This window comes from Protopterus annectens, chromosome 5.part0, assembly GCF_019279795.1.
Source record: "Protopterus annectens isolate FY-2018-M chromosome 5.part0, PAN1.0, whole genome shotgun sequence".
NCBI classification, from domain to species: domain Eukaryota; kingdom Metazoa; phylum Chordata; order Ceratodontiformes; family Protopteridae; genus Protopterus; species Protopterus annectens.
In genome coordinates, this window is record NC_056735.1 from 1031165892 (window position 1) to 1031237980 (window position 72089).

The window sequence follows — 72089 nt, forward strand, 5'->3', positions numbered from 1 at the left end:
TGCTAACCGCTGCACCACTGCAGCCGCCCCCCTTTGAATTCTTTGCTACTTTGTATAATTTTTTTTTCCTTTGCAATATTTTATTCAATTAAAGCTGAATATGGATTCCTTAAATGAGTATGCAATTAATGATTTGCTAACGCACAAGTATCTTGTACAGTGTAATAAATGCTATGCATATTTAAAGGTAACAGCTGATAACACTGGTGATCTTTGTTCCTCATGTCAAAAGTTGGATGATTTGCTTACCATTGTTAGAAGCAAATCTTGACTTAATGATGATGATGATTGCACATGTGCAATTGGCATGGCTTAGAGAGCTGTTGTATCATATAGTAATGACTGGACTGATGAACTAAATAGTGTTAGGCATAGAACAGATTTAGGAAATGATGCATCTATTTTCTGCAAAGAACATTCAACTCCTATGAAACATCATGAGGCCTCTGAGAACTATGGAATTGTGGATGCAAGTACTCAGCAATCTGAGGATCCAGTTTGTTTAGAAGGAAACAAAAAAAGAAAGAAAGGAAGTTCTCAACAAATAACAAGGAAGAAAAAGAAACTGACTAGTGACTGTAAATGAAAGAGAATACATAATAAAAAGGATTCTTCTTTGTTATGTAACACACTGGTGACAGGGAATGAAGATATCTGTCTATCAGAAAACCCTCAGTTTACAGAAAAAGACATCACATTTCCAATGGAAAAGATAGAAAAAAGAGGCAGGGGGCAGGTGAAAAGGAAGAAATCAAAACTGAATGTGGAAGGATTGAAGAACATTACTGTAAGAAAAAAGAAGAGAAAGACAGATGTTGACTACATGGCTCAAGCTGTGGATTTATAGTGCCAGCTGGATGAGAATGAAAACAGTGGAATTAATAAGACTAATAGTGATTAAGATATATCCTTCATAACAATTGATAGAGCTGGAATTAGAAGCTGAAGATTCTTCAGAGATGGTCAGCAAAGATATTCTTGTAATTGGAGATTCAGTTATTAGAGGAACTGATACTTATATTTGCAGAAATGATAATGAACATTGAATAGTGTTATGCCTGCCAGGAGCAAAAATAGAAGATGTGAAACAAGCCTTGGAATGCTTTAATGTAAGGAAGCATAGATCTGTTTTTAGTCATGTTTGTACAAATGATGTCCCCAGCAAAGATTCTCTCTGACTGTTAGTCAGGAATTGACAGCCCTCCTAGATAGGATAGCTTGTACTGGTGTTAGGACATATTTTTCACAAATCACCTATAGAAAGGATAGTTAGGTCACTGTGAATGAAAAGATTTTTTGGATAAACACCTACATGGAAAAAATGTCCTGTTTTTAAAAATGGAAATGTATAGAGCATCCAAGCCTTCTTTTGGGCACACGTGTTCAGACCAGATGGTGTGCATTTGTCTAGATCAGGGAAGAGAATTTTTGCAGCATATATTTTGTAATATCTGACAAACACTAGCCAGGATTTTTGCCTGGTCAAAAATGTAACAGTTCACACATAGCATCATTTGATGCATCTCTGATGGTTGTTAATGCTAGGAGCATTAGTAATAAAGTGTTTTTATTAGAAAATGTGCTACGTTCCCACAATATTGATGTTGTTATAGTTTGTGAAACATGGTTAAAGAACAATGACTGGAAACCAGTTCTGTCAGGGTATAAATGTTTTTACTGTAACAGACATTCTAACAAAAAATCAGTTGGAGGTGTTATGATAGGCATTAAAGATAGCTATGAGACTTGTGATTATTACATGTTCAGTGATAGTACCGATACTATAGACTGTGTAACTGTGAAATAAAGACAACCCTGGAACATATAACAACAAAGTTAAGTGCAGATGACCTAGAGGAATTCATACATTTATTACATGAAACACAGGAGGGAAGAATAATATTAGCTGGGGACTTGCATTTACCAGAAACAGACTGGAATAATATTGATTCAACAACGTTAGTAAAGAAATTATTCACAGAGTATATTCAGAAACAACAAATGCTTCAGATTGTAAAAAAAACCTACCAGGTGACAGAATATACTAGATATTGTTTGTGTTCCTAAAGAAATTACGGTAACTTCAAGTTTTACCACCATTGATGTGCGGTGATCATGGGGTCATAAAGGTTAATTTGTTGCTAGATAATTCTGCCAAACTGAAATCTAAGCCAGTACACAGAAGGTTAATTACAGATTATATGGAAGCAAAAAAGTTGCTATATAAAACTAACTGGAGTGAGGTGTTAAGTGGAAACACTGCAGATGAAATGTGGAAAGTTTTGAAAGAGAAATTGTTTGAGTGCAAAAAGTCAAAAAAGTTTAACATCAAGATCTAGGCACGTAACATCAGGGGGATATATTTCCATAAGAACAAGATACCTGATGAGAGACAGAAAATATAAGAAATGGAAGAGAGGTCGAACTACAACTTTGAAAACTGAAATAAACGAGCTGGACAAACAGATTAAGCATAGTGTTAGACAAGATCAAGAAAAATTTGAAGAAAATTTATATAGAGATATTGAGCATAATAGGAAACCTTTTTATAGATACATAAGATGTGGAAGGAGTAAAGATACACAAATTGATAAACTGTGTGCAGATTCTAAAATTTATTCTCAGACACAACAGATTATAGATATATTTACAAAATCTTATGCAAAACAGTTTGGCTCCACAAAAGGGGTGGTAAGTTGTCCTAGTGACATCCAGGTAAACCCAGATACTGGAATCAAATTAGATTATATTGAAAAAGAACTGTGCAAACTGGATCCAAACAAAGCGCAAGGAGGAGACGGAATAAGTAACAATGATTTGAGAACACTTAAGCAAGAGCTTACACTGTCATTACATCTGTTATTCACTGGGTCATATAAATATGGGGAGATTCCTCAAGATTGGAGACATGCACTTATTAAGCCTGTCTTTAAGGGAAAGGGGAGTAGGACAAACCCATAATCATATAGACCCTTAAGTCTACTTTCATGTTGTGGAAAAATAATGGAGAAGGTAATACTAGATAAGTTATTGTCAGAACTGGATAGGTTGGGACTTGAAACCATATATCAGCATGCATATGTTGAAAATAGATCTATTACCACATGTAACATGATGTTCTATAACAGTATAATGACAGCTATAAATGAAAAAATGTGCTGTGATGTGATTTATATAGATTTAACTTCAGCATTTGACAGTGTCATGCACAAAACGCTGATCAGTAAATTAGTACAACTAGGTATTGATGTACTGTTGATAAAATGGATAGCTGCATGGCTTACAAATAGGACATGGCAAGTATCACACACCAACTGGACAGGTGAAATCCTTGGTTACAGTCAAGGTGTCCCACAGGGCTCTGTACTAGGCCCTTACTTGTTTAGCTTGTATCTTTCTGACCTTACTTTTTCATCTGAGGTGTTCTACAGTCTATATGCTGACGACCTGAAATTTGGTAAACTGATTACAAGTGTTACAGATAAGGCATGTCTGCAAAATAATTTGACTAAATTGACCATTTGGGCACAGGAGAATAATATGTTGATAAATACATCAAAGACTAAGCATATGAGATTTGGGAGACATAAACTGAAAGGTGAATATTTTAATACAGCACACAGTGATTGAAACTGTAGACTCATTTAAGGACCTGGGCATATGGGTAGATTCAGCTATGAGTTTTTCTAATCATATCAACCAATTGGCTAATGATAGTTATAGAACTGTAGGTTGTATACAAAGATTTATAATGTCTAGGAAATCAAACATAATGAAATCATTGTTAGTTACATTAGACCAAAACTTGAGTATGGAATAACAATATGGAAACCCTATAGGAAAATAAGCATGAATAAACTGGAAAGAGTACAGCGGAAATATACTAAGGGCATCCATGGATGTGAAAATCTAAGTTATTATGAAAGACTAAAATATCTGAACTTGTACAGTGTCTCTTACAGATATTTAAGAGGAGATCTTATTCAGGTATATAAGGCATTTAGGGACAACTACCTCTGGGAATGTTTGGGGTTATCAAAAAGTACTAGAGAATTGTCCAATAACCTATGTAGATGATTCTATAGGAATGAGAAGTGTACTAACTGGTTCTCTGACAGAGTAGCTGATGCTTGGAATAGACTACCAAATTACATTAAAGCAAGTACTAGTTTAGATATTTTTAATAACAGCCTGGACATTTATTATGAGAACAAGTGTTTTGGCATAATGCCCGTTGTTTGCATGTATGCATAAGTGAGCTGAAGGGTAAAACCCTGTCTGCCATGAGCATTCTTTTTCCACCTCCAAAGGACTTTGTCAAGGAACCAAAAGAGTGGAAAGAATTTATGTTTCTGTAAATCCCAGGGTTTTGCTTAAGACTCTTCTGGTGACAGGGAAACAGTTTCAGTGGCTTTTACCGCTGGTACAGAAGTGTACTGCAAAATCAAGGGTTTCAAGGTCTCTCTAAACAAGAAACATTTCCAGTACTCCTGAAACATTGCTTGACTGCTGCACTCTGGAGGCAGTGTGTGGGGTGCTTGTCTCTACACCTTCACACATGGTTATCCATCAGTCAAGACTCTTGGGGTGCAGAAGATTATTACCCAAGGCAATCTTATTCCCTTTGCTTTCACCCAGCAAACAAAAGGAAAATTGCTGATGTTCCACACAGAGAGAGGAAACTGGCAGCAACAACAAATTCAAAGCTGCTAGACAAGTAAGTCATCCGGGATGTCCCAGCAGACCAGCAAGAATCCAGAATCTATTTAAGATTCCTTTTTGGTTCCAAAATGCTGTAGGAACCTCAGGACAGTTCTGGACTTTGGCCACTTCAAAAAGTTTGTAACACAAAGTTCCAGATGGTCACAATTCAGTCCATTCTGCCTCTTTTGAAGGATGACTGGAGAATCCCCATTCTTTGGAATAGGCTTCCCATCCATGAGAAGCAGAGCCCTTCCCTAACCATATTCAAGAGCAACCTGGACCAGTGGATAGGAAACTGGAAATTTACATCTGGTCTGACACCTATGTCTCTGATGGACAGAGGCAGCTGTTAAATAATGAACATGTACCCATTAAAATAACCTCTAAGACACAATAGCTCATAGGATACATTTCAGCTGCATGGCTAGGCTAATAAAGGCCCCAGTGGTCATTAGCCTGGTGTACACCTATGAACTTGTGAACCAATGTGCTCGATAGATCTTCAGGATGCCTACACTCACAAAAAGATAGGGAGGCAGTCCAGGAGGTTTCTCTGATTTCAGCTGGGTGCCAGTCATTTCCAATTCACAGCACTGCCCTTTGGTCTCACCACAGCCCCCAGGGTGTTCACCAAGTGCATGACAGTGGTTACAGTGTATCTAAGACTGCAAGGTTACTAGGTGTTCTCTTATTTAGATGACTGGCTCCTCACTGTACCCACTAAGAATCTACCTATTCAGTTCAGGGACTTCTTGCTCCAATTCTCTCATCAGTTGGGAATTACTGTCAGCCTAATGAAAAGCCAGCTGACATCACCTAGACAATAGACTTCATAGGGTGCCACCTGGGCATGACATCTCAAATTATCAAACTTCCAGACTCAAGTACTCTCTCTATTCCAGCAAGCTTCCAAGGTCCTACCTTCTCAAATCCTCCAGCAAAACTTACTTTTCACCTACTGGGGTCAATGGCCTCTTTAATCAAACTAGTTCTCATGTGATATTTTACATGAGGGTGCTACACTGGATCCTGTCTCTCCAATGGTCCATGTTGTATCATCCCATGCAATTCTCAGTTCGTCTCATACTGATATGCAGGCATCACATCCACTGGTGGTTGACCTCCTCACTAGTGACTTGGGTTCAGCCATTCCTCTTTCCACCCACAAAGGCCACAGTGACCCCATGTGCCTCCCTTCTTGAGAGGGGGACATTTCAAAGTGAAGACAGCCCATGGTGCGTGGATGAATTCAGAAGCCAAACTTCATATCAATGTTTTGGAAATGAGTCCTCTTAGCACTTGAAGGTTTTTCAGGATTCCCTTCCCAAGGGTGTGATTTCCATCCAGATGGACAGCATGGCTGTGATCTGGTATATCAAAAAGCAAGGGGAACCCATTCATACATACTATGTCGAGAGGCCATGACAGTTTGGCAATGGACAATGTCTTCCCAATGCTTTCTAGTGGAAATGCACATCCTGGGGAGATACAATGTTTTAGCAGAGAAACTGAGTGGATCTATTCTCCTGCCTCATAACTAAACCCTCAGTCAGTCAATCAGTGGCAATCATGATTTTCTGTCACTGGGGCCAGCCGTGCTGCAATTTCTTTGTGTGCCCTCTGAATACCAAGTGTAGCAGCTACTTTGCTCTGATCAACCAGGAGGGTCAGTCATTGAGAGAATGCTCTGATTCACACTTAGTCCCAGGGTCTTTTCCACCCTTTCCCCTTATAACTAAGTTTCATCAGAAAGCAACCTGGTACAAGTCAACAGTGATTCTCATTGCTCCCTTTTGGCCTCTTCAGGCTTGGTTCCCATTCCTTTGGCCTTATCTCAGTCACCCTCCCTGGGTGCTGGACCCACTTCCAGATCTACTGTCACACCCACCCAGCCAGCTTCACTGGAATGTAAGGCTCTGAAATTAAATGTGTGTTTTTTTCCAGTTCCATTGATAACCAGGGATACCAGGTTTTATGCTTCCTTACTCCATATTTTATCTTTGCAAAAGCTGCACACTAGAAAAATCTACAGAAGCAAATGGAAGAGATATGTTATCTGGCATCATCAAAGGGGTTAGATCCCTCCTCAGCATCTTTATGTTCTTTTCTGGAATTTTTAACAATTTTTTTTCAGGAAGGTGCTAGTTTTTTGGGTTCCTATCGCAAAATCGAATGTGAAGAATGCCGAATACCGGAAGGCCGAACTTGGTAGTTTGAAAGGTGAGAATGTCAAAGCTGCGGAAACCTGAATTATTTCCCAGGGAAAGAATTTGGTTGGCCATTTCTGCAGCTTCGTCATTTTCAGACCGGGTCAAGGTAAGTGTATGAATGGGTAGTGACAGACTTTAGGGTTAGGGTGCAGATCAGGTAAGTGTGCGATAGTGACCGAGTTTAGGGTTAGGGCACGAGTCAGGTAAGTGTGCGATAGTGACGGACTTTAGGGTTAGGGCGCAGGTCAGGTAAGTGTGTGGTAGTGATGGACTTTAGGGTTAGAGTGCCGGTCAGGTAAGTGTGCGGTAGTGACGGACTTTAGGGTTAGGGCTGGGTTAAGGATAGTGCATAGACAGTGGTGTATGTTAGGTTTAGTGTAGGTTTTGAAGGTGTTTGGTGTGATTGTGTTATGTGTGTGTTTTTCAGAACAGCAACTTTTTTCCCTGGGAAAGAATTCGCTGTTTTGAAGTTTCGATGTTATCCAACTTCGATCTTCCAAGTTCGAAGTTATGGTGTTCGATATTTTGGAAGTTTGATTTTGTGATATAGACCCAGTTTTTCTGCCATTAAGGTACAGCTACCAGCCATATCTAACTTTCATGTATGAGAAAGTCAGAATTCTATTGCTTCTTGAAACTGTCTAAAGCCTTTTTGCAGGGAATATTCCTTCTGAAGTCCCCACTGAGGGATCCAGCTCCTCCTTGGGACTTTATTATATTGATTCAAGTCCCAACTAGACTACCTTTTGAACCAGCAGCTTCAGCAGAACAACAGTTTCTGTACTGGAAGACTATTTTTCTGTAGCCATAACATCAGCTAGGAAAATGTTTGAGGTGCATGCATTATCTTGCAAACCTTTTTATTTGATCTTTCATAAGGACAGTGTGTCTGTTCAAACCAGTCCCAATTTCCTTCCAAAAGTGGCCTCGGAAGCTGTCCTTTATCAGTCCATTAACTTGCCAGTTTTTTTTCCAGATCTTTCTAATAAATAAGAATAAACTTTGCATTTACTGGATGTTTACTACCAACTAAGGTTCTGCTTACACTGTACCAAAGATTTTAAGAAAACAGAGCAAGTTTTGTTTCATTTTCAAAAGCCAGATAGAGAATTGGTATTTTAAAAGTCACATTGTCCAGGTGGCTTTCTGACTGTATCACTTTTGCATATAAAGAGAAAGGCCTACTTCTCATATACATTCCGAAAGCTCATTCAGCCAAATTAGTTGCAGTCTCTCCAGCCTTCTTTGGCAGAGTGCCTTTGTATGACATTTGTGCTTTAGCTACTTGGACTACTGTTCATATCTTTGTCTCCCATTACAAACTGAATCTGCAATGTAGATACCATGCAGCATTCAGCTCCACTATCTTTCAGAATATCCTTCTATGACACTATCCTGGAGTGCTAATAGCTGGAGAATTTATCCTATCCATTGACACGAATGGAAAAGATGTCAGATATGAAAGTCATATACTTAGCATAATGCTAGCTACTTATTGTCTTCTATCTGGCCTCAACCTTACCTCTCTCTGTCTCCCTTACCTAAATTGTCATATTTTTGCCCTTGACTGCTGTTGACCTGTCTAGAGCCTTGTTTGAACTATAGTTTGAAACTGTTTCCTGGTGTTAGCAGTTCCTGTTCTCCTTTACTTTTGTAGGAATGTTTGTATGGTGCAAGTGAGCAAATTCTAACTGAAATATGGTAGGGAGAGGAGGGGATTATGGATAGGGGAAGGAGCCTGAGCCTTCATCTGAGAACCTGAAAAAAGGTACCGATGTCAGATCCGGTTGGATCCAATATCCCATCCAATGAGCTGGATAGAAGAAGACAACATGGATCTAGCATTATGATAAGTACATAACTTTTGCTTTTTAATGAGCAAACTGCTGGGACTGATTCTTAAAAATATTTTTTTCTTTTTTAAGAAAATAATATCAGCAGGTTATCTGGTATGGCTATGTAAGAAGTTATGGCTCCTAGTTATGCAAATCATTTTATGGCCAAATGGGAAGATTATTTTGCATATCAGTAAGGCTGTGCATTACTGGCTATGGGCAACATATTGATGACATTTCTTTTGTGGTCAAGGAATTGATGGAAACTGTGTGATGTTTGAATTATGTAAATAGAATGATCCAGTTTTTTACAGTATATGACACACAATTCACAGAAAGTGGTCCAGTTTTTGGACAGAGACAGTTTCAAGAGACCTGACACAGAAAGCTTAAATAGCAGGATTTACAAAAAGCAAGCCAGCGTGAATTCTTAAGATGTCCTTCATATCACTGTTGCAGTATTCTTTACTAAAGGGATTCCCTGCTAAGGGTACTCCAACGTCTAGCTGTACACCAAAGCCTTAGGATTTTATAGACGTACATCATGTGCATGCTCCCCCCTCAAGGAGTAGGGTGTAAAGGTGACACATGGACGTACATACCTCAGAACTTCTTTTCCGTCAGTCTAAATGCCATCATCGTTCATCAGTCTGAATGCTCCTTCTTCGATGCTGTTTACAGTGCTGTGTTTCAGATAAGTGCCCCATTGGGGTTTCTTCTTTTTATTTTTTTTTGAGTTTACATGTCATGCAGATAGAGAAAGTGTGTGTGTGTGTGTGTGTGTGTGTGTGTGTGTGTGTGTGTGTACACCATGGAAATATTGAGAATATAAAAGTGTCTGTTCTGGAACATGTTCCATTATATTATAATGATGTTGATAGGCAAAAAAATATGTTAAGACAAAAGGAATGCATTTTGATTATGAAATTTGGGACTTTGCATCCACATGGAATGAACAGAGAATGTAACTGGCAATGTCTTGTTTAAGACTATGACTTTAAATATATTCAAGCTATGTGATTTGATAGTTTAATTATGTAATTGATTGATTACTTGTTTTTGTATATATTGCAAGTGTTTTATGAGTTTTACTGTTTTACTCTGTAAAGGCTGTTGGCGAGGCTAGAGAAGGAACTGTTCAACGAAATAAATTTTATTGGAAGGTAGAGCTGGGACTCACTGATAGTCTTTGTTGTTTATATATATACATCTTGCTTGCTGTTGTTTTAATATGACAAGTGAGTCCATGTGCTCCTTTCCTAGAATATTTAGAGAGACTGGTATGGAGATGTTTAATCGGAATGGAGAAAATAGCAACCGTTCCAGTAATTTGCCTAATGACACTGGCACAACAATGATAAAGAATGTAGTACCAGAAGCCACAGGAGACTCAGGCTTTGGTATTATAAAGAAATGGGAAAATTCCAGGAAGAGAACTACTACCAATCCTTTTGCTATGGTAGGCAAAAGAACATTATTTCAGATAATCCAGATGTACAGGATTTGTGTGCTAAACTTGAAAGATTAGCTGTTAAAGAAACATCTACTTTCTACAATATTGGCAGTCTTGAAAGATATATTGAACTGGATATAACACCTAGAGGGTTAAGGTCTATTAAGAATCCATCAACACCATTTGACCTTACTAATGAAGTAGAAGTTAAATTTCATGAGCGATGGATAGCAGCTGCACATCGGTGCAGTTTAGAATGGGTGTCAATTTTAATTGAAAGAGACAATATGAAAAAGACAAACTTGTAGTTGAAACCAAACAAGTTTGTGAACAACTGGTAAATATTACATCAAATTCTACATTAGAGAATTTCCTCTCAGGCATTAACACCAAATTAAATAGTTATGAAAAAGATCTGGTAGAAAGAAAAAATCTAAACTAACTAGAGACATTAGAGACTATGACCACAAGAGGGCGTTTGTATTTCCTAGCTATCAAAGAAACAGGAGAAAGAGTGTCTCTTTTCAAAAGGAAATCCTGCTTCAGAAAAATATGCCAGTAAGAACTTCCTGTCTGGTGAAAGTGGAGCGTCTTCATGGGAAGAAGATGACAGAGAAACTTTTCCTAGACTGCCAGTTGCAGCAAACCCAGAAGCATTTCATAAAACCTACTCAGAATCGAATGGACATTATACCAATACCAGGAAAAGGGGCTGGAACAATCCAGAACGCCAGAGAGACTCGGGCGATGGACAACATAAGAAAGGTAGATGGACATAACTTACATAGTAATTATGTTGTTAACTTGTCCAGTTATAAACTAGACAAGATAGAAATGTCTGTTTTAGAGAAGGGTTTAAAATTTGTCCCCACATGCTTACCCAAAAGTATGAGGTTAAAACTGAATTGTTCCAACTATGCGAAAAATGCATTTAAAGGAACACTTCTTTAGATTAAATAAAGCAACTGAGTTAGATACTAACTGTGATGTTTTACTTTCATTAGATAGTGAAACAGAAAGTGAAGAAAGTTTTATTCATGTGCATCGGGTAGTGAAGATGAAAATAATGCTTATGACTTATTAAATACACATATGCTTAAAGATAATAACTATTTTTACCTCCATGTAAAAATTCTAATATAGTACGTTTTGAATCTCTACTGAATACAATGTTAGAAAAGGAAATAGAGGGCTTTATGAATAAAAAGCATACTTATAATCTAACAAAATTGGAATGGGAAAAGCTGCAACAACTGAGTAAAAACTGTAATATAGTCTTTAAACAAGCAGACAAAGGGGAAAATTAGTTATATTAAATTCTCATGATTATTATAGTATGTGTATGCAACATCTAGATAACAACAATGTATATTGTAAAACTAACATTAATCAGCTATGTCAAGCAGAAAAAGATTTTGAAAAATTATTACAGAAAGGTGTGAGATTACACTATCTAAGTCAAATGGATATAAATAGAAAAATAAATGTAAAGAATAGAAAAATTGCAAAATTCTTTTGCCTACCTAAAATTCATAAAGATCTGAACCGACCACCTGGTCGGCCTATTGTGTCAGCTTTTGGATATTTTACTTACAATCTTTGCACCATGTTACATGAAATATTGTTAAAGAAAGTTCTGTTGTTACCTTCTTATATACAAGATTCATATGATTTCCTAAGGAAAATAAAAGATATATATTGGGGTGAAAATATGTACTTTATTACGGTGGATGTAGAGAGTCTCTACACCAATATTTCCCATATTTTGGGCTTGGAAGCTATAAAATTCTTTTTGAATGATAGTCCTAAAACATATTATGTCCTGGAACTGGTAGAATTCTGCTTGAAAAATAATTTTTTGAATTTAATGGCACTGTTTATAGACAAGTTACAGGTACTGCTATGGGGGCAGCGTTTGCACCAGCCTATGCTAACCTGTTTATGGGGCTATTTGAAAATGAACACCTTTATAGGTTGCCTTTCTTTCAAAATAATGTTCTAAGGTATTTTAGATTTATTGATGACCTAATTTTCATTTGTCATGGGGATTGGGATACATCAGATAACTTCATTGATGAATTAAATAATAACAGATTTGGTATAAAATTTAGTGACATACAAAAAGGAAATCAGGTTAACTTCTTGGATATTTCGCTTAGGGGCAATAATGGCTTTCCCATATATACTAGTATTCATAGAAAATTTGATGAAATAAGCTGGAAAATGTGGGAGATAGTTGCCATCCCCCATCGTTGTCAGCCATCCCCTATGGGGAATTTTTGAGAATAAAAAGACTCAATTCTGATATTGATATGGCCTTTAGGGAGGCCTATAAAGTGGCCGAGATATTCAAAATTAGAGGGTATAACCCAGATGATGTAGAAAATAGCTTGCATAGAGCCTTTAAACAGAGTAAGGGCACTATTAGACAAAATAACTATGAAAGTAGCAATAAATATGGGACTGAACAGGAGAGAATGTTTTTTGTTACAAAGTACACTAACTTCTCTACGATTGGTAATAAAATCATTATGGAATATTGGAATTTTATTAAAAAGATATAACATCACTGAAAAATATAAAATTAATGACATCATATAGAAAGGGAAAAATATACAGGACTTTCTGATACACAGCATTTATAAAAGCCTTGTACTAATGAATTAAATGTTGTGAAGAATTTGGGAACATTCCCTTGTGGAAAATGTGCTATATGTAAACATGTTGTAAATGAAGTGAATAAAATAAATGGCAAAATTTTTGATACAAAAGGCAAATATACATGTATGAGCAAAGGTGTTGTGTATGTCATATTCTGTGATTGTAACAAATACTATATTGGAGAAACAAAAAGAATGCTAGCAGATAGGATAAAAGAACATATTAGAGATGTTAAAAATAATAAAATTACTAGTCCTATTGCTGAGCATTTTAACTCAGTACACCATGGAAATATTGAGAATATAAAAGTGTCTGTTCTGGAACATGTTCCATTATATTATAATGATGTTGATAGGCAAAAAAATATGTTAAGACAAAAGGAATGCATTTTGATTATGAAATTTGGGACTTTGCATCCACATGGAATGAACAGAGAATGTAACTGGCAATGTCTTGTTTAAGACTATGACTTTAAATATATTCAAGCTATGTGATTTGATAGTTTAATTATGTAATTGATTGATTACTTGTTTTTTGTATATATTGCAAGTGTTTTATGAGTTTTACTGTTTTACTCTGTAAAGGCTGTTGGCCGAGGCGCTAGAGAAGGAACTGTTCAACGAAATAAATTTTATTGGAAGGTAGAGCTGGGACTCACTGATAGTCTTTGTTGTTTATATATATAGTTTGAAACTGTTTCCTGGTGTTAGCAGTTCCTGTTCTCCTTTACTTTTGTAGGAATGTTTGTATGGTGCAAGTGAGCAAATTCTAACTGAAATATGGTAGGGAGAGGAGGGGATTATGGATAGGGGAAGGAGCCTGAGCCTTCATCTGAGAACCTGAAAAAAGGTACCGATGTCAGATCCGGTTGGATCCAATATCCCATCCAATGAGCTGGATAGAAGAAGACAACATGGATCTAGCATTATGATAAGTACATAACTTTTGCTTTTTAATGAGCAAACTGCTGGGACTGATTCTTAAAAATATTTTTTTCTTTTTTAAGAAAATAATATCAGCAGGTTATCTGGTATGGCTATGTAAGAAGTTATGGCTCCTAGTTATGCAAATCATTTTATGGCCAAATGGGAAGATTATTTTGCATATCAGTAAGGCTGTGCATTACTGGCTATGGGCAACATATTGATGACATTTCTTTTGTGGTCAAGGAATTGATGGAAACTGTGTGATGTTTGAATTATGTAAATAGAATGATCCAGTTTTTTACAGTATATGACACACAATTCACAGAAAGTGGTCCAGTTTTTGGACAGAGACAGTTTCAAGAGACCTGACACAGAAAGCTTAAATAGCAGGATTTACAAAAAGCAAGCCAGCGTGAATTCTTAAGATGTCCTTCATATCACTGTTGCAGTATTCTTTACTAAAGGGATTCCCTGCTAAGGGTACTCCAACGTCTAGCTGTACACCAAAGCCTTAGGATTTTATAGACGTACATCATGTGCATGCTCCCCCCTCAAGGAGTAGGGTGTAAAGGTGACACATGGACGTACATACCTCAGAACTTCTTTTCCGTCAGTCTAAATGCCATCATCGTTCATCAGTCTGAATGCTCCTTCTTCGATGCTGTTTACAGTGCTGTGTTTCAGATAAGTGCCCCATTGGGGTTTCTTCTTTTTATTTTTTTTTGAGTTTACATGTCATGCAGATAGAGAAAGTGTGTGTGTGTGTGTGTGTGTGTGTGTGTGTGTGTGTGTGTGTGTGTGTGTGGGGGGGATTCCCCATAAGAATTGTCACGATTAGTGTCTCTTCTGTTTAGATGCTTCCTGTGACCATAAGCAGTATTCTATCTGCCAGGTGCTTGTCTCTAAGACCCTGCATAGTCATCTCTCCTCCATTTATCTGGAGAACTGATGTCTTAAATTGTGGGTGCAGGGTGCTATGGTGGAATTTTCCCATCCTGAAGGTCAACTGTCTGCCAGAAAAAAGGGGAAAAGGTCAGGTCTGATTCGGCTGCTGTCCTGCCTTCCTTGGATGTCTCTCTAGAGGCTGGTGCAAGGCCAGAAGATCACCCGGCTGTTATGTCAGATTCCTGTGCTGTGACCATATTAGAGGCTGGCATGGATCCTACTTCTTGCCCATCCTTGAAGCCTCTGCAGATGTCCACTCTGGATGTTGAGGCGAACATTGGCTGATTATTTTAGAGGGACCAAGGGGGATTCCACAGATACTTGTTTGAAAGGAGATTTCTACTACTTTATTTGAGTGTAGGCAAGGGTTTGAACCTCCTCAATTGTTTAGGGCAGATGTCCCTCAAAAGAATAAACAAAAAAATAAGCATGATTCTCCTGCTCCTAAAGGTCCCCAGCATGAATGGCAGGATTTTATCCAGGAGTTATTTAATGCACTGATAGCCTTTAAGCCTCCCCAATGAGTTTCTGTATGTGTTCTCCCTTGGTCCTCTACCCCACTCAAAAGGATCAGAGAGCAGGACTCCTCTGAAGAGGAATTAAATTCTGGGCAAGAGTCTCTTGCATATTCTTCTCAGATTCCTTCTCCTTTGGATTATGGCTCTGAGAAGGAAGACTGTATTAGCCCTGACTCTCTCTCTTTGAAGAACACTCCTTTGGGGATACTGTTTCTCATAAGATGAAATGTTTTAAATGGGACTGTTCTCAGGTTTCTGACAGTCAAAGGAGGTACTATGAACTCCTCCAGATGGAGTCCCCTACGCCCTTTGTTATCCCACCAGTCTTAGTTGCCCTTCTAATAAATGTAGTTATGATACAGTTGATGCCTCCTCTAGAACTGCTGATTTTGGTTCTGTTTTGAGACAGTACTCTTAGCTCCATCTCCAGACTTTGCCTGATGATATTAAGGCTAAACTGTTGGATGCTCCTCTTGATAAGAAAAACCTGTTTGGTTCTCAGCTGCTGAGCATTTTAAGTCTCTACAGAATAAAGGTAAGGCCTTGCAAGAATTTAAGCATATTTTTTCTCCTCTTCATAAGTTTCAGAAGAATTATCCATCTAAATCTGCTTTTGTTCACAGACAGCCTCACCCTCCTACTCCCAAAGTAAGAGAGGTTCCAGATGGGTTCCTCCTGCTAAGTCTACTCAGACTCCCACTTCCTAGAAGCCTCCTTTTCGAGACAAGCCAGGTTCTAGCTGACTGTTTCCCTCTTCCCTGAGTCGGGTTCTGTTATCTCCATCTTTTCCTGTCCCTTCCCAATTGGTTAAGGATCACCCAAGAATTTTGGGTTCTGTTCATCATCTGTTAGGGACACTTTATGGTATGGAAATCTCTTCCTCCTTTTCTGAGGATCCCTCAACCTCCTCGGGAACAGATCCCCTTGTTCCCAGAACTAGTTCAGGGCCTTTTAGCACAAGACACCATTCAAGCTGTGCCCCTTTCCAAGGAGGAGAAGGGGTTTTTATTCCAGAATGTTTCTGGTTTCCAGGAAGGAAGGCACATGGAGACTCATTCTGGACCTCTCAAAACTCAACACCTTTCTGAAGATCCCTTTGTTTCAGATGTTATTCCTTAAGACCCTGTTTCTTGTTTTTCTTTCACCCCCCATTTCAAGAAGCTTTTGCATTTCTCTGTTTATTCCTTGTATTTTTAGTTCTCTGTTTTGTCCCTTGGCCTTTCTACTGCCCCAAGGATTTTAACCAAATGCCTCACTCCTGTGATTGATTTTTGTAGAATGAGCGGGGTTCACATCTTTCCTAATCTGGATGACCTATTCATTCAGGCATCCTCCCCTGAGACCTTACTTCAGCACCTCCACTATGTTTGTCTCTTGAAAAGCATGGGGTTTACAATAAACTTCCATAAATCAGTCCTGGTTCCTTCTCAGGATCATGTGTTTCTCAGTTGCTGGCTCCAACTATCACTATGCTGGATTCTCTACCTCGTCCTAATGATCTTTCTCTATTCACTTTTTTCACTCCCTTCTTCCTCAGGTTTCAGTTGCAGCCAGGAAATTTCTAAGGGCTCTAAGATTCATGGCTACCACAATTTCTATGCTACCTCTAGCCAGGCTGCATTTGAGAAAACTACAGTGCTTCCTAAAGTCAGTGTGGCTCCAACACTGTCATCCACTAGATTTTCTAGTCCCTCTTCTTCCATGCCTTAAACTCGAGCTTCAGTGGTGGATTCATCATTTGGATCTCAACCCAGGACTTCCTTTTCCGTTTCCAGTCCCCTCTTATAAACTTTTGAAACAAAATGATTACCTAGAAGGCGAAACAATAAAGCACGGACCGGTGCTGCCATAACAAGCCTAAGTTTATTCCACCAAGCACAAAACAAATCACATTAACGTCTCACAATACACAGTACGTTTTCATTTATCCTACTTCATCAGATGTGGGCTGACACAAAACTAGAACCTTATATGCTGTATGTTATTATCCTAATTAACCTAATTAACTAATCACATTTACTAAACAATCAACTTGTACTTACAAGAATACTTTTGTACTTTTGACCAACTGTTAAGAAGATTTTAACATGATTTAAAATGAAAATGTGTGGACATGACACTACTTACTCACATAATCCTACCACGAACGCACTTCTCATTTAAAAATACATCCACTTTTAATAGAATAAAATGAATAAATGAATAAAATAAAATGATGCTACTACAGGATACAAACAGTTCATCAAGCACCATCTAGTGGCCAAGAAAGAAATAGCAAGAAAAGACAAATAAAAATCTCCACTTACCCTAGAACATACCTGTCATAAAATGTTTCAAAAAATTGATGTAATATACATGTTTTTAAAAATACTTAGTATTTAAAATAAATATTTAACAATATGATAAAATTAACATTAAATAATCTACAACATTTGTGCTATTTAAAAAATACATATTTCCATTTAATTAATACCACCTGTTAAAACCATATATTAAAAATTACGTTTAAAAGGACATTTAATGAAAAGAAGAAGCATGTAGAGAAATATTTTTGAAAAACATTTAGGAGACCTTCTAAGGGAACATTTAAGCAAATTTCTAAAATTCCCAAGCCAGACTGCTACAATTTTGCTGATCTTATTTTCAAAAGGGGGGCTATGGAAATATTTTCATTAAGACCAGGGACTTTATTTGCCTCCAGGGTTAGTTGCCAATACAACTCTCTATATGCTATTCTTTCCTCCCAAAGCCCACCCCTTGCATCCATGTCCACTCTCTCAATGACGTAAAAAACAAATTGTGGTTCCGGACATTCCTTAGTATGTTTATAAAGTGCATTTGTTTCCTTTTTTACCTTTATATCATACATGTGCTCATAAACTCTCCTTTTCAGTTTCCGTTCTGTTTTTCCAGCATAAAAAGCCTGGCATACCTGGCACAATGCCAGATATACCAGGCCCTTGGAGTCACAATTATTGTAATCCCTACCTTCTAACCTTGTATTTCTACTTTCTATAAACACTTCCTCTTTATTTATAATGTATGTACATTGTGAACAATGACCACATTTAAATGTTCCCTTCTTCGTTCTCCCATTAAAATATCAAGTATCAAAGTTACTTTCCAATAACTTTTTTAGATTATTGGAATTTTTATATATTACTTTTAGATTATCTTTCGAAATATTATCTAGGTCAGTAAAGGCAATGAACCTATTCCAATCATTTTCCACCACCTCCCTCACTATCTTTGAACTGGCATTGTACTCAAGTACCAAAGCATTGCTAAAGTTCTCATCCAACTTTCTTATATTTACATAATTTTCAGTGACATCCATTCCAAGAATAGGCTTGAATTTACCTTTTCTACCTTCCAGTACCTCAACCTCAATCTTTTAAATTAACCAGTCAGGATAATTTCTGTTCCTAAACATATTCCTAAGAACATTCATTTCTCTAATAAAATCATCTTCATTTGAAATAATTTTACATGACCTGATATACTGACCCAAAGAATACAGATATCGTCCAAAAATCTCTTATATTGTATCCAACACCTCCTTTGTCTTCTCATTTAGCCAATACCAGATTCACATACGTAGGGGCACAAGCGGCCCCCATTGCTACTCCCTTTATCTGATGAAAATATTCTCCCTTGAAATAAATGAAATTATATTTTAAAACCAGATCAATTAACTGCATAATTACCGAAAATTCATTATGACTTAAGTATTGTCTTCAAACACTGTTTCTTCCAGTAACTTTAGTCCTTGTTCATGAGGTATACAAGTCAACTACATCTATGGTGAGAAATTTTAAATCTTCCATCCATAAATCTTGTTTTAAGCCTCTTAGGAAATCCCATGAGTCTTTCAATATATTACACCTTTTCACCCACATTGCCTTCAACTGTCCATCTATAAACTTAGCAAGTGGTAGGGTTTTGGATCCTTCTGCTGAGACTATTGGACGCAAGGTTGGATTAATTTCATCTTTATGTATTTTCGGAATCCCGAACATAGTGGGTATTCTAGGCTTCTCAACTTTTAAATACCCATATGTTTTGCTGTCTATTAAACCTTCCATTAATAAATCTTCTAAAACCATGTCTATACACCTATAAGCTATATTGATTTTGTTTATAGATACGTTGGAATATTTTTCAGGATCCCTCAAAATTTCATTCATTTTGCCCTCATAACTCATATTGTCCATGAAAACCATTCCACCTCCCTTGTCCGGTTTCATAATTCTTAAGTTTTTGTCACCCCTGATTTCATTTAAGATCTTACTTTCAAGTGGATTCAGATTATTTTTGTATTTAACCTTATTAAAACTATCCCTAATCCCTCTTTCTATTATATTCCAGATTTTTTATCTGTGGATGTAGAGGGGGATTAAACACACTTCTCCTAACCAATCTCGTTGGTTCATAATTAATGTTTTGACTAAAAATGGTTTGAAAATTAATTTTCCTAGTAAACTCCTTCACATACATTAATGTTCTGGCAAGGTTTCCTTTATTCCAAGGAATGAATTTAATACCTTTACTTAATAAACTAAAATGCTCATTTGTTAAAATTATATGGCTAAAATTATAAATACTAAAATCATTCTTAGTAAATTTAAATGGGTTAGTTTCATCTAGAACCAAATCTGCTATTTCTAAATCAGGGTGGTTGGTACTAATCACACTCAGTACCTCATCCTCCCCCTTCTTGTTTCCCCCCAAAAATTTGGATTCTGTTGTTTTTCATTTCGATTCCCGTCCCTATTTTTTAACCTTTCAGATCTCCTTAAGGGTTGATCTACACAAAAATCATCCCCAAAGTCATCTAGGTCTGACACACGTTCACTAACTCTAACATTTTCATTTCCCATTTCCACGTCAGTATTCCTCCATTCCCAGTGTCTCCCACTTGTCTTAGGTTTAGGGTAAGCACTATCGTACTTGTAATAATTTATATCTCTTTCAAGCTTTTTTACTTTATGTTTAATCAATTCATTACACTGTCCATCTATTTCTCTTCTAATATTGTTATACTTCCCTCTTTCCTCAGGAATTGTGTGAATCAAATCATTTTTTATACATTCATTTAACATTTCAACTTCTTTTAACAGCTCACCTTTCACCCTGTTATTTTCCACTATCAAACATTTTAATACTTCAAGCCCACATCTGTTATAAATTTCTACAAGCTCTTTATGCATATTACTACCGAACACAACATTGTTTGGAAATTTAAAAATTCTTAGTCCTTTAGGGACTATACTTTCAGAAATACATTCTGTTAAATATGCATTTTCTATGTCAATTGATTTATATTTGTAAAGCAGTTTTTCAAACCTGACCAACTTTACCCTATAAATCTCAGAAACTGGCTCAGGTCTGACAGTTTTTTTTATTTTTAAAGTCAAAAAACTAACCTGCAGCCAGTTTTGAAAATCCATTGCAGTTTCACTTTGTCCTTTACTAGATGGTGAAACAACCAGTCTAGGTACATCCACCTGTTCACCTCTCCCACAACCACTGTTTGCCTCACCTCTTGCTGCCAAAATCCTTGGCGTATTATGAAAATCTGTATTATTTGAACCAGAGCTACTTGCAAAAGGTAGACCACCATTACGCCCGTCTTCACGCCGCATTTGCCAACCATTTACTTCCTGGTTCCGCCCCTCAAAAGCCATGCTGACACACTCTGCCATTGATTGGCTCAATGGGGTTAGGAGGTCTATCAACTGAGACAGTTGTTCAATCATTTTCCTTGTTTGGCCAATCTCCACTTTGTTAATCCTTTCATCACCTTCCATGCTCGCTTCACCTTCCATAGTAGCAAACAACTAAATACTAAAAAATGCATAATGTTCATCGGGTCACCAACACTGACAAGTAAACAAAACTGAAACAAAATGATGACCTAGAAGGCGAAACAATAAATCACGGACCGGTGCTGCCACAACAAGCCAAAGTTTATTCCACCAAGCACAAAACAAATCACATTAACGTCTCACAATATACAGTACGTTTTCATTTATCCTACTTCATCAGATGTGGGCTGACACAAAACTAAAACCTTATATGCTGTATGTTCTGTTGTGGCAGCACCGGTCCGTGCTTTATTGTTTCGTCTCCTAGGTCATCATTTTGTTTCAATTTTGTTTACTTGTCAGTGTTGGTGACCCGGTGAACATTACACATATTCTTATAAACTTTTCTCAGATACCTCAGACATGGTGTGGGGAGCCTCTTTTGGTCCTTTCAAGGTCCAGGTTCTATAACCCTCTCATCAGTGGTCAGACTACATGATGAGAGCTCTCCTTTTCACCATTCAGGCCTTTCATTCTCTTTTTCTTCCAGTGCCTCTCAAAATCTTTACAGACAACACCGCAGTGATGTGGTACATCATCAAGCAGGGGGGGGGGGGTCAAGGTCCTATCTTCTTTGCAGGCTAGCTCTTCAAGTTTGGGATCTAGCTGCTCAGTATCAAGTCCCTCTTCAGGCCATATACATTCCTTCAGAGCAAAATATAGTTTCAGACTCTTTGAGCAGATCCAAAACACATGCTCAAGAATGGATACTTCTAAGAGATGTGTTTCTGAACATTGTCCATTAGTGGGTACTCCTCAGGTAGATATTTTTGCTTCCCCTTTGAACAGACAACTTCTTTTTTTGCACCACAGTCCCATGTCCTCTGGCTTGGAAGGTAGATGCCCTGTCTTTCTCTTCGAAGGGGATGTTTCTCTACACCTCCCCTCCCCTGCCTCTGATTCTGAGATCCTGCTCAAGACAGAGTAGGACTCCACCAAAATCTTGCTGATGACTCCCTTTTGGCTCTGACAGCATTGGCTGCCTTCTCTTCTGCACCTAGCCAAGGACAATCACCACAAGTAACTTCACATGGTCTCTCATCCATTCTCACTTGGTCACTCTTCAACTGACATTGTGGGTGATAGGGTTTTGATCCCTTTTAGGGACCTTTTTTCTGAGTATTTGCTTAGGGGTTTTGAAGTATTTCCAAATGGAAGAGATTATTTGGTGCCTTGCTCATAACCAGGATCCACTTTCTGCGGAGGACCCTCTGGTTCTCTCTTATTTGTGTGAATTTCTCCATATTAGGATAATATATTCTTCTGTTAAAGCTCACCTTTCAGCTATTTATGCTTGTCTGCCATTAACTCTTCCTCTGGCCTCTAGGTTTGAGGTCAAGCAATTTTTAAAGGCTTCCTTCATATTAGGCCTCCAGGAAGCCTATTCCACCTTCTTGGGACCTTAACTTTGTTCTTGAAAAATTGACTAAGGCTACTTTTGAAACTGCGGCTTCAGCTTCCTTACAACATTGTACTTGGAAGACTGTTCTTCTTTTGGCCCTTACTTCAGCTAAGTGAGTGTCTGAACTCCAGGCTCTTATGGCTGTTCCTCCTTTTTTGCTTTTTCATAGGGACAGGGTGTTTCTTTGTACTAATCCTTTTATGCACAAAGTGGTTAATGAACTGTCTTGTAATCAGTATATTAATTTGCCCACATTTTTTCCTTCTCTGCAGTCTGCTATGAGAAGGTTCTTCACACCTTGGATTTGCATTGACAGCTCAGATATTATTTAGATAAGATTAAGGCCATTCGCAAGCCTGGGCAGCTTTTTATTACCTTTTATCCCAGATCGGTTTACTATCATTATTTCAAATGACACTCGGTCGACCGCACTATATTCCACAACAGAAAGTCGAACACGGCAATGTCGAACTTTAAAAGCAAGCCTAGGAACGGGTTTTGACATGGGTCGAGATAGGGGTTCACTGCTATTGCTGAACTACAAACCTCGCCCCTATCTCGACCCATATTAAAACCATTTCCCAGGCTTGCTTTTAAAGTTTGACATTGCCGTGTTCGACTTTCCACTGTTACACATAGTGCGGTCGACCGAGTGTCATTCGAAATAATGATAGTAAACCCCCAGATCATTAGGTTTGCCTTTTTCTAAGCAATCCATTTCTTCATGGATCTCTAAGGCCATTTCGTTTTGTTACTCCTTTCATGAAAAAAGCCTTTCTGCCTCTGTAAAGGCTCATTCTACCACAGCCGTTTCTTCCTCTGGTGCTTTTTCTAAAAGGACTAGATACCAATTCCATCCTTGAGGCTGCTACTTGGACCTCTGTCCATATCATTACTAACTGAATGTTATTTCCAAAGCAAGAGCTGGCTTTGCCAGAGCTATCCTGCATGGGTTTCTTGAGTGCTCTTCTGAGCCTTCCTCCTTCCAAGTTTCCTCTTCAGCTTTTGTACTCTCCCTTTAGTAACGAATACTGCAGCAGTGATATGGAAGGCTATAGTACACTTGTGTAAAGTCTTACCATAACAGTAGCGCTTCTCTTCAGTGGTGCAGCATCCATACCCTCCCTCCTCCATCTGCTGCTCTACTGTTTTCCTTTTCTTCTCCTAAATGCATATATTCCTCTCATTTCCAGGACTGTTGTTCCTCCTGGGGCTTTTCAGTTCTAAGGTATGTGCATCTGTTCATCACATTTATGTCCTATGCCTTGAGGGGGAGCATACACGTGATGTACAACATCTATACGATCCTATGGCTTTGGCATACTGCTCGGACATTGGGCTATCCTTGGCAGGGAATCCCTTTAGTAAAGAAAACTGTAACAGTGAAGAGGACATCTACTGTTATGGCAAGATTTTACACAACTGTTCTTTCACTTTAGCAGTGCATATCAAAAGAGCCTAAAACTGAATATAGTTAGAAGCCAGATGATCAGGGTTTCAAACTTTTAAACATGACCTGTGATGAAACAGATTTTGAAAATAGATGAAAAAAAAACACCTTTACACAGAGATGTTTCTATGAAGAAAAAGTTACTGAAATTGCAGATCAAGTAAAGAAAGAGAGAGTATGGAAATTCAAATTCATATTATTAGGGGGTGAACTTTAAAAGAAATGATGGTCATAAACATGACATATCCTTGGGGATGCACTTTATTGTGGACACTTTTGCTGTTAAAGCATAAGAAACAGCGGGAAGATTCTGAAAAGTAATACAATTATCTCTAGGATTGTGGGTGAGAGCCATTATTTTATATAAAATCAGAGGTTACAACTTAAAAGGTTTATTACAAAAGAATGTACATAACATTAGATGGAAGGAAACCTGTACATGTGCTTTCTGTGGCACCCACAGGTTAATTTCTAATAGCCCATACTACTTTATGAGAAAATATCTCATGCTAAAAAATTCAATTGTTATAGAAAGAATGTTGTTTAATTTGCTGCATACATCTCATGTAGTGCTTTTTATGTTAAAATGGGCAGGAAACTTCATCAAAGGGTAGAAAACCTATATATAAACTCTATAGGTTGTAAAACTATTATATATAAAAATATATAACATATAAAACCTGTATAAAACCTATACAATAAAAGTAAAGATAATTACATTGCATTATACAAACATTCCACATTACATACTAATTTTAAGATATGTGTATTTTATCTCATGGACAGAGTGAGCACTTCTGAAAGAAGAGGCGATTTTGAGTTTCTGCTTTACAGGAGGGAACTTTTTGGATAACCTGAGTTGGCAGCTAACACCTCCCCCCGGCCTGAATGAATTTAGTAGTATCAAACCAGAACTGAAAAATAGGAAACTGAAGTAGCAATATTTTCATCCAATATTGTGAAAGTTCATTGGTGTAGTGGTTAACACATTTTCACGGCTATATTTTTAAAGCATTAAACTATAGGGAGTGGAGTGCTTGTGAAGTGGAATGAGTAGTGATTGGTGTAAAGTAAATGTGATATTTACATTATACTTTATTTAAACTTAGTTGTGTTTTAAAATATCTTTTTTTGGTGTAACCTACTGGAGTAGTGTGTTTGGTTATTTTATAGTGAAGAATCTGCAGTCAACACGACCTCTTCAGAACGGTAGTTTTGTGTGTGTGTGTGTGTGTGTGTGTGTGTGTGTGTGTGTGTGTGTGTGTGTGTGTGTGTGTGTGTGTGTGTGTGTATATACACATATAAAAGCAGAAGTTTAGCTCTGAATACCATCACTGTGCCTTGTAGTTGGTTAGACATGCTACTTTGTAGATGTAACCAACAGACTGTCAATGTCAGTGATGCACATGGGTGTGAGGTTGGTTTGAGACATGCTAGACCTATATGGGGCAGGTTGTGCAGAAGATCAATGTGCTGAGATGTTAAGAACTATTTTAGTTTTTATTTTCATCTTTGTTAAAGCTGATTATTAATCATTGGAATTTGATTATATGAACTCCTTTCTGAGCCCGACATCAAGTGCTTTGGGAGTGATGGAATGCTTCTTCATGTCTTTCCTCAGCTCAGCTGTTTGCAAGATTGTAATTTAGTATGGTTTAAGGTTGACAGTAAGGTAGAGGACAGCATCCTTCTTCCACTCATGCTATAAAGTGTTCAACCTTTGCATACTTTTTTTTTCTGTCCATAAATGCATGAACCATGCATTTTCAAATTTCCATTTTTATTTGACACCACTACCTGCCCAGAAAGGCTAAAGGCATTATCTGCCGCCCCTTGCATGAGAAACAGTTTCCTTATGTCTTCCCTGGACTTAGCAAATGTGCAGGGAACTTCTAAAAAGATGAAACTAATAAACAGGTGTTAGCAAAGATGCTGTATGTAATGCATTTTACTAAACTACCAAATATTTACTGGAAGCTGGGAATTCCCACCCCGTCCAATTTTTAGACTTGTTCAGGCAGTCAGGGGACCTACCTACCTAATCATTGCTTGTAGTAGGGCAAAGTATAACCCAAAACCCAGTGATGCACACATCTATGGAAAGCTGCAGTATCCTCTACATGAATCTGATTCAGATGTAGTTCTCACACAGTACTTACTCGGTACTACATCATTTACTAGATAAATCTAGTAGGGCTTCCCAGATAGTTTACAAAAGTATACCATTTCTATAGTTGTTAACTAAGTGACCAAGTAGTGATCTAATTAAATAATTCAAACAATGCACTATATATTTTTGTTTTCAGACTTCAGATCCTTTATGTCATATTACTGCATGTTTTATAAGGATGTGAATTATCCAAATGAGAAAGGATGTATACCCATATATACCCAACATTGGCAGTAAGGAACAGCAACTAAAATGTTCAGATTTGTACTGGGAAGCAAACAAGTCGAACTGCCCCAACCAATTTCACAGATACACAGCATCATCAAGAAATTATACCACAATAAATAGTTACACCACATCAGTATCATCCATCCATCACATATATAACTAGGAGCAATATAGTGTTACCAGTCAGCCTCTCAGAATGTCTTCAATATGGAAAGAAACTAAGCCTGGTGGAAACCAGTCCAAAACCTGGAAAGACCATGTGGGCATCACACAGAAGGGATCCCTATCATATGATAGAAGCCTCATTTGACTGAGACCATAAGACTGAAATTTAAAAAAATTTCAAAAGACTGAAAAGTCACTTGACTGAAACCCATAATAGTCAATTTCAACATACTAAATTTTAAACTGGCCCATATAAAACCAGACTAGGTGGGGGGCTACACCCCCCACACCACCCAATGTGGGGGGGGTGTGCTCCCACCCTCCAAGTATATATACTTCCTCCAGGATCGCACTACAGTGGGGAAAAAGGGGAGAGTAGTGGCAGCATGTAGACTACTGTAAGGTACGTGAAAGGTATATGCCCTTTTCCCCACTGTAGTTCAATCCTGGAGTTAGTATATATAGTTAGGGGGGTGGGGGGGGTCATAGCCCCCCACCTGGTCTGGTTTTATATGGTCCAGTTTACAATTTAGTATGTTGAAATTCAGTATTATGGGTTTTAGTCTTATGGGTTTCAGTCAAGTGACTTTTCAGTCTTTTGAAATTTCAGTCTTATGGTTTCAGTCAAATGCGTTTCAGTCAAATGAGGTTTCTATTAAATGATAGGAATCCCACAAAAGGCATCATTTATATAATTCACAATTTATTAATTGACTAAATGGGTAGAATATGATGTATCCTGATGGGTGAAGGACATTGTTTGGCTAGTATCATTCATACAACTTATACATGTCATACAAAAAGCATTAATGCCAGCCATACCTCTCAACCTCTTACAGCAAGAAATCTGGACAAAGCCTAAAATAATGGGGGTAACAAAGGGACAAAAATAGGGACAGATTCTAAATATTCTTATAAACTTAGAAAGTTGCTAGAATAACAGGAATTGTGTTAGTATGCATTTCCTGAAGGGTATGAAGTTTGAAACTAAAATGTATGTTATTATTTAGTGACTTCATTCCTCAGTGATTTGCCAGAAAACCACAAATTTTATGAGGAAGAGACCAAAAGTGTGAGGCAAAAATCTGGACAGTTGAAAAATATTTAGGGAACATCATCAAACTCCCTTTATTAACATAATGCAATTAAGTAATAACCCACGTCTGGGTGTTGGTAATGCTAGATTTAACGGTTGGTGTGGTTTGGTTGCGAGGGCGAAGCCCGAGTGACCAAACAAAGACAACTGTGGGTAAATCTAGCATTGCCCACACCCAGACATGGGTTATTGCTATTATACAATGACATTATTTAAGAAAAAAAATACTTTTCTTAAATAATGTCTTTGTCTAATACCTCCGTGGTGCCCTTCTGTACTTTTCAGCTATCCTCGGGATTTTTCTGATGTACTGCGCATGCGTATGGAACGTGTTCCCACATTTACGCAGTACATCAGAGCTGTGTAGGGGAAGAAACGGATAATGGAAAATCTCTGTTGCTTTTTTTTTTTTAATTAAAAAATGAAAAATAGTAAAAAAAAGAAATCATGAGATGTTTAATTTCGGGAGAGCTGGGACAGACAAAAATAAAATAATAATCAGGTACATTTCTCTAATTTTGTAGAGGTTACCTGATTTTATTTTTGTCTGTGCCATCTCCCTTGTTTGGTTTACGTCTCCCGGTTTCTTTTTTTAGTTAAAAAAAAAAGAAAAGTAATAAAATTATGAGGCTTACTAACGGGAAAAAGTCCAAGGGACCAGACCTTTTCCCGTTGGTATAGTCTCTGATTTACAACAGGCACGCTGGTTGGGCTGGCCAATCAGTGTGCTCATTTTTTAATATTAATGACCAGTCATTGTATAATATAATATAATATAACATAATATAATATAATATAATATAATATAAATATATTCCACAAACATGCATCTGGAATGTTCCTCCACAGGCCTCCTCTGAAAATGGGCTCTGTCTCAGTTGGACTTTCCCAGTAAACAAATGTAATATAATATATAATATAATATAATATAATATAATATAATATAATATAATATAATATATGTGTAACATATTTTTTATATTAAAAAACACATGCTCAGTCACTGGACATGCTTAAAAACAATATGAAAGTTCTCTTCTAAATTCACAATTTCTTCAAAGAAAGACAGTTGAATATATACTGCAAACAGAAATGATACCTTACTGTGTTTCAGCTTATTATATAAGATGTTTATGACATGTATGTGAACTTCCATTTTGATGTATTCCCAGATTTTTTCTGAAAAGGGTCCATCTATTTTGGTCTGTTGATAGGATTAGCAAAGAGTGAACATCATATTTCACCATTTATAATTGTTTTTTCTTGAATATATGTGTTCATAATTGTAAAATACTCATGTGCATGCTTTATAAATTCTATTTTCTTGTAGGCGTAGACAATTGTGCTAGCATTTGTAAAATGTATAAATCAATGTAAAATGTATAGAATCGTGTAATCTTAATACTCTTAACAAACAAAAGCAAGCAGATACAATAAATATAACATTTTTTGCATAAATAATATTGGTGGTTTTAAAATGACTAAATCAAGAAGTAAAAAGTAATGTTTATAATGTAATGCACAGAAATGGACACTTGAGGGCAACCAAATGACACATCCTATTTTTTTAAATGTGCACCTGGTACGCTTTATTCTTGCTAAGTACATAAGAATTATTTTAAATGATAAATATCATTTGTCCTTGAATGTGCTACATTTCTTTATTATAAAATCTGTTTTCTTTCTTGTGTTCTCAAGTTTCTATATTACCTTACTAAAGGTCATGTGTTAATGGGTCTGCATCTGCCTAGACAATTGCTGAAATGTTTATGCAGGGGATTACTCATGTTCAGTCTAATCTTTGGCATGTGCGATGTTATCTTTGTATAGAAGGACCTAGGTATTTTTCTAATGCTGTAACCCCAGTATGTAGGGCACACAAGAAAAATGACTTTTAGTTTGACAGTTGATGATGAACTGTTAGGTAAAATATGGACCAAGTCTATAACATTGCCAAGATTTTTACTTTGTTTTAAGTTTACATGTTGGGCAAATATTATAAAAAACTGTCATTATTTTGAAGTGGCACGGTGGTTCTGTGCCTCTCAAGGCATTCAGTGATCACACATGCCATAGAGGTTAAGATGTGAAGAACCCACAATCTGACTGTTTGAGGGTAGGAGCTGGTTAACTCTTTGTATGTTTTTTTACTCAGTCTGCTCATGTTATTCATTTCATCCATGCATTTATCCAGAGGATCTGTTTTCAATGCTTCTTTATAAAAAAAATCTGTTACTACATTTATCTGCACTGAGGTTTATTTTTTTATCCTGACTAAATGAAGGTAATGGTGGCTGTTCCTGTCAATCTTTTTCCTGTATAATTTTGTAGTAAAAACTCTCAACAAATTAATTTAAATTTCTGAACCTGAAGCAGGACCTACACTACCCAGCCAATGGGTCCATGTATGTTTAAACACACTGAATGTCCAGCTACATGCTGCTTGGTATTCCTATGCATCCAACAGTAGCTTTGCTCTGCTACTATATTACCTTGTCTCCTGTAAGTCTCACTTGCACAGGGATTGATACCACTCATAGCCAGCATTAGGCAACCACCGAACCCATGGCCGTGCGGAGCCTTCACTTATCCCCCTGTGAATGAGGGCCCCAATACAGTAGCTGCAAGTTTCTCTGTCTCCTATGCTTGTTGCTCAGCACCTCATGGATGTCTGCATTGCTGTGTGACATCACCGCACGATCACAACATTTTTTCCTTTTTTTTACTTGCAGATAATGCAGTTATGCATGACAGTTAACATAGTAGATCCTTGAGGAGAGATAAGTTTATCAGTTAAGTTTCCCTTTCTCCTTTCTCTTTCATTTACAGTTATTGGATGCTAGATAATTTCATAACATCAGTGAATCTTTATGATTACTTTATTTTGTTTACTTATTTTCTGTCCTGTTTGTTTAACAATATGCACCTTTTTTCCGCATTTTGGTTGTGTCAGTCTGTCTTGAACTGTATATTTTTGCATGATGTTGAGCATCTTAGTTTTTTAAACTCTAATCTGTGTTTTGTTTTTGGATTTTTCTTTCTCCCGTCAAGAAGAACAAAAAAATGAAGATTTCGGAAAGTCCTCTATAAATTCTTTAAAATGTGAGCAAGTAACATTCTGGTCTGTCGTTTGAGAGGTAGAGACATATTTAGTAGTGGTAGAGCAGCTATGTACAACTAGCTAATCTTGTACTGTCTTATTTACGCTGGACATGACAGTGGTGCAGAAAAGAGAATAAACATGTTTATCAGTTGTAGGTACTATTATTCTGTGTAGTATATGGATGAGTTATTTAATTAAAGAAAAAAAGGAAACAGTGTGGTAAATTTTCATAGTGGCTTGTACCAGTCTTAACAGCTGTTTCACGAAAGCCTGTTTTTTAATGGGTTATTTTTGTTCTGCGGGAAGGGGGTATCAGAAAAAAGTACTGGGGAGAACTCCAGATCTGATAACAACATATAGTCTAGTGTCTTCTCTGGATATATTCAGTATGCATGATTAGGGCTGTGGTGATGTTATGTTGAAGCAAAGGCTAGTAAGAAAAAGAACTGTGGATAGCACAAGTGGCATCAGAGCTGCACTTACATTCACTTTTTTTTTTAAGAATCTTCTTTGTTTTTGTCATTGAAGTTATCAGTTTGCATACATAACACATTAGGTAGAACTACCTTTTTTTTTTTTGCAAATATTTTTATATCTCCTCAATATAAGAGCTTCTAGCATTATGCTATGGTAATGATGGGGTTATTTGACATTTAGCAATGTTATTCTGTTAATTTCATGGGCACACATCTGTGTTCTCAGTGATCAGGAGAGTACATTCATCCTTGTCACATACATCCTTCTAAATTCACATGCAGTTCCTGTTGGGGTGAAAGCCAAATATAATAATAGTCTATTAAAATTTCTTAAACTACCCTACTTCTCAGTATCTGTTAGTTTTATATTGTATGTCCCACAAAACTCCCTGAGACACACTATCATCTATAATCTTCTCCTCTTAAGTGTCTTGTTTTTTATTGCTTACTCTGTCTCCCTATTCATAAGTTTGGGTTGTGTAGCCTGTCTCCCAAGCAATCCTCAATCGGCAAACAGGTAACTATGTACATTACATTGCACTCAACAAATGCATTGCTGAAATCTCTACCAATCCTCCCAGATTTCTTCTCCCTTTGTTGTGCAAGCTACCTCTGCCTGTGCAGAGATTGCATCTACACTGTTTAATCCAGTGTCCAAATCCCTTTTCTGGATGTCCTTTATCGCTTAGTATAGGGTGCAAAGTCACAATGGACAGACGCCTAGTCATGCACTTCATAGCTTTCTACACAGCCACGTCACATTATAACTTAATACACTTCACTAGTCTGAATCATGTCCATGCTTCACCCAGATGTTACTAGCAGTAGATAAGGAGGACAATTTTCATTCCTTTTATTACACTTATTCCATAAGATAGCTAAGAGTCTAGCCTGTCCAGCCCAATAAAGCATAGTTGGAATTATTAGTATAGCTCATTCACATGACAAGTATACCACGCTCCGCTCACTGTCAGAAAACACAAACTGCAAAGGGACTACCAAGTCAGTCTAAACAAATTCGAATTATGAGACTAAAGCTAAAAAGGTAAAAATGAGGGCCTACTCTTAAGTCAGAACACCAGTCTTTAGTACAAGCCTGTATGTCTGGGATACATACCCTTATGTAATTAAAATCTGTTAGCAAATATACCATACTAGACACTTATCTAAGCTAAATCCATCATTCAGCTATCACATTTTAGACACAGCTGAAGCAGCTCAGTGTAAACTCTCATGCATATATCAGAAATGTGTATTTCTTTCCAAGTGTCACTCGAACATAATTAGCATAAGGTGACTACTGCCAAATTATCTCTTTAGTGCATACAGTCATAAAAGCAGGTTTGTTATATTTGTTTATATCTATACTAAATTTGTTCCAAGCAATTTACTCTTGCACAGAATCAGTATCTCACAATATGTACATGTTATAATGTAACCTTCATGGAAAATTTAACTTTGTAGTACATAACATGATATTTTCTTCTTTAATTTTGTCCTTTTGGAATGGAAAATATCTCACTACGTTCTTCAGAAATTAAACAGTTTAGTAGATTGTCTTTTCCAAGCACTCATGAAATAGGTTTTCTCCTTAATTTAGTTAAAATACAGAGTTCTACATTTAATACCTTGACAAATCATGATTGAAGATGAACCTTATATTTCCATTTGAGTGCTAATCACTATATCTTAACATAACCTAATAAATCCAGAAGACCTCTCTTCCTTTTATTTAAATCTACATTAAAAACCTGTTTTTGTACTAAAAAAAATTAGAATTAACACAGAAAGTTCAAAATAGTCGTGAACACTAAACTTTCCATTATATTATGATGCATCATATCTTTGTTATAATATTCAGTAATTATTCAATAAAAGCATACATCATATTGTATACACATACTTGGAGTAATTTCCCATTGTCTAATAGTATGTACAGTTATATGAGTAATACTATATCAAACTGGAATTCAAAGTGAGCTTTAACTTTTCCACATGGTCGATAAGTTACAGTAGTTAACAGAACCCAACCATGTAAAAAAAAAAATTTTTTTTTTTTATAGCCATAAAGACGTTGTCCCGTTCGATTCTCAGCTAGAGCGTCTTCTGTGTGGAAGCATACATGAATGGGGCATGCCTTCGTTGCAGGGTGTGCGTCAGGGCTGGTAACCCAGTACGTAAAAATCCACTACCAATCATTAGCGGACCAAAGTTCCGCTGTGGCGAGCCCTAACGAAAGACACAAACAATCTGCCTGAATAGCCTGGTTTATATTTCATAAAATTGCTCTGTTATGTGATCTGTGTTGTACAGTATTCCAGATTGGACTTAACAGTTTCCTATGATCAGTATTTCACAGTATTCTACAGCATGTAAACAGTGTCCAGGAGTTTCACACCCAAAGCCGGATAAATGTGTTTAACTTGACAATACAGATGTGCTCATCTTAAAGAAATCCTCAGTCATATAGTCAAGACTTCATCTTATTCTGATTGAGGCATAAGCACTTTTGTAACATTTATACTTAACCATATTGTAGTTCATTTAGCATTAATGGTTGCAGATTTTAATACTTCACCATATTTTACAGTTACTGAATCTCAAGGTCAAATAACTTTTAAGGCTATATGCTGGCTAAAGCACTCATTCAAGGGTCACATTTCCAAAGCAGAAGAAAAGTAGTCAATGGTGCTCAGGATGAAGAATAGCAGCTGCTTTCACATAGAATTAAAGTGGTTTGAGGGCTGCTTGAGGCCTGAGGGCAAAGGAGCCCGCAAGATTTTTTTGCAGGGGGGTGCAAACCCAGAGCCCCCCCCACTCCCCCCACGCAGCCCCTCCCCCCACGCAGCCATTTCAGTGTCCCATTACTTGGGTATTTCTCCCCAGTTGCCATACACACGGTTCAAAACTCTATGTGCATACTGTTTTATGCTTTACTTCTACAATATTACAGATATTTTGATTTAATTTACAATTTTTTACCACAAACACTAATAGACATTTGACAATGAAAACAGACTTGGCATTAAAATGTATCTACCTTTGAAAGTCACATTAACTGAAACCGCACTGAAACCCATATTCAAAGAAAATGCATCTGCCTATTGGCAGTTTAAGTTTACCTTTGGGCTGTTTTCAAATCATTGACCCCTTGTACACATTTTAGGACCATGCAAAAGTTCTTTAATGCAATCAGGAAGGTGAATCAATTCTAATATATAATAATTGAATTATATCCCTTGTATAATACAGCACCACTTGATAGAATGTATTTTAAAAGTTATAGTTATGAACATTTTCACCCATTACCAACAGTTCAAAAGATAACTGCTAGAAAACCGGATATAGTGGTCCAAGAAAAGAAGACAAAAGTAGCATTAATCATTGAAATCACCACACCCAGTGACTACAGTGTCTTGCATACAGAGAGACACAGTCATAAAATATCAGGATTTGAAGACAGAAACAAGAGCAATGTGGAAGAAAGATAGCCAGATAGTTCCAGTAGTAGTAGGAGCAACGGCCCACGGGTCTAATAAAAAAGATTCTATAGTCATATTTAGATATGCTAATACATGTAACTCCATACAAATTGTCAGTTGTAATATCAGTTGTAAATACAGAATCATGTCAATTCCTCAATATACTCTTTTAATTATGACATTATTAATCATAACGTGAGCTTTCTAGATGCAGCTGTTAGTAAAACTTTCACATTATGTGGTGCTACACAGGTATGTACACAAACAACATTCTTGAATTATTTAGAAACTTTAACCCAAACACCACCCATTGAAAATACATATTCGCTATCACTTGTTACTGGCTACTGTGCATATCGCCCTTGTAAAATAAGTTAATCTTTTATTATTATTTCTCAAGTGTTGTCTCTTTTCCTTACATCTATTTCAATTATATATTTTTCTTTTATATTTCAATTATATTTTTAATCATCATTTCATTTTACTAAGAGCACCAGGGCTGTTGATGAACTGACATCCTGACGCCATGTACACACAAGTGGGGAAAAAGAGGGTTGTGAATGTATGGATGGATCAGTGCTGTTGAAAAGTCAGATCTGTGTGTCTTGTAACCTATTTTGGCTCTAAATAAAAATGAATTTAATTGACACTGTGGCCAGTTTTTGACTGCAGTTATGAAGTCTCTCAATAGGTACTTCAGCCCAAGTCAAACTTAGCATCACTGCAAACAGTATTAAGTGGAGTATCCCTTCATCCATGCTGTTTCTCTATACTTTATGGTCTCAGTTAAATGTGTTTAATTAGAGCTTTGTGCTTGCTTGTAGGTATCGCTACTGCTCTTTACCCAAAGCGATTAAGAGCTTCTATGACTTGAATGTTTTATTATATTACTGTACATTGTTAAGAGCAATGCGTGAGTTTGTGCTGCATTACTTTGGTAGGACACCAACTCTTGTTAAAAGTTAATATCTGGATATATTATCCACCTGTTAATATCAAAATTTAATGTTATCAGTACGGCACTAGAAATACACATTTGCAATGTACTTCTGACAGCCACACTGTTTTACGATAATTTAGCCACCAGAGTTATTTCGGTGGCCGAGAACTGTCGGAAGTGCAATGTAACACACTTTAGGTTATTTGGTCTTCTATCCTGTGCTCTTATAGAAAGAACACAAAATAAAGCTGCACAAAGCTGGATGACTATGTTTTATTAGTGCATTTAAACACCATTGAATGAAGTATTAAAACTGTTTTGATGGTCATCACAGTTGTTGATCTGCATGACAAGCCATTCTCTCGCCCCACCCCAAAAAAAGAAATGTTTCACAAGTACAGGTAAACCCAAACGTCTTGGTCATCTAAACATCTAGCACCTTGTGATTGATTCCCTTCACTTTCCATTATGGCAGCTTGTTATAACTTTAATTTTTTATATATATATTCAGCACACTGATTTCATTGGGAGTTTCATATTGTGCAGGAAAAGAAGCACCCACAGATGCTTGGAAAGTTGGCCGCACCTGTGTCCTGCCTAAAAATAACTGAGTTGCACAAATTATGGTTGGGTGGGGTGGATAATATCCCCAAACACAGTAAAGGATGATTATGCGTAATTGTGTGAGTAGAGCATTTCCATTTCCCCGCTAAAGATCCATGCAGAATTTAAATATTGCAAAAGTTTCATTATTATTATTATTTAACAGAGAGAGATGTAAACATAAACAATACTGCTAGAGACAGACTTTGTAGAGTCTTCTGCAAACCTGTTCCCTTAATTTGTCACGGAATAAGGGTCATTGGATGGAAGGCCCATCCTGAAAACAGGATGTTAAGGGACCTTTGTAAATTCTTGTATTTCAGTGATAGCATATGAATGTTATCAGTCAACACTGATAATACGTTTTAACTTACTTTTGAATAATGACCATATGAAAAACTAAAAATATAAACTAATTGTAATTTACTAAAGATGATAATATCAATTACAGTGCTGCTACCTTTTAAGCTAAATTTGTAGCATGTGTAATGACGACCGGCTTCTTTCAGACATGTGTTCTTTCTGTAATAGTTTGTGCAAAAGCGACCTGTTCTCTAACAACTCACAGTTTTGCTTTGGGACAAAATAAGTCATTTTTTTTCTGTTCTTCATTAAACCTTGATATAATTATTCTCTAGTATCTATGTTAAACTAGCTATATTAATAATATCACACAGTCTACAGTTTAGTAAAAGTGTTGTTCACTTTCTGTTGGATTCAAGGATTGCTGTGGAAATGTATGCTGGTGGCTTTACATGACCAAAGTATATACAAACAGCACAATCTCATTTTTTTTTACACAATGGATCACACTTAAGTGTGACTGCTTGAATAGTCGGGACTCTGGGCAGTAATTCTGAAGCTATATACTTAATGTTTAGACTTGCTCTTCGTAGAGCATTTAGACAATTGTTTTGAAGCAGTGCGCTAAATGTCTGTTAATATCAACATTTAATGTTATCAGTACGGCACTAGAAATACACATTTTTTTCTGACAGGCTAAGAAAACAACCCTAATTTAAACGTGAGCCAAGAATATGACCACCTGTCTTTACCAGCCAAAATAACAGTAACAGTCCAGCCTGTTAAGCGCCGTTATGATAGCTACCTGAATGGATAGAATTCAAAATGAGTATATAAATTATTTAAGGTGAGAACTAAGAAAATCATTATCCATTCCATGCTCAATTAAAGAATACAGAGAACTGTATTCTGCCAGAGAAAATTGTACTGCTTTTTTTGTAAGTCCATAAAATACAAGAATTAGCATTACCTCAATACAGATTACTCCCCCACTGCTGAGGAACAGTTGCAAAGTTGTTAGCCCCACTGTATTTCTGTTTTAAAATTAAATGTCTGACAAAGGGTTAACTTTTACGATATCACAGTGACCGTTCTTCTCACCAAACCACATAAAATTATGGAGATGGAGCTGGAGGACCGTTATAAAAAAAAATCATCTGACCGAAACCTCCAATCACATCCCCAAAGTATTTGGCATGTTTCGTGACAGGGTTCTTTGGGAAGATGTTTTTTTTAATCAGGTACAACTTAAAAAGGGCCGGCGTGCGTCCCTGCCTAAATCCATCATTTTCTTAAATTAAGAAAATCCAGGGGGGTGCAAGTGCACCCCCTTGCACCTGCCTGCGGGCACCCTTGCCTGAGGGTTTTGAGTTTGAGATCCCATAATCATTACAAAATCATTACAAAATCTAAAAATCACTAGTGCATGCCCAAAGATGATATTATTTAACTTAACCTATTATATGGAAGTAACAGGAAAATGTTTGACTTATGCAGACAGATAAAGATGTGTTATCATAACAGCCACAATCTGTTACTCAGTTTCTTGCTGGAATTCCTTCTATTTCATTGTGAGAAATAATTGCTTGCCAGTACCTAGGCAAAGATTTATCCTTGGGCTTCAGTATGCAGGTAAAAACACTAAAAAACTAAAATTTTTCTCAACATACCCTGTTATGTTACCCTTGTTGTACAGTTCAGGTGTCATCTAAGCCTTCTTATTCCAGAGATTGCAGACATAAACATAATATCACTCAAGTCCGCACTGTATTTGCATTAATCCTATTTCTCTTTCTCCCCAGTAAAGTCAGTGTCCCTTAACTCAACTCCCCAGTCTCATGCTGCATGACAAGTAACTGTGTTAATCTCAGTGGCATTCCTTTAACAATTTTTTATTCAGGATTAAGGCAAATCACCCCCCCCCTCCCCGAAGTATAAAACATTTTGAAAGACCAAGAAATACTAAATCTAATGTTGTCAGTCTTCATTTATTCCTTGACCTGTGGGTTTGGTTCTGAAATCGGAACCGACTCAGCCATACTAGAGCCTGTGAGAACCGAAAACTCTTCAGCTTTTTTCCCTACCCATAATGCTCCTCTCCATTTTTACCTCAGATCTGGTTTGCCACTTCCAGTGTCAGATGCATCACCAAATCTCTCGAGCTAAATACAGCTATATTTTAAAAAATCTCTAGTTATCTAACAGTTATAGTCTCTTTCTCTTCATTAGTCTCTTATATTAGATTTAGAAACTCCCTACTATGCATTTTCTCCCTTTGCTCCCTTTTTCACTTTGGTGAAATCTTCGCTACCATAGTTGGTAGACTTTCATTCAACTTTCCCATTTTCTAGTTTAAAAAAATGATTTTTTTCTTATGTATGTATGTATGTGTATGTGTGTGTGTGTGTGTGTGTGTGTGTGTGTGTGTGTGTGTATATATATATATATATATATATATATATATATATATATATACACACACACATACACAGATATATATATATATATATATATATATACATACACATATACACACACACACACACACACACATACACACACATACACAGATATATGTATATATATATATATCGTTGGTATTCTTTTTCTGCCATTGTTGGTAGCACTTTTCTATACACTTTCCTTTTCTCTGTACAGATACCTTTCTACCCTTGCGTATTTTAGGCCTACCATTGCTGGTAGCACTTAACTGTATATTTCCCTCTATCTTAATTTCCAGTTGTCTTTTTGTGTGCTGTTGTAGAGATATGGCCGATAAAGGAAATAACACTTCCAGCTTTAAAAAATGCCATTAAGTGCGAAAGGAAAATGCCTAATCCAGATGGTCATTCACTATGTGTGTATTATTTAGGCTCATTACATCTACAGGAATACTGTGCAATATGCCATGTATTCAGTTACTGAGCCTTAGTTGAATAAAAGAATAAATTAATGTTAAAAGGCATGCTTAAATCTTATTCTGAGGAGGCCTTATCTGGTTCCAAAAGTAAGATGGACACTTCTTCTTCTTCCTCGTCTTCTTCAAAAACTGAAAAACATAAGAGGAGAAGTCACTCAGCGCCAACCTCCCTTTTGGCACCTGGGGCTAAGAAATCCAAAATAGAGGTTCCAAAAATGCCTATGGAATTGAAAACCTTGGCTCCAAGTCTATTTGCATCTTTGCCTCTGGAGCAGACATTACAAAAACAGGACAAGACCTCGGAACTGACAACTTCAGTTCCATCCACTATATCTGCACCAGCAGCTATGGTTCCAACAATAATTCTTGAAGAACCAGAGTTGATGCTTCCAAAAACGCAGTATTCTCCATCTATAGATCCCTATATGGGACAATTGCCAAATCCCTTTTTGGAGAGACCTAAATCTCTGTCCACCCAGTCAGTTCACTCCACCAAGCGCTTATCAGGGTTGGATGTGCTGAGGCTAGTGGATTGCCTCCTATGTCCTCGGTTCTGACCACCTTTAGTTCTAGAACTACTTTCTCCACGACTCCACCAAATCTTCCTCCAATGATCCCATCTGTGGTTTTAGAGACCCAGGCTGTGATCCCTCTGGCACCAACCTTTTGGCTGCAGCCAGATCTTTTTCTCAGGGGCTGACTACTACCCTGAGGTCTTTGGTCCTCTTGGAACTGGAGGGCTCCTGGGGTGAGGGTTCCACTGTTGGTTCTGAGGGGCAGGTGTCAACTCCAGTTTTTTTCAGAGCTATTCCTCCACCTTGGGGGCCTTAGCATGCGTGAGCTCTGCTCCAGCTTTGGCATTGAGGGTGGTCATGGAGTGACCTCTGTTCCAAGGCACTCATTCTTAGTTCTGGGCTCCCTTCCCTGTTCAGGAGGACCTGCCTTCCAGGCAATGGAGCGGGCTTTGTCCTCAGTGGGCATTCAATCATTTGCCCTCTGATTGGAGTTAATCCCTGACCCTTCCTCTCACTCTGACTCTCAACCAGCCTCTGCATTGGGACAGCGTGAGTCAAAACTGCAGGATACACCTGTCCAGGTTTTATCTTTTTCTGACACTTCTTTAGATTTTGCCACTGAGGAAGGTCCTCACAAGAGAAAGTTCAAGAGGAAACACTTGGATTCCCTAGAAGACTCCATCACTGAAGATACTGACTATGATGAAGGGAATGGTTCCCCTAAAGTCAGTCCTTGAGGAGACCTTCTTGAAATCCTTAAAATGAGGGGTGGCTGGAAGTCCCAGCATCCTTCCCTAGAGGACTCAGTATATCTGCAAGGTTTTGACTCTCACCCTTCTACTTCTTGGGTAATTCCACCAGGTGATGATCTTATCAAGCTGATCATGCAGTGGGTGTGAAGGCTCCTGATTCCAGAGAGCCACTCCCTAAGAGGCCAGATGAAATTATTTCAGCTCCTCAAGATTTTCAAGTCTGGGCCACAGGGTTAGCAGTAGATGCCTTGGTGGTTGTGACAGCCACAAAGAAAGAACTGTCTAAGGAGAGTTCCACTATCCATCCTTCCCTTCAAGAGTCTTGTGTGATGGATAGGTTCGGGAAGCAGGTATATGCTTCACTGACCTTTGCCCTACAGTCATTGAACTTTATAACACATTTCACTACACTCTAAAGGGATCTGATTAAGGAGTTATCAAATATCCTTTTAAGAGTCATATCTGAAGAAGTCCAAGAAAACGTTGCTTCTCAGTTGGCCAACCTCGAGTCCATATCGAACTCATCCATGAGGCTGATAGCACATGCAGCTGAAGGGACAACCAGAGCAGTGGGATCCATCATAGCTATAAGGAGACAAGCCTGGATGCACTTATGTGAATTTGTGGAGTCATTTAAGTCTTCATTCATCAATGCACCTTTTGATGGATCTTCTCTTTTTGGCCCAAAAGTTTGAGAGACCTTGCCCAGGTGTGCGAAAGATGGGAAGACACTCTCTGCAGTGGATGTATGTTTTTCTACTCCTTCTTTAGGAAGCAGAGGAGTGGGAAAATGTGGTTCTGGAAGTCCCAAGGGGCTTTCCAGGACACATGTGGTAGCATCTCCCCCAGGGGCAGAGGGGGGAAGTTTTAATGGAAAATGCCATCCACGCAGCAGAGGTGGCCTGCAAAATTGGGGTTCTAGAGATTCTTTCTCAGTCAAACCCTACCAGCACTGCTGAAAGGAAGCCTGATCACTTGCCTCTGGAAGCAGTCTTGAGAAAAATTATCCTTACACCAATAAGCCTGGCTAGAAATAACTACAGATGTTTGGGTGCAAATGATTATTATCAGAGGATACACCATTCCCTTTCACACCCTTCCTAAAAAATTCAAAAGGATCACCAATATTCCACCCAGTCAGAGGGAATTAGCAATTCGTGAAATCAAAAAGCTGCTGGAAAAAAAGAGTCATCCAACATGTCCCCTCAGACCAGAAAGAATCTGGAATTTACTCAAGGTTCTTTTTCGTGTCAAAGAAGACAGGGGACTGGAGACCAATTTTAGATCTCAGTGTTTTGAAAACATCTGTTCCACAAACAAAGTTCTGGATGGTCATGCTTCAATCCTTCCTTCCCTTTTTAGGAAAGAATGATTGGATGTGCTCAATAGACCTCCAGGATACATATTACCACATCAGGATGGGCAAGTGCTCCAGGAGATTTCTTTGCTTCCAGCTGGGAGTCAGTCACTATCAGTTCAGATCCTTGCCTTTGGTCTCACTGCAGCACCCAGGGTGTTCACCAAATGCATGGCAGTGGTAGCATCTCACTTGAGACTACACGGACACAGAGTGTTTCCTTATTTAGATGACCACTCCCACCAAGAATCTCTTAGAAGAATCAAGGGTCTATGTCCTTCAGACTTGTGCCTACCTTGGAATCACAATAAATCATAAGAAATCTAATCTGATACCAATACAGAATTTGGAATTTATAGGAGCAAATCTGAGTACAAGCACTTGCATAGCTTCCCTTCCCTTTCTCCATTTAGAAAATATCAGATTCCATGTGGGCTGTAGTATGGCTGAGTCAGTTCCGATTTTGGAACCAAACCCACTGGTCAAGGATAAATGAAGACAGACAACACAAATGGAATGCTATGGTGAGTACATAACTTCTTTTTTAATTTTGTTCATTTACATTCCTTTATTGCTTCCACAAATGAAAACAGTGAGTCTTCAAAGTCACTTCAGAACAAACATATATATGTATGTATGTATATGTGTATGTATATATATATATATATATATATATATATATATGTGTGTGTGTTGTTGTCTTTCGGCTTTTCCCGGTTAGGGGTCGCCACAGCGGAACTCCGGTCCGCTAATGATTAGCAGTAGATTTTGATGAACGCTGTGGTACCAGCTCGACTTTCAACCTTCAACGAAGGCACGCCCATTTACGCATGTCTTTTGAACCCCCACCCAACCACGGAGAGGACATGCAGACTCCACACAGAAGGCACTCCCCGCACTCCAGCCGAGAATCGAATGGGAGAACCTCTTGCTGTGAGGCAACAATGCTACCGCTGCACCACCGTGGAAATGTATGTGTATGTATGTATATATGTGTGTGTGTGTGTGTGTGTGTGTGTGTGTGTATGTGTGTGTATGTGTATGTGTGTGTGTATATATATATATATATATATATATATATATATATATATATATATATATACCATAGCCAGCTTTAGGCACCAATGAACCCTGCGTTCGCTGGGGGACCCCTGTTCTTGGGGGAAACACAACTACAGCAAGTTATCTTATCTTCATACTTTGTAATATGTCAGTCAAATTAACAAAGGTTAGTACAGCAATCTTGCATACTTAATAATCCACATAGCTAATAATAACTCTTATCTCCTTTTAAATTTAAAGATATCTCTGGTTATAGTAATAGTGTTTTATCAAGTTACAGGCATTACAATTCCCTTAAATATTTTACCACTGACATAGTGCCCTTGGCTTATTTAAACCTTGCTGGTGGACATTCTTTCCACTAAAAATAACATAGCAAACTTTCGGTATCTGCAATACCTGTAACTGCAGGGATCTCCATTAATCAGGCTTGACTGTGTGGGGGCCCCACAGAAGCTGCTGCTGGCTGGGGAAAAATGAAGAGAATAAATGTCCTAATTTCCTGATTACACTCTTTACCTGAACAGGGCTATGATGTGACCCTGTTTGGATAAATCTGATAGTGAACATGAGCAAAGTAACCACTACAGATCAGCAGCCTAGAGTGACTGATCTCAGTGCATGCTTTGGATTTTAAGAAGAGCTGATGTTTCGGATCTTCCGGGATAATTTTTTCTTTCAGGGAGTTTTATAAATACTGGCAGAACAGCAGATACTATAATTCTCAATCTCTTTGCTGAAGAATTCAGAGCAATGTAAAAAATAACAGCAGAATAAAACCTCAAAATCAGGAACATATTTTAAATACTACTGTAATTCACTTAAAAAGTTAATAGAATACCACCTTCTGCATCAACATGCATTTTTGGACAATAAGAAATCTAAAACTCTGATGTTTGGATTTACTGACTGCCCTGTAATCCTGAATGATTTATCTGCAAATCAAACTTTTTATGAAGGACAGATCAAAATTATGAGGCAAAATCAGGGAATGTCTCTGAAATTAGGGACAGTGACAGGTGTGTATTACTCCATATTGAGGTAAATAAAAGTGACTTACCCTGCTGGTGTTGGATGACTGCTAAAGAGCAGTCACTGGTGTGGCAGTACCAGTGTTGCAAAAGGTATTGTTACTTACTGAAATCAGTGTAAAACTAGTATTGCTAGTGTGTGTGTGTGTGTTTGTGTGTGTGTGTGTGTTTGTGTGTGTGTGTGTGTTTGTGTGTGTGTGTGTTTGTGTGTGTGTGTGTGTTTGTGTGTGTTTGTGTGTGTGTGTGTGTTTGTGTGTGTGTGTGCGCGTATGTGCATGTGTTTGTGTGTGTGCGCGTATGTGCGTATGTTTGTGTGTGTGCGCGTATGTGTGTGTGTTTGTTTGTGTGCGCATATGTGCGTGTGTTTGTGTGTGTGTGTGTGCGCATATGTGCGTATGTTTGTGTGTGTGTGCGCATATGTGCGTATGTTTGTGTGTGTGTGCGCGTATGTGCGTGTGTTTGTGTTTGTGTGTATGCGTGCGTATGTGCGTGTGTTTGTGTTTGTGTGTGTGTGCGTGCGTATGTGCGTGTGTTTGTGTTTGTGTGTGTGTGCGTGCGTATGTGCGTGTGTTTGTGTGTGTGTGCGCGTATGTGCGTATGTTTGTGTGTTTCTTCCGGGTAGCTGTAAAAAATGCAGCTAACAAGTAATTATATTTCCAAACTAAGACATAAAATATATCACAGAACATTCAGACACTTAAATCTTCTGGGAGTGTGGTGACCCTTATCCTCAGATAAATGGATACAGCGAGGCCCCATTAATCATCCTTGACTGTGTAGGGGCCACAGAAAAGATGCTGGTGGCTGAGGAAAAAGGAGGAGAAAAAACATTAATTTTCTTATTACATTCTTTAACTTGAACAGAGCTGTGATATGCCCTGTTAGAATAACGCTGATAATGGCTTCTTCTCTCAACCACACCAGTTCTAAAACCAGTCCTGCCGAGATGTGCGAGTACAGGGTTGCTGCAGGTTGTGTGTGTAAGGGAGCATGGCTGGAGATTGTGTGGTTATTCCTTTAAATTTTATCACAGTCAAACCATAGAGGTGTGCACAGTTGGTCATTATAGCTTGTGTTTGGGTTGCGTACAATGTGATCAGTTTTCCTTTAACTTTTCTTACAGACCTCAGGTGTACAAAGAAGGTTACTGTAGCTTGTGTAGGGGCAGTGTACTGTCTAGGCGCAACAAAGTAGAATACATTATTGTAATCATTATTGTTTTCATTTCCTCACAATCACACATCAGGCAAGTATACAGGTGGCTGCCTTTGGGGGTTAGGGGTTAGGAGTGAGGAGGCATGCTGTGTATATGTATGTCAGTCACTTGAAATACATGGTTATTTCAACTGCTTTCATCCTAATCTAATCCCAGAGGAATTCATAGACAGTGACTGTCTCTCTTTCTCTCTCTCTCTCTTTTTTTTTTTTTTTTTTTTTGGGGGGGGGGGGGGGGTAAGGAGGTAGGCAGTATTCCCAGAAAGGATCTGTATATCCTCACAATAATTTGTCTTGTTAGTTGCTCATGAGCTACTATTTTGTCAGCTTTGAACATTAAGCCTTTGGCACAACATAGGTCTTCACTGAAAGAAAAAAAAAATAAGACTGAAATTCTTTTCTTACTCATGATTTTTATTTGGACTGCGGTGTTGGTGCTGCGGTAGTGTTGTCGCCTCACAGTAAGACGTTGTCCTGTTCGATTCTCAGCTAGAGCATCTTCTGTGTGGAGACATGCATGAATGGGCGTACCTTCGCTGAAGGTAGTGCATCAGGGCCGGCAACTCGGCACGTAAAAATCTACTGCCAATCATTATCAGACCGGAGTTCCGCTGTGGCAGCCCCTAACCGGGAAAAGCCGAAAGACACAACAACTCATGATTTTTATTTAGGGCACAGCTGGATTAAAAGTTTGGGGAAATGCTCTAAAATGCATCCCACAGCATCCATAACCCTTATAGCTTCTGGGGGCTCAGCTTAATTGAGTTATTTTCTCAATGTTTATTACTGTGCTTCCTTAGTTAGGAAAGGTGTGCTGAAAGGATGCAAGGAAAGCTACAGCTGAAAAGCAACACTGAATTTCTTTCCTTAATCATAATTTCTGTTCAGGCCATCACTGGATAAAAAGGTTATATACAAAGGGAAAAAAACAGAGCATACAGAAAATTATGGCCTCTTGAAAAAGCTGAAGAGTATGGCAAAATGTGAGAAAAAGAAGAAAATAATGTGCCTGGTATGAGCCCAAAATAGCTTGAAACAGAGGGGAGCACTGGGGGGGGGGGCTGAAACAGTGGGCCGTGCCTAGTGCGCCATTTCACCTAAGTTCTGCCCTGTACATAGAGTTGTTTTAATATGTTATTCTTGCAATTAAATAAAAGAAAATGTAGATGTCCCTTTGACAGATGGGCCAGCACAGTATGGTACATAGGTCTGTTGTAATGTAAGAGCATTGAACCTACAGGTCAGTCTTTGTGTACTACTCCTAAAAGTTTGCAGCATGAACTAAAAGGTTTCTTAGGAGGGGTGGCAGTGACAGGGTGATACTTAGACTGAAAGTGCCTAGGGGCCTCCCCAACTTGTCATTTGCTGGGGGCGCCCAAAATGCTAACACCAGCCCTGATACCTCTTCCCCAAGAGTCAGGTTAAATGAAGGATAAACTTGAAGTGTAAGTTTCCTGTCTCTCCTGCTCTTTCTGTCCAGTGCTACTAATCAAACCCAGTCAGCTGGGGTGTAATCAAGGCACCATCCTTCTGCTCCACAGAAAAAGCATACACATTCCTAAGTTAAACAATTATGAATAATTTTGGAACATACTTTAAACATGTGTATCTTTACATATTATTTCATGAACCATGGCAAGACAAAAGGTTCAATCCCACCCTTGAAGTCACTTCTCTGGACAAAACAACATGCTTTTTAGCATCTGCAAATGAAGGCTAGACTGACTGTGTTTCAACACAGAGTATACTCTTTCTTCATTTAAGAAGCATATTAATTCTTCTGGGTACCTGATATTAAAACAATATTCAATGAGCTGAACTAAAGGCTGCAGTCACTACACTGAGCTTTTCACATTGTTTTGTAATATATACTCAGTGTCTTCTTCAAGCTACTAAGGTCTTAGAGATGGCCTTCAGGAAGGTGGAAAGATCTTACTCTGCAACTTCCCAGTTGATCTTCCAAACAGTACCTAGGTCCATTGATTGTTAGGGATAGCTTCTAGTCTAGTTTGATTCCCTCATTACTTCAGTCATGTTTAGTACTACATTACAGTGGGTTATACAGCTTAATGTTTTTCTAAGGTTTGAACTGTTATTTTAAGTCACATTTTTATCTGCTTTGGCAGGTGTTATTTACAACCCTTTTGTGGTGGTGGAACAATATAGGTCCCATCAGTACTATTTAAATTTATACCAGCTTGCCACTTGCAATGGACATATAATTCTATAATAATTTATTAATTGAGCCAGATTTATAAATTATTTAATAGGTAGACACAAAACTCTATGAAAAATAGCACTTTTGTGCATTTATTAATAATAACACAGTGGTAATACTGTAATTGTATTTTTATTACATTGAATTATAACTCGATGTTCATATTTGTTTGAATTGCCCAGACAGTGAATGAGTTATAAACATACCTCTCAACCTCTTAGAGCAAGAAATATGGACAAAGCCCTTAAATAAAAGTGAGACAAAGGCCCCAAAATATGGACAATCTTTTAAATATTGTTCTTACAGACTTAGAAAGTTGATAGAATAATGTTTTGCATTAACATGTATTTTCTGAAGAGAATGAAGTCTGAAACTCAAATGTCTGTCATGATTTTATAACTTCAATGTTTAATGATTTGCCACTAATTTGCAAAAAAACACAATTTTATGAAAAAACAGACCAAAAATATGAGGCAAAAATCTGGACAGTCTGCAAAAATCTATATGATTGAGAGGTAGGTTTTAAAATCATTATGAGTTTTCTGCCACTGATGAGAAACTTATAGCTGATGGCTTCTCCAAGCTACTGAATTCACAAATGAACTGTGGACACACATACCTGCAGTTTACAGACATACCTTCCACAGACAGAAACCATTCTTATGTTTAACAGTAATAGAATTTTTTTGAGGAACCTATGTCATCTGCTAGAGGAACCCTAAGGTTCCATGCATTCTTATCAACCTTTTAGCACAATAAATCTGGAGAAAGATAAACCTATGGGGGAACAAAGGCCCCAAAATAGGTACAGATCTTAAATAATGTTCTTATAAACACAAAGTTGCTAGAATAACAGGTGTTGTTAGCATGTATTTTCTGAATAATATGAAGTCTGAAACTCAAATGTCTGTCATTATGTAATGGCTTCAATCCTCAATGATTTCCCAGAAAACCACAAATGTTATGAGGAACATAAAAAATATGATACAAAAAATCTGGACATTTTATGAAAACCTGGACAGTTGAGAAGTACATTTCCATAAAACTGGGGGAGGGGGGTATTAAGACACATACGTGCAAACCTGTTTCTATCAGGATTGCTCAAAGTGCTATGAGGAAGTTAAAGACTGCTGCTGAGTTACAGTGGTATAAAGTCTTCAGCAAGTAGTTTTACAGTGGTTTGCTGGATAACATTCCATGCAAATATGGCAGTCTGGAGGCATGAATTATGTAGATTAGCCATTCACTCTGCCCTGGAGCCTTACTCCAGAATTTAAATACTGCAGTAGAGTTCTTCAAAGACAAGCTGCATTGCACATTTCCAGAGCTGAGCAGTCAGGACAGAACATGATCTTTTATGACATGAACTTGCTGTCTGTGGCAGTTGCAGGACAGTTGTTATCACCACAGGAGGTAAGTACTGTAAGGGGTGTGCATGTATGTGTGTCTGTAGGTGCCAATGTGACAGAATTGGTTATGTTGAGAGGAGGATCTTACCTCAAAAGCTGGGTGTACAGTATGAGGAAATGCTAACACAGCTGTTCCAACTGCATTAGGTGTTGGATTCAAATGCACATAAATTGCTGATGTGCTTTTGCACATCTCTGTCACCTGCTAACTCCACAGCACCACAAGATCACAACAGTGAAGGAGTATTAGTGATATAATAATGATTTCCACTTGTTAAGCAGGTAAGTCCCCAGGACACAAAATTCCTTTTCGGGGTGACCTGGGAGCAATGTCTGGGTAAGTGACTTACTTAAGGTCACACAGTAGGCAAATGAGGGCTGAGGGAACCAAACACTGCAGCATAGGAGCTACAGCTCACAAACTTAACCCTTTGCACCATCTGCCAGATATGGAGTTAACCTTTCTGAGTATCCTCCCTTGATTGAAAATCACTCATCTGCAAGCTGTTAAATTCTATGAACCTGTGAGTAAAATAATTTATATCTAATAATAGCATTCAAACAATCAAATTGGTCATTTTAAAAGGCCATTTTGTCTAACATATTTCACTTATTTTTTTCTGTTTGTGCTGCTTAGGAAACATAGTGGTCTAACATAAATTACAAAAGGGTTGTATGTTATTTACATATAAACCTCCTTATTTTGCTTACCATGTGTTATTGGCTTTAGAAAGTTATGTGACTTCCATTTCATGGAGAACACATGAATGTGCCTGTATTTTGGAAAGTCAGTGATATTAAAGTCAGTCTACCCAAATCCCCTTATATGTGACTGCCAAAGGAAGCTTTTGGCTTAGGAATCAGAGAATGACCATAGCGAAGCTGCAGTGGAGAACCAACCATGTTCTGTAACAGCACCTCACAGTGCAGTGTATATGAGATATGGGAAAGAAGGATAAATCTGGTGACACTAATGGAAAGTTAACCTTTGCTTGCAACACAAAAATGTTCATATCCTCTTTTATGACCCATACAGGACATAAAATGGGTCTCGCATTCTTTAAGACATCTTTCCAAGTAAATACTACATCTTGTAGCTTGGAGAAATCATAGTCCTACCTGTACCTACATGCATGCACACTCATGCAAAGCAATTAAAAGTTCAATAATATGCCATATTAGCACATATAAAATATATAGGTTCATAGGTTGGTACCAGGCTATTAGCCCTAGGGCCTATACAAGCCTAGCCATAACAATTCCCTGGATATTTCCCAGAATAGTTACTTCCTGGTCCCCTGTTTAGCAAGGCAACTGACGTGATTCCTGGGGAGAATTTCCTATCTCCCATCCCATCATCAAAGTTCCTTTTGAAGAGGGTCAAAGAGGCGCTCAGCTTGACAAGTATGGGCAGTCTATTCCAGAGTATGGGGAGTCTCTGGGTCAGGAACCTATCCCTCCAGCATGTTTTGTTCATTGTGATGACCAGGTTTCGATCCCTGGAGCGTGTGGCAGTGAGGGATTGGGATTTCTTTAAGTGTAGCATGTCCAACAGTACTGGGTTTGACGTGGCCTTGTATGTTAAGCAGAGATCACCTCTGAGTAGGCGATATGCGACAGAGAATAGCTGGAGTTTTTTTAGATGGTCAGCATAGCCCATCTGCTTTAGGCCTGTGATTCTTTTAGTGAGGTATTTCTGTGGTCTTTCCAGTTGTCGCAGATGTCTTGTGAGGTACATACCAAAAGGGGCATGGTACTCTATAATGGGTCTAATGAGAGATGAGTACAGTGGGACAATTACCTCCTTTTTTCTGGATGAAAAGCCCTTAGTGATGAGGTGTGCCACATAGAAGGATTTCCTGACTGTTGTGGCTATGTGGTTATTGAAGGTGAGAACACTGTCCACCTGTGTCCCTAAGTCCCTTATCATAATTTCAGTGTTTAGTGTACTGCCACTTATGTGGTAATTAAAGGGTACATGTTTTTTCCCAAAGGGGATAACTATGCATTTCTTGGCATTGAGCTCTGGTACCAAACATCTGTTTCTGTAAGACCCTTTTGTAGAATATCCACATCATTTGGGGATTCAATAATGGCTCCCAGTTTGCAGTCATCTGCGAACTTTGTTAGCCAGAGTCCCTTAGTGCTGGCCTGTACTTCAGGGAAGTAGATGCCAAACAAGAGCGGTCCCAGGACTGAACCCTGAGGTACTCTGCTTGTCACTTGTCTGGAGCTGGATTTTGAATCGGCTACTTTTACAGTGTGGGTTCTCTAAGCAGAATCAGAAGTAATAACTAGCATTTAAACAGCTAAAAGTAGAATGAGGAAAAGGAAAAGCCATTCTTGTACAGGTTAGAGGAGAAATTGTTGCTGAGTTAATGAAAGTTATGCAGACAGGAAAGATATGATGGAGTGAGTGTAACCTCCTGCCTTCAACAAAATCTGCTCCCTCTACTATTTTCTGTACCTGGGCCTTTCAAAAATCTGTTTTCAGTGGAATTCTTCAGTGCCACTGAGTAACTTAGTCAGATAATGGAGAATAGATGGGTGACATTCTCCTTGTGTTGGGCAACAATGTGACTTAGGGAGATGGAAAATCCCGGTTGTATAATATGTAGGTGAGCAGGGAGGATGGAATGGGAGATGTAAATACTCAGAATGCTAGATTTTGAAACAAGATCTGGGACTGAGGCAATAGGGAAGGAGGTTGTAAAAGGAAGAGTCAAGTGAACATGGTGGGTAGAAGACAAGTGGTAGCCACTGTTGTAGGGAGATTGAAGATGGAACCTGTAGATGCCATGAGTGTATTTAGTGTGGAAAGGATGGGTATAGGGCTGGAAAAGAAATACTGATGAGAAAAAAAGAAAGAATTAGAAAAGACAAAGCATGGGATAACTCAGGGATCCAATAGGAAAGGGAAACTTGAGTGGAGAAAGAGACATGGGTGAGTGAGGTTTGAGATGGTGCAGTGGCAGGAAGGACTTTAATACAATGGAGATGGGAGAGACTGTTAGTAATAAATCATTGACCCAAGAGCTGACTGAAGAAGGAACACAAGAGCCTTTAGGAAAGGTAAAGGAGAAAACTGAAGAAGGTAAGGGGTAGCAAAGGCATGAAGAGATGTAGGTGGGAATGAGTTAAGTCCAGAACTGGAGAGCATGAGATAGAGTAAGGCAAGAAAGTTAGTATCAGGGGATTAGACAAGGTGCTGATAATCAATGATTTTATCACCAAGTGGATCAGAAATTTGGAGTGAGGAGCAGGCAGGTCTAGACTCAGTGGAGTTTGTGCCAGGACTGACCCTGTACTAGTGAAGGAGGTATGAAAGGTAGTGGTAAAAGATAAGTCTCTAGGCCATATGTTAGGGCCCACTTCAGGGTCAATGAGCTAAAAGTAGAGACATAAGGAAAGGTTGCTAAATGTGACTAGGCCATTGAGAATGTCAGTGGGTATATAGACAAATGTGGGAGGCATAGGCTAAGCATGAGCTTAATTCATTACAGCCAACTGATGTCTGCAAGTGCTTCTGTAGTTATATCCTACTGACTCCTGTAGGCATCAGATATTGCTTATTTGAATCTATAATTCCAAAATCATTGGTTCAAAGGTTCATAGGTTCATACTAGGCTATCTGCCCTGGGGCAATTACAAGCCTAGCCCAATTTTGTTTGGCTTACGCCACCCCTTGATTTGAGTATACTGTGCCCTTTTTAAGGTTTAGTTTACTGTGCCTCTGTCTAAACTTGTGACCGGTTTCGAGTCTGACATGGCTCCAGCAACTCTTACTCTGTGGGTTCTGTCTTTGAGCCAGTTTGCAACCCATCTTGTGACATAGGGGTTTATATTTAAGCTGGATAGCTTATCTATGATGCCCAAGTGGGGTAATCCCCGGGACAAACCTACGATCCCCCATCCACTCATCAAGATTCTTCTTGAAGAGATTCAGTGAGGTGCTCTGCCTAACATGAATTGGAATTCTATTCCAGAGCGAAGGGAGTTCCTGGGTTATGAATCTGTCCCTCCAGCAAGTTCTATTTATTTCTGTGCTGAGGTTCAAGTCCCTCGAGCATGTGGCTCTAAGGGATTTAGATATACTGAGGTGGAGCATGTCCATTAATTCTGGATTGGACATAGCTTTATATGTCAGGCATAGATCACCTCGAAGTAGGCGGTATGCAACTGAGTAGAGCTGGAGTTTTTTTAACCGAGCAGCATATGGCTTCCGCTTGAGTCCCTTGATCCTCTTGGTGAGGTACTTTTGGGGTCTTTCTAATTGCTGCAGGTGTCGGGTAAGGTACATACCAAAAGGGGCATTGTATTCTATGATGGGCCTGATGAGGGATGAATAAAGGGGCACGATTACCTCTCTTGATCTAGATGTGAATCCTTTCATGATGAGGTGGGCTATGTAGAAGGTCTTTTAACCACTTTGGCAATGTGGTTGTCAAAGGAGAGATTGCTATCAGCTTGGGTCCCCAGATCCCTAATTACTTTCTCTGTTCTTAATGGGTTACCGCCTATGTGGTAATTTGTGGGCACATTGTTTTTGCCAAAGGGTATGACTATACACTTTTTGGCATTTAGCTTTAGACCATGGCTCTGGCACCAGTTATCCGTCTCTGTGAGACCTTTTTGAAGGATGTTTGTGTCAGCTGGAGAGTCGGTTATGGCGCCCAGTTTGCAGTCATCTGCGAACTTGGTGAGCCATAGTCCTCCCACGTTGGCCTGTACCTCGGAAAAGTATATACCGAACAAGAGTGGTCCCAGGACAGAACCTTGTGGGACGCCACTTGTGACCGGTTTCGAGTCTGACATGGCTCCAGCAACTCTCACTCTGTGGGTTCTGTCTTTGAGCCAGTTTGCGACCCATCTTGTGACATAGGGGTTTATATTTAAGCTGGATAGCTTATCTATGATGCCCGAGTGGGGTATTGTGTCAAATGCCTTTGCTAGGTCTAGATAGGCTGTGTGGACTACCTTCCCTTCATCTATGGCTTTGGTGACTGTTTCAAAGAAGTCGACCAGGTTCAAAAGGCAGGATCTGCCCTTGACGAAGCCAAATTGGGTAGGATCTAGTGTCTGTAGGTCCCCAATGTCTTTGTTTATGAGTTCCATGATGATCCTCTCCATAGCCTTGCAGACTAGGCTAGTCAGGCTTATGGGGCGATAGTTTCCAGGGTCCGTAGAGGCTCCACCTTTGTGGAGTGGGACCACTGTTGCTGTACGCCATTCTGTGGGCACATATCCTGTAGTGAGGCTGAGATTGTACAGCTGTTTTATTTGAGGGATTAGTTCTTCTTGGAGTTCATGTAGGACGCAACCCGGGATGCCATCTGGTCCCATGGAAGCAGTGTTTTTTGCTTTGGAGAGGGCAGCCTTCACCTGAGCATCAGAGATGTTTGGAAGGCAGCCCTCTGCCGGGATAGATACTTGCTCTTTTGGGGGGGAAGGGGTGGAGAAGTTTGCACTGAACCTGTCTGCCAGGATATTGGCGATGTCTGTGGGTTCAGTGTATTTTTTGTCGTTTAGAATCAACTCAGAACAAGTCTGGGAGTTGCATCCCAGGTTCCTAACATAACTGAAAAAAGCCTTATGATTGTCTTTAGTGTCCTGTGCAATTTTTCTCTCGAAGCTGGCCTTGGAGGATTTTATGAGGGATCATAATTTTTTGCTAGTACTGATCAGAGCTGCCTTCCCTATTAGGGATTTTGCTCTATCATGTAGTAGCTTCCTCCTTCTGTTGTACAGTTTATTTATGGCTGGGGTCCACCAAACTGGACGCCTGCCTTTGGATGATTGGGTCTTGGTTTTGTTTGGGATAGCATGATCCATGCATTCCTGGAGATGTCCGTAGAATGTGTTTATATAAGATTCTGCAGTTTGGGCCATAGTTTCCACTGGCCCTGGGGCCTTGAAGGATTCCACTTCAGTTTTGAGAAGTGAGAAGTTCGCTTTTGAGAAGTTTTTCACTGTGGTTTTCTGGGTTGGGGGTGGGGTCGGGATGTGGATATCCAGTGAAATTAATTTATGGTCTGATCTTACCAATGAGGGATATATTTCTGGTATGGAGCATAGAGTACCCATGTTGGTAATGATCAGGTCTAGTATGTTATCCCCTCTTGTGGGAGTGGTGACTAGTTGTTCCATAGCATTTGAGTTTATAATTTCCAGGAACCTTTGGGCTAAGGTGCTGGGGCTTGAGTAGTGCTCCCACTCTATGTTCAGGTAGTTGAAGTCGCCCAATATAATGGTGTTCGGAGAGATCTTCATGTTCTCCAATGTTTTCAGGAAAGCCGAGTGGGATTCCTGACTTTGAGAGGGTGGTCTGTAGGATGCTATAAACTGAAAAGCAGTCTTGCCCACTGTTAGTTGCACATGGATGATCTCCGATACTTCGTGCAATGCCACTAACCTGGAGGTGTGGATATCCTTGATAAATATGGAAACTCCCCTCCTTTTGTGGTTCGGTCCGGGTTTTGGGGCCGAAAAGCATGATATGAGGTATAACCTGGTAGTGCTGGAGTGCTCTCTGGAGCCTTGAACCAGGTTTCTGTCACTGCACAGATATCGATGTTCTCCATACTGAGGAGAGCTTTGAGTGCGTGCATCTTGAGGTTAAGACTTCTGGCATTTAGCAGCATTACCCTTAGTTTCTTGTTCCTTGTGCTGTCTATGGAGGTGGGTTTGACTTTTGAACCTTGCCTAAAAAAGGCACTATGGGGGTGGCAAGAGCCTTTGCCAATATCCGAAAGCCCAGTGGTGACAGGTGCAAGCCATCCCTAGCGAAGCAACGTGGCTTGTCGAGCATGTCATCCCAGGCTGACAGACACTGGATCCCCTTTGAATGACACCAAAATTTTAGCCAATTGTTAAAATCGATCATTTTGTCTTTGTACTGTGGCATCATTCTAGGTGAGGGTAAGATGCTGCTCAAGGTCAGGGTCTTACCGGCCTGGGCCACATGATCAGAGAGCTCCTCTATGTCTCTTTTCATGTAGTCCAGGGAGGTACGTCTCAGGTCATTCACACCAGCATGTACAATGACTGAGTCATATTTGTATTTGCTTTGGAGTGACCTGAGTGCTTGCTTTATGTGGGGGATCCTAGCACCCGACAGGCAGCTCACTGTGACCTTCTCTTAGAGGCTCTAAATAAAGATCTGCCTAAGCAGCAGAGACCTCCAAAGCAGACACCCAAGCAACCGCTACCCCAAAACAAAACACATGCAACACATATCTCACAAAGCCAGTGTGACGAACAGTCACAGCCCTTAAGACTAAACAACACACCTGATACACTTGTAATAGGTAACTCTATCATCAGGCACACTGACGTCCCGCTCACCAGGCTGAACAAGGAGAGGGTCATGGTGAGCAGCTTGTCGGGCGCTAGGATCTGCCACATAACACAAGCACTCAGGTCACTCCAAGGCAAGTACAAATATGACTCAGTCATTGCCCATGCTGGTGTGAATGACCTGAGATGTACCTCCCTGGACTACATGAAAAGAGACATAAAGGAGCTCTCTGAGCATGTAGCCCAGGCCGGTCTGACTCTGACCTTGAGTAGCATCTTACCCTCACCAAGAATGATGCCACAATATGAAGACAAGATGATCAATTTCAACAATTGGCTTAAGTACTGGTGTCATTCAAAGGGGATCCAATGCCTGTCAGCTTGGGATGATATGCTCGACAAGCCACGATGCTTCGCTAGGGATGGCTTGCACTTGTCACCCCTGGGCTTTCGGATATTGGCAAAGGCTCTTGCTACCCCCATAGTGCCTTTTTTAGGCAAGGCTCAAAAGACAAACCCACCTCCATAGGTATCACAAGGGATAAGAAACTAAGAGTAATGCTACTCAACGCCAGAAGTCTAAACCTCAAGATGCACACACTCGAAACTCTCCTTAGCATGGAGAACATCGATATCTGTGCAGTAACAGAAACCTGGTTCAGGGCTCCCGAGAGCACCCCAGCACTACCAGGTTATACCTCATACCATGCTTTTCGGCCACAAAACTTGGACCGAACCACAAAAGGAGGGGGAGTATCGATATTCATCAAAGATACCCACACCTCCAGGTTGGTGGCAAAGCACGAAGCATCAGAGACTATCCATGTGCAACTAACAGTGGGTAAAACTGCCTTCCAGTTTATAGCCTGCTACAGACCACCCTCCCAAACCCAGGAACCCCACTCGGCCTTTCTGTGAACACTGGAAAATATGAAGGTCTCTCCAAACACCATTATATTGGGTGACTTCAACTACCCAAACATAGACTGGGAGCATTACTCTAGCTCCAGCACCCTAGCCCAAAGGTTCCTAGAATTTATAAACTCATATGCTATGGAACAACTTGTTACCACTCCCACAAGAGGGGAAAACATACTGGACCCGATCATCACCAACATGGGGACTCTATGCTCCAGACCAGAAGTGTATCCCTCACTGGTAAGATCAGACCATAAACTAATCTCACTGGATATTCACATCCTGACCCCACCCCCTTCCCAGAAAACCACAGTGAAAAACTTCTCTAAAGCAAATTTCACACTCCTCAAAACCGAGGTGGAATCCTTCAAAGCCCCCGGGCCTGTGGAAAATACAGCCCAGACCACAGAATCCTTTATAAATGCATTCTATGAACACCTTCAGGAATGCATGGATCATGCGATCCCAAATAAAACCAAGACCCAATCCTCCAAAGGCAGACGTCCTGTCTGGTGGACCCCAGCCATAAACAAACTATACAATAGAAGGAGGAAGCTACTAAATGATAGAGCAAAATCCCAAAAAGGGAAGGCATCACTGATCAATATTAGCAAAAAACTACGGGCACTCATAAAATTGTCTAAGGCCAGCTTCGAGAGAAAAATTGCACAGGACACTAAGGATAATCACAAGGCTTTCTTTAGTTATGTTAGGAACCTGGGTGGTAATTCCCAGATGCTCAGAATTAGTCCAAAATGACAAAAAATACACTGAACCCACAGACATTGCCAACATCCTAGCTGACAGGTTCAGCGCAAACTTCTCCCCCCCCTCCCCACCAAAAGGCAAATATCTATCCCAGCAGAGTGCTGCCCCCCTGACATCTCAGATGCTCAGGTAAGAGCCGCCCTCTCCAAAGCAAAAACACAGCATCAATGGGACCAGACGGTGTCCCGGGCTGCGTCCTACATGAACTCCAAGAAGAGCTAAACCCAAACATAAAACTACTGTTCAATCTCAGCCTTACTACAGGATATGTGCCCAAAGAGTGGCGTACAGCAGCAGTGGTCCCTCTCCATAAAGGTGGTGCCTCAACGGATCCTGTAAACTATCGCCCCATAAGCCTGACTAGCTTGGTCTGCAAAGCTAGGAAAGGATCATCATGGACCTCATAAATAAAGATATTGGGGACCTACAGACACTGGATCCTACCCAGTTCGGCTTTGTTAAGGGCAGATCCTGCCTCTTAAACCTGGTTGATTTCTTTGAAACAGTCACCAAGGCCATTGACGAGGGGAAGGTGGTCCACACAGCCTACCTGGACCTCGCAAAAGCCTTTGATACAATACCCCACTCGGGCATTATAGAAAAGCTCACCAGCTTAAATATAAACCCCTATGTCACTAGATGGATTGCAAACTGGCTCAAGGACAGAACCCACATGGTTAGAATTGCTGGAGCCATGTCAGACTCCAAACCAGTTACAAGTGGTGTCCTACAAGGCTCAGTCCTGGGACCTCTCTTGTTTGGTATATATTTCTCGGAGGTACAGGCCAACACGGAAGGACTGTGGCTGACCAAGTTCACAGATGACTGCAAACTGGGCGCCATAATCGACTCTCCAGCTGACACAAGCATCCTCCAAAAGAGCCTCATAGAAACAGACAACTGGTGCCAGAGCCATGGCCTCAAGCTAAATGCCAAAAAGTGTATAATCATCCCCTTTGGCAAAAACAAAGTGCCCACAAATTACCACACAGGTGGTAATCCATTAAGTACAGAAGAAGTAATTGGGGACCTGGGGACCCAAGTTGATAGCAATCTCTCATTTGACAACCACGTGGCCAAAGTGGTTAGAAAAACATTTTATATAGCCCACCTAATCATGAAGGGATTCACATCTAGATCAGGGGAGGTCATCGTGCCTCTTTACTCATCCCTCATCAGGCCCATAATTGAGTACAATGCCCCTTTTGGGATGTACCTTACCAGACACCTGCAGCAACTGGAAAGACCCCAAAAGTACCTCACCAAGAGGATCAAAGGGCTCAAACAGATGCCATATGCTGCCCGGTTAAAGAAACTCCAGCTCTACTCAGTGGCATACCGCCTGTTCAGAGGCGATCTGTGCCTGACGTATAAAGCCATGTCCAACCCGGAATTAATGGACATGCTGCACCTCAGAAAATCCAAATCCCATCGAGCTACGCGCTCGAGAGACTTGAACCTCAGCACTGAAATAAATAGGACATGCTGGAGGGACAGATTCATAACCCAGAGGCTCCCTTCACTCTGGAATAAAATCCCAGTCCAGGTTAGGCAGAGTCCCTCATTGACACTCTTCAAGAGGAATCTTGATGAGTGGATGGGAGATCGTAGGTTTACCCTGGGTATCACTTCTGTGTCACTGTTAGACAGAGGCACAGTATACTAACCTCGAAAAAGGGCATAGCAAAATAAATTTAAAATGGGTGGCAAAAGCCAAACACATTCTGGCTAGGCTTATAAATGCCCTAGGGCAGATAGCCTAGTATGAACCTATGAACCTATGAAAATAATTTTTCAAACAAATTTCATGGGAAAAACAAACTGCTACCAACCTAAACATGTTAATAAAAGATGTAAAGATGCATTGAGTTTACGGGTGGCAAGGGCATTGCTGAAGTTCTAAATGGTTTATTTCTCCCACATTTTACAAAAGGAAAGAGGGAAGTGAAACATGCCAGAAGTGGATAAGGGAAGATAAAAAAAATTGACAGGTGGCCCAGTACCGAGGGAGAGAGTAGAGAAGGAACCAGTCAGCTTACAGGATGACAAGGCACAGGGGCCTGATGAGATACTGGTCAGAGTACTAAAAAAACATTCTAAGTACCATAGCAGAACCACTCACCGAAAGCTTTAAGTGCTCCTTGTTAGTAGAGAACAACCAGATGACTGAAAAAAAACAGCTTCAGTTGCTCCTTTGCTCAAGGGAGGAGACAGAGCCATTCAAGACAACAACAGGCCAGCTAGCCTGACGTTAGTAGCTGGGAAGGTGGAATTTATCAAAGGGAGGTGACAAGGCCAGTCTAAGCAATAACAGGCCAGCTAGCTGGGAGTTGATACAGAAGATCCTAAGAGAAATACTGAGGTATTTCTGAAGGACAACAAGTTTTAGGACTCAAACCAGCTTGGTTTCACTTTCAAGAAGAGCTGTCAGTCAAGTCTCCTGAGTGACAGCAGTGTTGGATGAGTGAGTGATTTCAGCAATACTCTTAACTTCCAAATCAAAGATAACTCATTAAGTTGAAAAACCCAACCATGTATTGTAGAAACATACTGAGTGAAATAATACCTTTAAAGAAAAGTTCAATAGGTAATGATAAGTGGAGAGTGTCAGCTGCAAGGGAAGTGTCCTGGAGTACAGCAAAGGTCAGTGCTGGAGATCTTAATGTCTAACATGTTCATTTCTGATATGATAGAGAGGTGACAAACAGTCTGAACATATTTGCAGATGACACAAAAGTCAGGTCTGCTGCCGTAGATTGGTTATGGAGCCTATACAGGGACCTAGAATCACTTCTATATGTGGGCAGAGAGTCAATGTATGCTCACTGTAGATATTGTAAATTCCTGCATTTTGGCGTTTTGTATGCAACAACTGAAAGGTGAGACATAAGTTAGGTGATGCTGAACTAGTCAGATGGTGGCTGAAAGCAACCTGGAAGTGATTAGCATACTAGACCTTAAATAAGGTAGTAAAAATAACCTCCAAATGGTTAGGCTGCTTTCTGCTTAAGCATAAATTTTGGACATAGGAAGGTTAGACTACTGTAGTGTCACATACCATACATGTTGTAAACAAATATGACTTTTCTTGAGTATTAACAAAACAAATGTTTAAAGTCATACCTCTTGACCTCTTACTACAAGAAATCTGGACAAATCCAAAATAATGGGGGGACAATGGCCTAAAAATAGGAACAATTTTTAAATAATGCCCTTATAAACTTAGAAAGTTGTTAAGAGTAAAATGTTTTGTGTTACCATCCATTTTTCTAAGGGATATGAAGTCTGAAACTCAAATGTCTGTCATTATTTAGTGACTTCAGTCCTCAATTATTTGCCAGAAAACCACAAATGTTAGGAGGAGCACATCAAAATATGATATGAAAATCTGGACAGCTGAGAGGTATGCTTAAAGTATATTGTCACACTTCTCATAACAAATGTAAATAACCAACCCATAGTGATGGGAGTAGTATCCGTACATCCTTACCCTATACCAAATCAAATTGTATAGCATTTGATGCAAAAAGATTACTTTTGCAATTAATTTTGTTGACAAACACTGTCTCTTGAAAATTTTCTTAAAGCTGAAAATTACTGACATAACATCATGAAAGACTGAAGACACAATGTCTCAATACATATATTAGTGTATAAGCTACAAGTTTTCCATGCTAAGTGCAACATCAGAGGAGTCTTATATTAAGACAATTTGTCATTTACGTCTCAAATGTAGTATAACCCATAATGAAAATTAACACATGATGATTTTTTACAGAAACCATAATGCAAGTAAGCAGCTATTCCTTTTAGGTATGGTACCTGTTCTGATTCCTCGCCTTTACCAGAAAGGCTCATCCAGACTCTGTTACACTTTGCTGTGAAGGAAAGGTTAGTTTGCTTTTATTTTTTGTATTTTGTATTACTTTATTGCCTTTCTATATTTTGAATACTGTGATTTGTTTTCTTTACCTTGTGTTTTACTTGCATTCTGCTTTAACAGCATATTAAAACTTCAAAAGAGACCACAGCTCTGTCTCTTCTGAGTCAGGCAGAAATTAGAACTGAGTCAGGCAGAAATTAGAACTGATCAATTAAGGACTCATTCATAAGATAGAAGAGGTCACTTAAGGTTAATCATTTGTTAACTGAGGGGGTGGAGCTAGGAACTAAACCTTCTATTTAAGGGGTAAAATAAAACATTTCACTGTCTTTCTAGTTGCCTGCCTCTTATGTTAATCTGACCATATATCTAATTTCCTCTCTACTTTCACTGGCTTGTGTGAGTAATCACAAAATTATAATTTTTGAAATCCCTCCCTGTCAACTATTTAAATTTATTGGCCATCATACTGTATTCCATAGTACCAGAATACAAAAGTGACCACCCCTTTCAATCCATCTTGCTGTTTTAAAAATAGTAACTCTCCACTAAACCTTAACTTTTTAAACAGGTAAAACTTAAGTTACCTACTTTCACATCTAAATTCTCTAGTGCACACTGCAGTGTGCATTTTATTTTCATCTTACCTTTAAGCATCCCTGTGACTAGCAGTTGCTCTGATACCTGCTGGAAAGCACTAGGAAGCCTTAAACTGATACAAGCACTCAACTCTCCTTGTTAATAAGGAAAAATTAATAGTAGGCACTAAACAGCCTATAATTGCAAAGTAACTTGCTAAGGTAAGGGAAAACAGCTCTTGTACTTTACAAAAAAAAAAAAAAAAGCACCAAACCAGGCATGTCTAAGGGTCAGCTTCCAGTGATTTCTCCTGTCCACCTGGTGAATCTGGGCATACTGGGGCAATGCAGCAATTGCCTCATGTACACAGACAATCCTCACCTCCTACCACCCAACACTACAACCTGTGACAGATGCACTTGCATAGCCAAAATGGAAGCAAAGCTCTCTCCACCCAAGATTGTGCTAGACAGTCAAGAGGAGAAGGTTAACACCTGCACTACACCTCAAGCAACAAATAGCCCTTCTAAACCCACACCACCAACACCCACATATAGCAACACTAAATCCACATATGCAGAGGCCCTTAACTGTCACCTGCCCAAGCAACAAGGACCTCTGAAGCTGAAACGCAGACAAACACCAATCACAACCAAAGTGTCACATAGTTCACAACACCAGTGTGCCACCCAGCAACAACCCTTAAGGCAAGACAACGTACCTAACACTTTAGTCATAGGTGACTCTATAGTCCGGCACACTGATGTCCCATTCACCAGGTTGAACAAGGAGAAAATTACTGTCGGGTGCCAGGATCCGCCACATAACGCATGCACTCAAGTCAGTTCACAACAAGTACAAATATGACTCTGTCATTGTCCATGTTGAAATGAATGACCTGAGACATACCTCCCTGGACTACATGAAAAGAGACATGGAAGAGCTCTCGGATCATGTGGCCCAGGCAGGTATGACCCTAGCCCTGAGTAGCATCCTGCCTTCGCCTGGAATTATACCACAATATAAGGACAAAATGATTGACTTCAACAATTGGCTAAGCTTCTGGTGTCATTCAAAGAGGATCCAGTATCTGTCTGCCTGGGATGACATGATCAACAGACCACGATGCTTTGCCAGAGATGGTCTGCACCTGTCGCCCCTGGGATTCAGGTTACTGGCTAAGGCTCTTGCCACCCCTATAGTACCTTTTTTAGGCAAAGTTCAAAGGACAAAACCACCACCGTAACAGGTACAAGCATGCAAAATCTGAAGGTAATGCTACTCAATGCTAGAAGTCTAAACCTCAAAATGCACTCTCTCGAGGCACTCCTAAAAATGGAGAACATCGATATCTGTGCAGTAACTGAGACCTGGTTCAAGGCTCCAGAGAGCACCCCTGCAATACCAGGCTATAACTCTTACCACACTTTTTGGCCACCAAACCAGGACCGAAATACTAAAGATGGAGGAGTGTCAATATTCACCAAGGATATTCACACCACCAGGCTAGTTGCCCAATACAATGCGTCTGAAATTCTCCAGGTGCAACTAACCCTAGGTAAGTCTGCAATCCAAACTGTAGCTTGCTACAGATCCCCCACCATACCCCAAGATTCTCACTACACCTTTCTAAACATACTGAAAAATATTAAGATAGAACCAAACACCCTAATACTGGGTGATTTTAACTACCCTGCCATTAAGTGGGAAAACTACTCGTGTACCAACACCTTTGCCCAATGGTTCTTGGAATTCATAAATTCCAACGCCCTGGATCCACTAATCCATAGTCCCACCAGGGGCTCCAATATCCTAGACCTGGTCATTACCAACATGGGAAATCGATGCTCCACACCTATGGTCACCCCCTCAGTCAGGTCTGACCATAAGCTAATCACCTTTAACATCCACATCCCCCCCCCCACCCCCAGTAAGGAAACCTCCATAAAAAAACTTCTTCAAAGCCAACTTCATGCTACTCAAGTCAGAAGTGACAAACCTCATGACACCCATGCAGACGTGAACTGAAAGTTCAACTGCTGAATCCTACACTAAGGCACTGTACAAGCACATCCACTCATGCATGAATTGTGCCATCCCAAATAGAACCAAGATGCTCTCATCCAAAAAAAGGAAGCCAATCTGGTGGTCCCCTGCCATAAACAAACTTTACAACAAAAGGAAGAAACTGTTGCAGAAAAGAGGAAAATCCCAGGATGCAAAAAACTCCTTTACCAGCCTCAGTAAGATACTGAGATCCCTTATAAAATCCGCCAAAGCTAGTTACGAAAATAAAATTGCCAAAGATTCCAAAGACAACCACAAGGCATTCTATAACTATGTCAAGAATCTAAATGGCAATGCTCAGATCTGCTCTGAGCTAAAACAGAATGGCATTAAATATACTGATCCCAAGGATATTGCCAATATCCTGGCAGATCGATTCAGTGCCAAATTCACCCCCCTCTCACCCCCTAAATGGCCCATCTCAATACCGGAAGATTGCCAAATTCCGGTAATAATGGCCACACAGGTAAAAATGCACTCTCCAAAGCTAAGAATACAGCATCCATGGGACCAGATGACATCCCGGGCTGTGTACTACATGAACTACAATATGAACTGGCACCTCACCTAAATGTCATGTTTAATCATAGCCTCACCTCCGGTTTCATGCTCACTGAGTGGCACAGACCTACAGTTATCCCACTCCACAAGAGGGGATCCACCTTGGATCCCGGAAACTACTGTCCCATCAGTCTGACAAGCCTTATCTGCAAGGCCATGGAGTGTATTATCATGGAACTTATAAACAAAGACATTGGTAACCTTCAAACACTGGACCCCACCCAGTTTGGGTTCGTGAAGGGCAGATCTTGTCTCCTGAACCTGATTGACTTCTTCGAATCAGTCTCCAGAGCCATGGACAAGGGTAAGGTGGTCCACACCATCTATCTAGACCTTACCAAGGCCTTTGACACCATCCCCCACTCTAGAATAATAGATAAACTTACTAAGCTGGGCATTAATCCCTACGTCACCAAATGGGTTGCTAACTGGCTTACTGACAGAACCCACACTGTAAAAGTAGCCAACTCCAAATCCAGCTCCAGACAAGTGACAAGTGGAGTATCTCAGGGTTCAGTCCTGGGACCGCTCTTGTTTGGCATCTACTTCTGTGAAGTACAGGCCAACACTAAGGGACTCTGGCTAACAAAGTTTGCAGATGACTTCAAACTGGGAGCCATTATTGAATCCCCAAATGATGTGGGTACTCTACAAAAGGGCCTTACAGAAACAGATGCTTGGTGCCAGAGCCATGAGCTCAAGCTCAATGCCAAGAAATGTATAATTATCCCCTTTGGGAAAAAACATGTATCCATGAATTACCATATAGGTGGCAGTACACTAAACACCGAAAGTGTGATAAGAGACTTAGGGACATAGGTGGACAGTGGTCTCACCTTCGATAACCATATCGCCACAAGAGTCAGGAAATCCTTCTATGTGGCATACCTCATCACTAAGGGCTTTTCATCCAGAAAAAAGGAGGTCATTGTCCCACTGTACTTATCCCTCATTAGACCCATTATAGAATAAAACACCCCGTTTGTTATGTACCTCTCAAGACATCTGCAACAACTGGAAAGGCCGCAAAAATACCTCACTAAAAGAATCACAGGCCTAAAGCAGATGCCCTACACTGACCACCTTAAAAAACTCCAGCTATACTCTGTCGCATATTGTCTACTCAGAGGCGATCTCTGCTTAACATTCAAGGCCATGTCAAACCCAGAGCTGTTGGACATGTTACACTTAAAGAAATCCCAATCCCTCAGAGCCACACGCTCCAGGGATCTAAACCTTGTCATCACAATAAACAAAACATGCTGGAGGGATAGGTTCCTGACCCAGAGACTCCCCAGACTCTGGAATAGATTGACCATACATGTCAAGCAGAGTGCCTCTTTGGCCCTCTTCAAATGGAACCTTGACTATTGGATGAGAGAAAGGAAATTCACCCCGGGGATCAATTCAGTCGCCCTGCTAGACAGAGGTCCAGGGAAGTAAATAGTGTGGGACGAAATAGCCAGGGAATTGTTATGGCTAGGCTTCTATAGGCCCTAGGGCTGATAGCCTAGTACCAACCTATGAACCTAAGAATGCTTTGCTGGTGTATGTCAATCATTACCAATACCTAAGTTGACATAATTTTGAGGTGTGGTTATAAGGAAAAAAAATGACTCAACAGTAAAGCTAAAACATAAAAAAAACATGATATGATCTCTATTTTGTTCTGAAACCACTTGCAGATTTAACATCTGGAACATATCCAGAAATCAAATTAACTGTAAAAAGGATGTATAAGAAGTGTAACAGTACACATTTATTAAGAGCTCTAATTCTTTTGACGAGTGAGTTGTAATGTATTTTGTCTACACTGAGACTTTGATAATTTATCTGAAAGGTTTTAAATAGATGGAGTGGATCCTGAGTTGATATCTTTCTACAGAAGAAGAATCTAGAAATGCATATTTATTTTGGGAGAATACGGCAAATTAATAAAGAACAAAATTTTTGTCAACCAAATTAGACACTGATAATCTAAAGAAGGTAAAATATGGAATTTTTTTAAATTAATTGATACTTCCTTATGCATTACATTTGTGAATTGTATTATTAGTCAGATATCTTAATTATAGTATTTCTAACAAACACTAGTTTAAATATGGATATCCAACCAGAGAAAGCTCAGTACGAGTAAGTGCTAGTGACATATAATAGAAGCAGAGAACAGATAATTGCAGAACTTTCATATCGGTGCAGCGGTAGCATTGTTTGGAGTGTTTCTCATTGGGCCTCTGCTGAAAATTGGCTTTGTTCTAAGTTGAACTTTCCCAGTTAATAAATGTTAAATAAATAAAAATAAAATATCCTACTGTCATAGAAAAGTTTGCTTGTACAACAAATGCAGAGGAAACAAACAAACATTGCACAATGAGGGTTGGAGGGGTGGTAGGTGTGGGTCCTGATATAGCTGATATTATCACATCAGCTGATAGGGCATCACATATTAGAAACCTAAATAAAAAGCTAAAAGATTCACAGATAAGTAACAGATCAAATGTTTAAACAATTTTCTGACAACTCTGGTGATTCAGAATATTAGCTGGAGTCAACAACAAAATAATCTGTAAGGCATTTTGAAGAATATTAGATTTAGTAAATGTCAGTTTGTGACACTTGAAATTAAAAGGTTTTATTTGGCATGTAAAAATAAAAAAAAAAAAAAAACTAAAACGGGTATTCAGGTATTTAGGGTAAAACAGCAACAGTTAATAATTTTAATCTATATACAGCAAGAAGAGAATATACCTATTGAAGGACTGGTTAAAGCATACCCTGTACCTAAAAGATGCAGTGAAGTTGCATCTTGGTTAATTTCTATAATTTAAGAGCTCTGGTTTCCTTAGAAATAGACAAATATCCTGGAGGATACACAATATGTAGGCTCTAGAGGATGAACTAAATAAAAAAGACGATCTACTTAGGCATTCTGTCATCTTTACACATATAGCTCAAGTATGCCTTTACAGGGCTTTATGCTGAACACAATGTGGTGAGTGTTTATAATAAGGGAATGTTCAATAACAGCTGGATAATTATCCAGAGGTGGGATCTGAGTGCTAAATATCATGTTGCACTGCAAGATAGTTCTGGTGTATTCCATGTCTCTCTGAACAATGATAGGACTGCATTTAAACAGGCACAACTAATTATTTATTTATGTACATTTGTTTACCGGGAAAGTCAGACTGGGCCAGAAGCTCATTTGCAGCAGAGGCCTGGGGAGAAAAGCTTCAGAAATACAAGCAATATACAATAATTAGATAGTACAATAGTATACATACAGTAAGATGCAGGATAGACATCTTCTAGTTAGTCTATACAAAGTAGTAGTCAATATAGTTTTCTAGTAGATGCAGGTTCAAAAAGAAAAACACAAGCATTTCAGTGAAAATCACTGTGAGAAAAAAATAAAGTTAGTAGTGTGTACATATTAAACAATAGTTATGACCAAATGAGGTTTCCTTTATAGATTCATTTTTGAGTAGTAATAAACACTGAGGAGAGGGAGAAAATGAGGTAAGGAGTGGACAGTTTGTTGAGAGAGTTATATAGATCTTGTCAGTCAGGTTTGGCACAGGAGCAATGCCAGTTCTTGGATAGATGTTCAAATAGTAGTTGTTTAAAACTGGTAGATTTAGATGTGTTTTGGAGGGTGTGGGTTAGAGAGCTCCATAATTTGGCTATTTGATTTGAGAATAGGGCTTCATTGTGAGTGTTAGGTTTGTTTACTGTGAGAAAGTTTCTGTCTGCAGATCTTAGATTTCGTAGGCATGAGTAGGGAACAAGTTTCTCGAGGGATGGGCAACTGTCAGGATGGAAGATGATATTGTGTGTGAATTTAAGTTGGTAGAGATGAAGAAGTTTAGTTAGTTCAAGCCAATTTAATTTATGTAGAGTAATACAATGGTGGATTTGGTGGGGAAGGGTGGCTGGGAAACTGGATATTCTGTTGTAGCAAGTTTCCAATTTGCCACCAAAAGGATTCAGTCGGAGGCAGATAACCGCAACCACACAAGGTTTATTGTAGTATTATTAATGCCAACTATATCTCAATAAAAACATTTCGTCTGAGAATACTCTCTGACTTCAGAATTCTATATTACAGGATGAAACTCGATATAGCCAAGTATCAATTAACGAGATTAATATATCATACAAAAAAATTGATATAGCTATCAAAGACCTATTCGCTCAAGGGGTCATTGATTACAACACCTATTTATATTTGGAGAACAAAAACCCTAAGGTACCCTCTATTTTTGGGGTACCCAAAATTCACAAGGACATCAGCAATCTCCCTCTAAGACCTATTGTGGCCTCTGAGGGCTCCAAGATTTCTTTCCTATCCAAATTTTTGGATTGGAAATTAAAACATATTTGGGGTAAAAATAGGTATTTATTAAAAGACTCCTGGGAATTTTTGGGTAAAATAACACCTGAATTAAACGTCCCTAATCTTTTATTCCTTACTATTGATGTTGTAGACTATTTTTCCACTATACCCCATGAAACAGGTTTAGCCTGGCTGGAAGAAGCACTTAGAACTACCCCAGGTACTACGGATAATGATGTTTTTCTAAGGTTGGAACTGGCTGACCTCATTCTACACAACAATTTTTTATATTTTTCAGGAGAATATTTTAAACAAGTAACAGGGGTTGCCATGGGGGCTAACTGTGCCCCCACATATGCAGATATTGTCCTTTCTGTATGGGAGAAAAAAATACATTGTCAATAGTGAATTTAACAAATATTGGATTTTATACACTAGATTTCTGGATAGTACTGCGGTGGTGGTGCTGCGGTAGCATTGTCACCTCACAGTAAGACGTTGTCCTGTTTGATTCTCAGCTAAAGTGTCTTCTGTGTGGAGACATGCATGAATGGGCGTACCTTCATTGAAGGTTGTGTGTCAGGGCTGGCAACTCGGTACGTAAAAATCTACTGCCAATCATTAGCGGACCGGAGTTCCGCTGTGGCGACCCCTAACCGGGAAAAGCCAAAAGATACAACAACAACACTAGATTTCTGGATGATATCTGCATTTTTTGGATTGACATCCAAGGGCAATTACAAGATTTCATTATTTATTTGAATCAAAGCACTAGTTTTTTTACATTAACCTATCAGGTTACAACACAGAAAGTTAATTATTTGGATGTGTCTTCAATTGTTGATGAAACAGGTTTTAAATCTACCATTTATAGGAAGCCTACTTTTTCTAACACCTATATTCAGTATACTAGTTCTCATCCCCTATATCAAAAGAAAGGGATAGTCAAGGGGCAATTCATTCGGGCTTGCTGAATGACATCTGATGAGCATGATTACATTTTAGAGTGCCAATATTTAACCAAAATGTTCATGGAAAGGGGATACCCAGAGAATTTCATTATTAATATACAGAATGAGGTGGGGGAAGGTAGGAACAACAAATATAAACACATTTTAGGTACTGGGAACATATACCCTCTAATGGGTTCTAACAATGTTCAAAAAACAACAGTAGGGTTACAAAGAGCCTTTGTTACTGATTACAATGTAAACGCCGGTATTATTAGAAACATAGTGGAAAAAGAATGGGAGAAATTCAGTGATTTTACTGACCTCCCCAATCTTAAAGGGAAGTCAGTGAAAACTGTTTTCCGGAAGGGTAGTAACATCAAAAACATACTTGAATATGGGGGGCCAGTTAATGCATTCTCCAATAAACGCAAGGGTACATTTAAGTGTGGGGCCTGTTCCCAATGTAACAGTATTTTTCAAACAGAGAAAATATTCATTCCAGCTAGGAATAGATGGATTACAGCATCCTCTTACTCCAATTGTAATACCCAAGGGCTAGTATACATTGCTATGTGCCAGATGTGTGAAGGGTTCTATGTCAGAAAAACTGAGAGACAATTAAGATGTAGAATATATGAGCATAATTACGAAATTCAAAAACAAAACTCTAAAAATGCTCTATATAAACCATACTTTAGTATGTAACCGAGCAAAGTTTTGTTCTTCATTTTGGAAACCCTCCCCAGGGAAGCCAGGGGTGGCCCTTGGGAAACTAAATTGGAGTACCGAGAGACCTACTGGCAAATAATATTGGAAGCTAATAGAATACCAGGACTGAATGACAATATATCTATTGCCCCTCTACTTAGGTTAAGAGCAGCTAAATTGTGAAGCTCACTTATTATATATGTATGCAGTTTTTTTAGGTCATCCTTTTTGCCAATGTTTATTTTAAGCTGGCATATTGTACATACTAGATGTTTTTTATATGAGTATGTCTACATCATATGCTTTTTATACATCAGTATACTTCTTATATTACATAGTGTAATATTTGCATATGTGTGTACATACATTAATGTTTTAAGAACTTATTTAGTGTAAAATGTTTCACAACAAGTTTGCCAGTATGGGGTTTATTATTTGTTGTTTTTATACATAAAGCAATTCTACAATACACTCTTTATATAAATTTTTTACTTTCTATATTTTTGTACTATTTTGTGTTGATATTACAGTTTGAACTTCTTCGTTTTTATTATAGCACATGTATAAGGTAGACACTGTTACTTTAACAGATGATTGTCAATCAATTAGTCTATTTTGTAATTTATGTGACTAGTATTTAAATGACTTTCAGGGGTCATATTTGTATTATCTGAAGAAGTCCTAGAGTATTCTCAGATGAAAATGTTTTTATTGAGATATAGTTGGCATTAATAATACTACAATAAACCTTGTGTGGTTGCAGTTATCTGCCTCCAACTGAATCCTTTTGGTGACTTGTTTTTGAATCATTCAGTCGAGTCTCCTCTTACTGGTTGTAAGTTTCCAATTTGGTTAAGTCTGATTTTTTTAAGTTGGCAAAGAGGGGAATGCATATAGGAGTGCAGAGAGGAGGATGTTTCTGGATATGGATAGTCTGGTATTGTTAGTGAGGAATGGCTTGCTTCTGTACAGTGAGCCAGGTCTGATGTGAACTTTCTTAATTG